The sequence below is a fragment of the Monodon monoceros genome, unplaced genomic scaffold, assembly GCF_005190385.1.
Source record: "Monodon monoceros isolate NGI ecotype Baffin Bay Population unplaced genomic scaffold, NGI_Narwhal_1 Super_Scaffold_6, whole genome shotgun sequence".
In the NCBI taxonomy this organism is placed as follows: Eukaryota; Metazoa; Chordata; class Mammalia; order Artiodactyla; family Monodontidae; genus Monodon; species Monodon monoceros.
The window spans coordinates 80,719,065-80,791,153 of NW_021703783.1; the positions used below are offsets into that span (position 1 = coordinate 80,719,065).

The 72,089-nt window shown below is 38.8% G+C and overlaps 2 protein-coding genes across 3 annotated transcripts in view; one reads left to right on the forward strand and one right to left on the reverse strand.

The window, feature by feature from the left end:
* Positions 1 to 595, reverse strand: part of ARL1 (ADP ribosylation factor like GTPase 1) — a 9,688-nt gene extending 9,093 nt beyond the window's left edge. Inside the window, 1 exon segment of the mRNA XM_029204824.1 lies at positions 368 to 595. Within this exon segment, the coding sequence (XP_029060657.1) occupies positions 368 to 371 (4 nt within the window). The 5' untranslated portion in view covers positions 372 to 595.
* Positions 596 to 34,262: 33,667 nt separating this feature from the next.
* SPIC (Spi-C transcription factor) lies at positions 34,263 to 51,523 on the forward strand. Of its 2 annotated transcripts, none has more exons than XM_029206590.1 (6): positions 34,263 to 37,702; positions 41,498 to 41,523; positions 42,108 to 42,201; positions 43,866 to 43,978; positions 45,476 to 45,584; positions 50,477 to 51,523. In XM_029206590.1, exons 2-6 carry the CDS (start codon positions 41,521 to 41,523, stop codon positions 50,902 to 50,904), a joined length of 747 nt encoding a protein of 248 aa, XP_029062423.1. In that variant the 5' UTR covers positions 34,263 to 37,702; positions 41,498 to 41,520; the 3' UTR covers positions 50,905 to 51,523. The 2 variants fall into 2 exon arrangements, with proteins under 2 accessions (XP_029062423.1, XP_029062421.1); XM_029206588.1 differs by having other exon boundaries at positions 34,264 to 39,493; positions 50,477 to 51,234.
* Positions 51,524 to 72,089: the final 20,566 nt, after the last annotated feature.

Below are 72,089 nucleotides of genomic sequence, written 5' to 3' on the forward strand. Positions count from 1 at the left end.
TCCTTCACCCAAGAAACCCGAGCAAACCTGCGACTGACACGCTGCCAAGCTTCGCAAGACCAGCTCCATCCAGCAAGTGGCGCTGGGTCCGAGGGGATGACGGAAAAGTTCACCGACCCGCGCTGCCCTCACCTCTTATCCCGCCGGGAAAAAGGAGAACGGGATAAGACGGGGGCGAAGGTTCGAGGCAGGGTCCACGCACACAGGTGAAAAGCTAAGGTGAGTTACGGCCTCAGCAGTCAGCGCCCTAAGACGCTGGCTACTCTGGGCTTTCCAGGCTGGCCCCTCTCCTCCTCCTCCAGACCCCAGCCCTCGGCCTCGGCCTCGGCCTCTCAGCGCGCCCAGGCTCCCTTCTCAGATCCCTCACCCATGATGAACTGCCTGTCCTCCCTCGTCGACCGGCGGAGACTGGGCCCGGCCTCGGCAGCGACTCCTAATCGAGCCTCGGTGCCGCCACCTCCCCTGGCCTGGGCCTGCGCTCCGGCTCCGGCTCCGGCTCCGGCTCGGCCTCGGGCTCTGGTTCCCAGGGGGTTTCCTTGGAAGCCTGGTCAGCCAGCAACTTCCACGTCGGACCTCCCGGCGGGGGCGGGAGCGAGGCCGCCGCGACTGCGCGCCGGGAACGGCGGCCTGAGCGTCCGCGCCGTCACTTTCGACGCAAGTCCCCGGCGCGCAGGGTGTAGATACTGCGGAAGCCGCAAGGAAAATAAAAAAAATTCAAGGACTCCAAGTCTCCCCTGCTTCTGTTTTCTTGGACAGGAAAGGCTTCCGAAATAGGGAAGTTCGAATTTTCATTTTAAATTCTGACACCAAGAAGTGGTGAATCCGCCAACCGGGAATGCGCGTTGGGCCTCGATGCGGCAGCCTGACTGGAAGCGGGCGCAGCTTGCGACGTCGCAGAAATTGCTTGTCCTGAAGCGCCCTGCGGGCGTTGACCCGATTTTCCCCTGGCTCCTTCCTCCGACTAGGAAAGAGGGCTACTTTATAATAATAGGAAGAGCCCCGCGCCACCAATAAGGAGCCGCCTAAACTGAGGCCGCCAACGAGATTTTTGGCGTCGCAGTGGCCTGCAGGGTCAGCGTTAGCGTCCCTCCCTCCTTCTACCTGTACCTTCTCCGATGCTAGCTAAAGGCAGTCATTACTCTGTAGGAAAGGTATGTATTTTGAAGGCAACATCGTTTTTCAAAATGCGGTCATTCCTGTTACTGTTGACCTGTTTTTACAGTTCCTGCTTACCAAAAGGAAACGTTTGAGGAAACAAGTATAGCAGCGTGCTAGAATTAAAGGTAAACATTTAGTTTATAAGTCTGTGTTATTTTATTCTTCAAACATTTGGAATTGACCTCACCTCTTTCAAGTCTTTGCTCAAATGTTATTAATATTTAAAATTGCAACCTACTCTACATCCCCCTTATACTGATTTTTTAGAAGTTGCCACTAAACATAATTTACTTACTTACTATGCTTATTTATTGTCTATTGCCTCTCACTAGAATGTAACATCTATGAATGCAAGTATTTTTGTTTATTTTGTTCACTGTTTTGTTCTTGTACTTGGGCGCTAAACAAATATTTGAGAGAATGTGTTGAATTATACGTTTTTAAGGCCAATAACATAAACATTAGTTAACTTAAACATATATTATGCAATATTATTAAACTTGTTTCCTAAACTAGGCATATCTGAACCACCTGTCCTATTTGATAGGAGAGGCCAGGCTCTCTTCTTCAAGAAAGTTGTTATATTTGAAGAGGAACCACCAGATGGTGGTATCGCTTCAGGCTAATTCTCAGCAGAATGAGATCAGTTGGTCTAATTGATTAAAAGTGGAGTAGACAATTTAATCCTTTTCAAATCTTACGGTCCAGTAATAATTTATTAAATTTTAAAATTGAATGTTTAAATGCAGTCCAAGCAACTAAAACAATTTCAAAATTCTTTTGACTATAAAGCCACAATACGATCAAATAAGTTTAAAATTTTAAAGCTGGAAGGAACCTCAATTCCAAACATCTCAATTGCACATGAAGAAGTAGAACAAGCTAAGTGATAGAGCCAGGACAGCAACTCTGATCATTTGACTTCCAGGCCTGGAGTAACTGCATCATGATGCCTTCTGTAACTGAGCCGTGATCTATACATTTGGTAAATTGATTTGCAAATACATGACCATACTGTAGTTTCCTAAGTTAGAAACTTAAACATTTCTGTGCGTTACATTACCTAGTGGAAGTTACTTTCTTTTGCTCAGATTTTATTCCATGAAGCAGAAACCTATGAAATATAATAAGTATAAATATATAAGTATAATAAATATAAGCTTTAGAAGGACTTAATGCTGTGTATTTATAATTGTCTTTTAAACTAAGGAATGTTTTGAAATCATAACTAGGTGTGTGATTTTTCTTTTTTTATATACATCTTTATTGGAGTATAATTGCTTTACAATGTTGTTTTAGTTTCTGCTGTACAACAAAGTGAATCAGCCATATGCATACATATATCCCCATAGCCCCTCCCTCTTGTATGTCCCTCCCACCCTCCCTATCCCACCCCTCCAGGTGGTCACAGAGCACAGAGCTCATCTCCATGTGCTATGCGGCTGCTTTCCACTAGCTATCTATTTTACATTTGGTAGTGTATATATGTCAGTGCTACTCTCTCACTACGAGGTGTGTGATTTTCACAAATTATGTATTGTATTTCAAATGTTTCCTTTCAATAACATGTACTTTGTCGTCAAAGAATTTCTCTTTAGACTAAGGGGTCTTCTTTTAATTGAGAAATAATTCATATACAATAATATCATTTTTAAGTGTCCAATTCAGTGGTTTTTAGTATATCCACAAGGTTTGCAACAGTCACCACTGTCTAATCCCAGAATGTTTTCATCACCCCAAACAGAAACTCTATACGCATTAAGCAATAACTCCCTACTGCTCCCCTCCTAGCTGCTGATAACCTTTCTGTAGCTATGAATTTGCCTATTTTAGATATTTCATATAAGTGAAATCATACACTATTTGTCCTTTTGCGTCTGGCTTATTTCACTTACCATAATGTTTTCAAGGTTAATCCATGTTGTGGCATGTATGAAGTACTTCATTCCTTTTTACTGCTAAGTAATATTCTGTTGTATGGATATACCATGTTTTGTTTATCCATTCATCAGTTGATGGATATTTGAGTTCCCATTTTTTGGCTCTTTGAATAATGATGCTACAAACATTTGTGTACATGTTTTTGTGGAAATACACGTCTTCAGTTCTCTTAGTTATATGCCTAGGAGTGGAATTGCTGGGTCATATGGTATCTCCACAACTAGAGAAAGCCCGCATGCAGCAACGGAGACTCAATGCAGCCAAAATTAAAATAAATAAATTTATTTTAAAAAAAAATTGTCTTGGCTATCCTGGATCCCTTGCATTTCCATATTGAATTTTAGGATCAGCTTGTTTGTTTATGCAAAGAAAGGCAGTTGGAATTTTGATAAGGATTGTACTGACTTCATAGATTAATTTGAGGAGTATTGCCATTGTAATAGTGAGTCTTCCCCATTCATGAATGTGGGATGTTTTTCCATTTATTACGGTCATCTTTACTTGTTTTCAACAACATTTTATAGTTTTCAGTGTACAGGTCTTGTACCTTTGGTTAAACTAATTCCTGAATATTTTGAGTTTTTTGAGACTAAGGGTTCTTAACCCTTAGTCAGCACTTCCATCGTATTCTCATTTGAGATACAATTTCAAAATTTCATAATATTCTTTTGAGAGAATAGTTAACAGTGAGCACCCATGTACCTAACACCCATCTGTAATAATTATCAGTTTATGGCCATACTTCATAGCCACTCTTGTTCCAAAATTATCCCTACCATTTGCACCCACTCACTAAACTCTTTGTAATCAGGTGCCCACACTTGGACCAGTCAGCTGTGGCTAGGGGAACAGTGTCCACTGGAGGATCATATTTGCTTTCATATGCACCATATGCATGAATAAGGGTGCAGGAAGGGGGAAGTTATAGTAGCTGGACACACTAGGTATTCACAGTTATTTTCTTACCAGTATTTGTCCCCTTGGAGTGGATGTGGCTGGCATTAAGTACAGTATTAATGGCTCTTCCTAAACTATGTCTTGCTGTGATTGTCTTCTGCCCTGGAGAGCTGAGGAAGCAGGACCTCATTCACTAGGGAGGACATAACACACGCCACAGTAGCCCAATGTCCATGGTCTCAGATCTTTCATAAACCACCCTCTTGACCAACCCAGCCCCTTCCTCCCACCTTCCTCTTTTTCCTGAGGGCAAGACTGCCTTGTCTCTCTATCGAAGCTATTATACCAGAAGTGAGAGTTTCTCTCTCATTGCTTTATTTCCTCTCAAATCTCATTATAGAAAGGTGGGGGCATTTCTTATTTTGAAATTCTTGCCAGCTGGAGAAACCTGGGATAAGGAACCGTTTTATTTTCTAACCCAGGAAGCCTGGGCTCTCTGTATCTCCTCCAAATTCTTCTTACAAACTGAACAGTTCTCTAGTGTCTTTCTCTCTTCCCATTGCTTATACTCAGCTCTAAGAAGCCAAATGACACGCTCAATATTCTGCCTGGAAATAACTCAGCCAGCTAGGCAAGTTCATTCACTGTGTTATCTATATTTCAAGTTACTACAGGGAACATTTTAATCCACTGTTGCACAGCTGTTTACCCTGAAAGATTTTTGCCAGTCCTTCAGCTCTCACTAACAGCCTCTTCATTTTCCCAGCCTCCACCCACAGTATGGTTCCAAAGTCAATGCCATGTATTTTAAATTTCTGTGTACCCCATCTCTAGTACCAATTTCTATATGTCAGTTGTTTATTGCCGTGTAACAAACTGCTTCAAAATGTAGGGACTTAAACCAGCAGTAATTATTATTTATCACAATCATATGGATTGGCCAGGCAGTTCTTCTGATCTTGCTGGAGGTTATTCACACAGCTATATTCAGCTGGTACATTGGCTGACTTGGTTGGCCTCTCTCTCCATGTGGTCTTTCATCCTCACAAAAGCTAGACTGATCTTGACATGACTATGGCAGTGCCATACTCCTAGGTATAGACGTAACAGAAATGGATGCACATGTGTACCAAGAGACATGTATAAAAATATTTACATAGCATTATTCATAAAAATAAAAAACTGTAAACAACCCAAATATCCGTCAATAGTAGAATGGATTCATAAATTGCAATGTATTTACATGATGGACATCTATATAACAAGGCAAATGAAAGAACTACAGTTGTATACTGGAGAAATATAAACACATAATTGAACAAAAGAAGCAGACACCAAAGAAAGCATACTATATATGATTCCGTGCATATAAGTTCAAAACCAGGCAAAACTGAACTATAATATAAATTTTTGGAAAGGAGAAAGTGGGTAGGTGGAAGCATGAGGAAAGTTTCTGGAATGTTCTGATATTCTGTTTCTTGACCTGACTTCTTTGCTTCTTTGATAATTCATTGAATAGTACATTTATATTTTGTGTGTTTTTCTATGTGTTATATTTTTAAAAACATTTGAAGAAACCACATTAGGATGACATTTCCACCTATCTGGTAAATTTTTTAAGAAGTGGCACGTGGGAAAATTGTCGCTCTCATCCACTGTGCAATCTTGTGGGTGACCATTCAGCAGCATCTACATACAAAATTTTAAATGCACATATACCCCTGACAAAAATTTCGCTTACGGGAATTGACATAGATATGCTTGCACATTTACACAGCCACATTTGTATTATGCTATGCATATGCGTGAAATTCTGAACGTTTGTACAAGAAACCCTTAGGAATGGTTCCTCTGCAGAGTAGACTGCAGATCTGAAGTGCAGGGAGACACTTTTTCTTGTATACCCTTTGTGCTGTTTGAATTTTATACCATGGATTACTCTTTTAATAAAAGTAAACTACTTGGCTTTTTTGGCTTATTTGTTTCTACTTACCCAAGGTCATCTGGTTAAAACGGACAGAGCCTGGATTTGAGCCCTAATCTAACACCAAAGCCCATACCATCAACCATAACTCTGAATTTTCCTTGTGGAATCTCTGTTTTCTCTCCTAGAAAGTGAATGTATTTGTCTAGATTGCAAGGGTCTCTTTGGAGACCGACATGGAAGCCCTGTTATATAAACTGAGCCAACACTGCAGATATGTAAGAGAGATCTACCACTGAGAAATGGCATTAGTGCCCAGGTATCACCCCTGGACACTCCATCCACCAAGTCTACCACAGCAGGATTCATCCAGTCCCTACCAGATGAGAGAGAATGCCACACGTGGATATGCCAGATAGAGGAGCTTACAGAAGCTGGTAGTTTGAATAGTCAATAAATCTTGCCAGGAGCTGGGGGAGAGCAAGAGCATAATAGGTAAATATAGCACAAAATCTACATGTTAAAATTAAATTACACAATTAACTTTTGAGGAATTTAAACCACTCAGCTATGCATTGACTATAATGACCATTTATACAGTTGTTCAAATCTTGTATGATACAAGATAGCTGTGGCTTTTGAAGTTAACCAATACATTTATTTATTTATTTATTTATGTCTGCGTTGGGTCTTCGTTGTTGTGCACAGGCTTTCTCTAGCTGCGGCAAGCGGGGGCTACTCTTTGTTGTGATGCGTGGGCTTCTCGTTGCGGTGGCTTCTGTTGTGGCGGTGGCTTCTGTTGTTGTGGAGCACAGGCCCTAGGCGTGCAGGCTTCAGTAGTTGTGGCTCGCGGGCTCTAGAGCTCAGGCTCAGTAGTTGTGGCGCACGGGCTTAGTTGCTCCGCAGCATGTGGGACCTTCCTGGACCAGGGCTCGAACGCGTGTCCCCTGCATTGGCAGGTGGATTCTTAACCACTGTGCCACCAGAGAGGTTCCAGCCAATATATTTAAAAAATGAACACACAGACAAAATGTACTAGAGTAGGACTTTGAAAATGGAATTAAACAAAAAAAAAACTTTGTTATTGTCATTTTTTGCTGTTACTGTTGCACTAACAGGAAAAGGAAATAAAGTCATATTAGTGAACATAATAGTCATGATTGAGATCACTAAAATTGCTTGTGTTGTTCGCAGCTAAGAAAGCAAAGGTTTGGAGCTTTATTTAAAAATAAACAAAATGTAATTAACCATCAACGGACAACTTCAAGTTGCACAATCAATTCTATTTACTTTCCAGTGATTCAAATGGGTTGTTAGGAGGAAAAAGCATCTGATCAATCATTGCCTCAACTCTGCTTTTCTCTTAAGCTACAGTCCTGAACCTCCTCCTCCTTACTAGAGGGTTCTCTATGAACATGCATTCAAGATCCACATATCTAAAATTGAACATATCTCTCCCCCAATTAAAAAGTAAAACAAACAAAACTCCCCAAATATGGTTCACTCTCTCAACTTCCCTATTTCTCTGCTCAGTGATCCAAATTCTACTTTACCTTACCACTTATGGGTTAATGCAGACTTGCTTCTTTCTCTGGCCTTCTGTTGAATTCACAGTGACCAACCCCTATTTATTCTTCCTTTACTTCCTACTCTTAGATGGTAGCCACTTGACTGATCCATCTCTGCTTCTCCCCAACCCCAAATACCCTTGAACACCACCATTTTGCATGTACTAAATATTCAATAAATGTTAACAGAATAAATCATGTTTATTTCTCAGTTATAATGCTTTAAAACTCATTTGCACAAAGATATTTATAATTGTTGGTTACTTACTTTTCCATAAGATTGTGAGCTCCTTAAGGGCAGGCCTTAAGGAGAGCTTATTTTTCTCTGTATCCCCAGTGCTACCACAATGGAGTTCAATAAATGTTTATTGAATTCATGAGTGGATGAGGCCTGAGCTACTTAACTCAGCAGTCAAATACTTCCACAATCATATCTACCTAACTACCTCTCTCCAGATTAGGCAAACATTGTGGAATTGGCGGGGAAACTCACTGTTTCCAGGAATGTCTAGATTTTGGTTCTAGAGTGAAGTTTGCATTTTCATCAGGGAAGACATCCAATCTTCAAAGCACCCAAAGACCTTGAATATGTGGAATTAGTTTCTGGTTCTGCACATCTACAAGTTCCCAGGGGATGCTAATGCTACTTGTCCACAGACCCCTTCAGTAATTAGGGTTCTATGCTCTGTGCCCTATTTCTTCAATATTATCTTCAGGACATGCCTTCTGCCTGACTAATACTGTAACGTTTTATATATGGCTTCTCCTTCCTGGGATGTTTTCTCCATTTATTTCCCCCTATTCGAATCCAACCCATCTTTTCAGGCTCTTTCTCCCGCGCAAAGCCTTCCCTAGCTATTCTAGTGCTCCTACTCCAGAATTTTTTTTTTTTTATGCTATTAAAGTATCCACTGTTGGTGCTTAGAGTTTGACCCATCTACAGTTATTGGTTATCATTGTGTATATGCAAGTACCCAGTTATATACTTCTTTTTCTTTCCTGTGAGGCTTAGCACAATAGTAAATACTCAATAAATTGTTGTTGAATAAATGAATAAATGAATGACTCACTTCAGCATTATTATTCTAAAGAGAAATCAAATGCTTTACTGTTCTATACTGTCGTTTCCCAGAACATGGAGGGAAGAGGCAATATGGAATTTCCCCAGTCTACTCAAATGAGGCAGTCCGATCTAAACAACAATCTATTCAAAAATTAATGATATTAAAATACCTAAAATGAGTTTATATTAAAATTCAAATTTTTCTCTTCGGTATCTGAAACAATGAAATTTGCTACTGCTGTTTCTGCCCCAACTTCCAAAACCAAAAACAAATAATATAGTTTGCATGAGAACTTTGGCATTATAGAGAATAAAAGTTTGGTCCTATAGCATATGAACTGGTATTATAGTGCGATTTCAATAGCCTGGTTAAACAACACGCCTTATACCAAATACCATGTTGCATATAAAATATTGAAGTGACCTCCCTGCCTGGTGAAAAACAAAGAATCTTTATTATTGATATAGAGAAGTTGTTTTAAATTTTAAAGTTAAAATAAGGAAGTTCTTTGAATATTGCCTAACTCACTATTGTGGGAAAAAAGTTAGAAGCATTCCAGAACATACCACCCTATTTTGCGTTTCAATTGAACAGTTTTTTATTTTTTTTATCAACTTGCAATATTTGCTTTATAAAATAAACTCTAACTCAAATATCAAATTACCATTTTAACAAAAGAAAAGAGCTGTATTGTATATTATCAAATTCCTGACCAGATGGACGTTTTGGTTGTAAATTATTAAACTACAAAATCTCTTGGTAAACTATGAAACACCAGCTCCACAAATGTAAAGCACTTTAATCGTTATTATACATAAGGTATAACATCTCTGCAAAATGCTGGGAAGTATGAGCTAAGTGAGTACACCTGTTAACAGTACGGTATCAATTGAATGGGAGACAAAGCAAAATGAATCTTATTCTTAGTAAATTTTAGTAATTTAAATCTGTTTCTTTCATTTACACTCCGAAGGATTTTCATTCTTAATTTGGTTTACTTCTGTTCACAAAATGAATAACAAAGTGAAATTCTCAGAATACAGACATTAATACTGATTTTTAATTATCTTTTATTTTATTTAGCTCTCTAGCTTCTGATAAAATATTTATGGAGGTTATTTTTAGTTCAGGCTTTGCAAAGCTCTCTCGTCACCTCGCAACCTGAGTTCATCAGAATGGAGCAACACAGGATATAGACTCAGTAGAGACCAGAAGGGCTAAGCAGGCGTGGCATTTTTGTAGAATTGTTAGATCTGGAAAAAACTCGGTGATCATCTGGGCCAGTCTCCCTGTTTTGCAAGTAGGGGCAATATGGCCCTGAGGTCACCCAGCTCATTAGTTATAGAGTCAGGCTTAAATTATTCTCTTTCTCTTCAGTCCATGGTTCTTTCCACCTTGTTAAGTGACACATGGGGAAACTAAGAACAGTAAGAGCATCCAGAAAGACAAGTAGATAACATAGGTAACACAGTCTCTTCTAAACTGACTGGGAAACTCTGCCGTTTTATCCACACCCCATTCAACTCTCAAAGGTCTGCCATCACTGAGAGACCTAAACTTCAACCAGTGATTGGAAATTACTAGATTGTTAATTACACAAATGGAACGTCTCTAAATGTGTTTTATTATCCATATTTGTCACTGGCTTTCCACATTTTTTCAAAAAGGAAAACAAATATTGGCTTCCCACGAATCCTCACTGTTGTGTGCCCTTTATTTTCATCATAATGCATTTTCTAATATTTATCAAGGGTTTACCGTGGGTCAGCCAGTATGGTAATCGCTTCAACTGCGCTACTTCATTCACTCTTCATAAATAACCCTAAAAAGTAGATACTATTATTCTCCCACATTTTAAAGGCAATGAAATTGAAGCTTAGACAGGTTAAGTTACCCAAGACATATAGCTAGTAAGTGGCAGAGCTAAGATCGGATCCCAAGCTGTTTGACATCAGAACCAGATCTCTTAAGCACTATTGCTGTGTTCTGCTTCTGGGAAAGAAAGCAGCCTACCCAAAATAAGGAACTTCCTTATTAATATATATATATATTTCATATATGTATGAAAATATTTCTCATATATATGAAAACTGAAAATATTTACATAGTTTCTAAATGGTATGTCCTTCTTTTCCTTTTATTTGGGATAGATAGTAATAGTCAATATGAGAAAGTTCAGACTAACTTAGTCATTTTCAATTTAAATTTTATTTTTTGCAATGCAGTTTTTAAAAAGTTACATATATGTGATATGTAATAACATATATATGTAGATATGTCCAAAAAAAGAAATTCAAATAATACAAAAAGAGTAAATAATGAAAAGTCTCTCTTGCCCCAGATTTCCACACCATCACCTTCTCAGAATTAATCACTATAAATGGTCTTGTGTATCCTTCCAATGTCTTCCATGCATATACATGTATAATTACTTTATTATCAATGGAAGCATAATATTTACATTGTTCTGTATCTTTTTACAATTAACAGTAATATATCTTAGCGAATATTCTATATCAATACACATAGATTTACCTCATTCTTTTTAACGTTGGCAAAATGTTCTGCTGGGGAGGCATGGGGGAAGAAAGTGAAATGAAAAGGTGGAAATTTATTAACACTAATAAAGAGCATTTCTTAGGTTCTGTCTTCTAGATGTGACTAGAAGATCGTTAGCCCCCTTACAAAGCCCACAGATATGTCATCTCAGCCTCCAAGTAATGGGGACAGATACAGGTGGACATTTTGGTGCCATCACACAGGGAGGTTCACACTGTGCTAGTTTTGGCAGGAAGAGGTGCAGGAGGACGTTTAGTGTTGTCACTAACCTTAAACCAGGCACCCTATGCTCTTCTCATCTCCAGCCCTAGCACACCTTTCAGATCTTTCATCCACACAGTACCTTGCTTAATCTGTTGATTCTTTCTGTAGATCAAAGAAGTAGAAATGAAAAACAAGTGATTAACAGATGACCAGATCTCTTCCCTAGCTCCCCCTTCAATAACTTCATAAACAAACTGTGTGAACAAGATAGCATCTAAAGAAAAATCACAGGCTGACAAGCCCGCACACAAGCCTGCACACAGTGGGGGATGGCAACGACTCTGACCCCCTATCTCAATGATTAACTGAGATTACTTCCCTTTTTCCCTTTAAAAACTTTCATGGCTGAGCAGAATCTTTGGAAATGGTTTTTGGGGAACACTGACTCCACCATCTCTCCAGATTGCCAGCATTCTGCTTAAAAGCAACTTTCATTTCTACCTACATTTGTCTCTCTCTCTCAGTATTGATTTTTGAGCAGCGAGCAGCCAGACCTGATTCGGTAACACTATCACTGCACTACAGAGAACAGGACATTCCTTCCCCTACTGTGTCCTACTAAAACTTTTGTGTCAAAACAGCTTGTCCAGTTCTTGGTTTTGACACGATGCACAAGTTCTTCAAATCTGAGTGATAGACAACACACAACACTCGAAATTGGCTCTCTCCTCCAGTAACTAATTCCCTTGGAATAAGAGCCTTTTTAGGAAGCTCCTGAGTCTTTCATGCAAACTGGTAGACCCTCTCCAGCTTAAGTCCAAATATTCCCAGTTGGGTCTCAATCCATTTAATAACACTCTATTCATTGGCTCAAGATGAGTCATCCCACCCCCTCCCTACCTCCCATCCCCTAAGCACACACGATGAGGCACTGTTATAGAGTCCCCTTAACCTCATGTGAACCCTATTGGTATGCATGGAAAAAAGGGGGTTTTATTAATGGACATCAAAATTGATGTTATTGTTCTCCTTTACAGCTGAGGAAAGTGAGGTTAAGTACCACAGATGGAAAGAAGCAGGTCTGGGGTGTTCAAACAGGGGACTGATATTAATTGATATTAAAGTCTTCTGTCCCTCCAACTCAAAATATACTTCTCAAATGAAAACGAATTCACTTTGCTTTGCCAAGTACTAAAATGTGTCTTAAGGCTGTTACCTGACCAATTACTATTATTGAAAATAATACACTAAATAGTTTCCATTATTACACTATTTTATTTTTTAATTTATTTTTTTCTTTTAGTGACGTATACTTGGTGTACAATTTATATAAATTGCAGGTGTACATATAGTGATTCACAATTTTTAAAGGTTATACTCCATCTATAGTTATAAAATATTGGCTATATTTCCTGTGTTGTACAGTATATCCTTGTAGCTTATTTTATACCTAATAGTTTATATCTCTTAAGCCCCTAGCCCTATGTTGCCCCTCCCCTCTTCCCTCTCCCCACTGGAAACCACTACTTTGTTCTCTATATCTGTGAGTCTGCTTCTTTTTTGTTATATTCACTAGTTTATTGTAGTTTTTAGATTCCACATATAAGTGATATAAGTGATACAGTATTTGTCTTTCTCTGTCTGACTTATTTCACTTAGCATAATGCCCTCCAATCCATCCATGTTGCTGCAAGTGACAAAACTCCATCTTTTTTATGGCTGAGTAGTATTCCACTGTATTTATGTATACCACAGCTTTTTTGTCCATTTATCTGTTGATGGATACTTAGGTTTTATTTATTCTTGTAAATGTTCTAATATGTATTATAAGTAGATGATCTCTATTGACTGAGGCAGCATAATAGATTTCTTCAACAAATCTTTCTGCCAGATACTTTGATGGACTCTGGTGATAAAGTAGTGAAGCAAAGTTTATTTGAAATGAATACTGGATTGAGTTTGGGTTGGGGTCCTCAATCCCCTCTCCCACCAGGGTGACTTTCATGTGTTTTATATTTTGACATTCCTCATGAGAGTCTTAACATAGAAACTAGTTCCACTGATTAAAAAAGAAAAAGCTGTGAAAATCACTGGGTCCCCAAAGTCCCCTCAGAATCCTAGATATGTGTATTATCATGGAGAAATGTGGGGTTTGTTTTCTTTTTTCCTGGAAGAGTTACTTACAAGCTATATGTGGACATAATGTTTGAGACAACTCAACAATAATATGAAGTAAAGTAAATTACTTTGCTTGAATGAATGAAAACAACATATTTACTTTTAACAAAATATAGCATTTTCCCTCAAGGATACAGAACATTAAAATTCCTTGCCTTCTCAAAAAAAAAAAACCCTCATATTTTACTGTTTCTGATATCTTAGATTTGCCTTGTCCTATCAGCATTTTTAAAGAACCATCTAAATGCATTTTAATTGACTTCTCTCCTTTCAAAATGTCTGACAATCTTTTAAGCAATAAAGGAAGGAAATACCAAACTGGCAAGATGTGGGATGTGAAAATGGTTCTATGGGCATGAGAAAACTGCTCCTATTATGTTAGCAAGTTTCGAGTCCTTTACAAAAAGAAGAACTGGCCTTTTAATACCAGCTTTGCTTAGTCATGTAATTTTTCTTAAAGTTATTTTGCAGTTATGTATTGGCTTTTTCGCTGGCATCAACGTGGGAATCAAAGTCACATGAATTGAAGCTTGTGCTAATTTTTTTGTCGTTTGCCTCTTTGACACCTATCTAGGGTATACAAGTGTTATGAAACTCATAGCAAAGACCTCCAGTCATTACAGGGGGGAAAAATCATACCCCTTATTCTTCTGACTTAAAGTACTTTGTTTCTTTCTTTAGATTATATAAGACCACTATTTCACATTATTATGGTGCTTGGTACAAGGTAGTGAACTTCTTTGGTAATAAACATGCCAGGTACTCATTGTTGGTCCTTGGCAACATTGTGAGGTAGAGTTGTTATCCCTGGATCCTTCATTGTGGGTGGTCTTTTCAGCCTGGCAGCCAGGGCCTTCCTAGAGCACGAGACCTCTGCACACAGACTCATATCTGCGTTTTCTGGCCAAGTCCCTCAAGCTCCAGATCTTTCTGAGTTCTTCCCCATCCTTATCCCTCAGTGACTTCCAGCTACCATAAGACATTCACACTGAAGCATCAGAAAAAAAGAACACTGTTGTTCCCAAGTAAAAACTTTCATTGTTGCTCTAGGATTTTCTGAAGTTACAAATAATATGGGAATTCAGGGAGCTAGAGGGGGAAATATTTCCCCCACCCTCAGATTTCTTCAGGGGCTTTTCAAATTCTACCCCCGGAGAGGGTCATCTTTGCTAAATGGATGTAAGACTCCTGCCTTTGTCACTCAATGAAACTTGCTTACTCATAGCTCACAAAGTTCCCCTGAAGATGATTAGTAAGCATTATTCCAAAGTTTCAGCAAAAGCATTGAGGGAGGCTGCCTGACACTGCCGGATTTACACTAGCAGTAAGAAAAGGAGTCACATTGCCTCACGCGCTGGCCAATGTTTCTGCTAAATTCATTTTTTTTTTCAATTAAAAAATGCTCACACAAACAAGGAAAAAAGAGGAATCCACACAAAAATATAGACTATGCGAGCTGGAAGGGACCTTCAGGACCAGCTAGGCCAATGTACCCATTTTACAGGGAAACTACTAGGCTATTAGGCCAAGTGTTCCAAGATCCCATTGCTAGTGGTAGATCTATTTCTCACTTTCAGCCTCTCATAGCACTGTGGTCCTCTCCCTTCTTCATAGCCTAAGACTGCTTACACTTCTGCATTTGCCTATGCCATTGTTTGATTAAGGCCTGTCTCCCTGACTAGACTATTACCCTCATGATTACAGGAACTCTGCCTGGTTTTCCTGCCACTTGCCAGGACAATCAGGCATGCAGTTAGTGCTCAAGAAATATTTGTTGAATAAGTATCAGTAAAAACACAGAGTTAACTGTCATTAAGGATAGAATCAACAGTATACTTTAGTCTTTTGCATAATTATCAAATCGTTGTTTACACATTATGTGGACATGCTACTTAAATTAATCAAGGAAATGTTAGAGTCTACTATAGTAAAATATAATATCCATGGCTTAAGACAAAAAGGTTTACTTCTTATTTATTTAAATTCAGTTTTCCACCTATGTGTCTCTCCCCTGTGAGTCTCCTTTACTAATCACACAGAACACTTAGGACACTTCTGGTCACCAAGAGATTTTTTTCCCACACCAGTTTAAATAGGCAGCCTATCTCCACCTTGTAGCTACTCCATCTGGAACATGCAGCCTTCAAGGTCACTGTGGCAGGGGAAGAGCACCAGCTTGTAAGGTCCTCAGCCCAGAAGTGGCACATGGCACTTTCACCTACAGTCCTATGGCCAGAATTGATCACATGGCCCGTTCCCAATGGCAAAAGAAGTCAAGAAGTTTTTAGGGAGAACCAGCTGTCTCTGCTTGCCATTGTATGGGTTAATTATAATAATAACAATCACTAATTTTTTTGAGCACTTATTTTGTGCCCAGCCAAGAGCTAAGTGCTTTATTACATTTACTGCTTCCTTGAATCCTCATTACAGATGAACAAACTGCAGACACTCTCATTATGATCAGTTTCCAAATGAGGAAACTAAGGGGTCAATTTGTTCAAGGTCACAATTGCTAAGTGGAATCAGGGATTTGAACCAATGTGTCAGGTACTGAAGCCTGTGCTCTCTCAGGTACTGAAGCCTGTGCTCTCAGCCATTCTGACTAAATCCCACCTATGGGATTCATCAGAGTAAGATTTTGAAGAACAAATTGGTTTTTAATAATACAAATGGAGGATAAGAAAGAATTATAAAATCCATGTATATGATTATGTGTCCTCAATTTACCGACTCAGTTCAAGAAGCATGTATTGTTAATATTGCCAATAGTGGAGAAAACTGAGGTCATTTGCATCCTGATAGGACACACTGAGAACACAATATGTGTAGCATTTCTGCCCAAAGTGCATGATCTGAATCTAATTGTGAGGAAACCAAATGAAGGGACAGCCTATGAAACAATTGGCCTTCAAAATGTCAATGCCATGAAGGACAAAGAAAAGCTGAGGAATTTCTGCAGATTTAAAAGCTATGAAAGGGGACTTCCCTGGTGGCACAGTGGTTAAGAATCCACCTGCCAATGCAGGGGACACAGGTTCGAGCTCCAGGAAGATCCCACATGCCGCGGAGCAACTAAGCCCATGCGCCACAACTACTGAGCCTGTGCTCTAGAGCCCGCAAGCCACAACTTCTGAGCCTGCGTACCACAACTACGTGCCTAGAGCCCGTGCTCCGCAACGAGAGAAGCCACCGCAATGAGAAACGTGTGCACTGCACCGAAGAGTAGCCCCCGCTCGCCACAGCTAGAGAAAGCCCACACACAGCAACGAAGACCCAATGCAGCCAAATAAATAAAATAAATTTAAATAAATTAATAAAAGCTATGAAAACTAAAGAGAAATCTCACTAAAATGGAGTCAGGCGACCAGAAGGGGGACGTCTCTTGCATGTACCACTCCACGTCAATACAGATTCCAACAGGAAGAGACACAACTTACATCTCTGTCAGGAAGTGACTACTTCACTACCACCAGCAGGAGGAAGAAAGATTTTGTCGTTGTCTGGCAAGAGCTCAGCCAATGAGAGACTATCATAACTCAGCCAATGAAAAGCCACTATACTTCTAACTCCCAGTTTCTTCCAGTGAACATTTTGTTTATAAAAGTCCCTCCCAACTTCCCCTTCTCCTCTACAAAATAGTTTCCCCTTCTTTGCTTTACCGAACTTGTATGTGGGTTCACCACAGATGCATGTCAAGAATTGCAGTTCCTTGTTGCTCCTGAATAAACTCATTTTGCTGGTAAAATAACTGGCCGGTTTATTGTTTTAAGTTAACAGGGGACTAAAGAGAACAGCCACAAAGTGTGATCTTGAATTGGATCCTGGAAGAGGGGTCAAAATTGCTATAAAGGGTATTCTGGGGGCAATTGATGAAATTCAAATATAAACAATATGTTAGGTGAGTATTATAACTAAAATACATTTCCCAAACCTTATAATTACACCATGGTTATTAAAAAGGAAAAAACTCAGTTTTCCATCTGTGTGTTTCTTTCCTGTGAGTCTCCTTTACTACTCACACAAAACACTTCACTTCTGATGCTTCTGGTCACCAAGAGATTTTTTTTCCCCCACAGCAAGCAATTCTCTGTGACACCAGCCGGGTGTCCAGTAATTTAACTCAATTCTGAAACTGTTTATCTGGAGGTAACATCAGATTCCACAGGTTAAGGGCTCAGTTCCACAAGACTGCCCCCCACGCCCTGACCTGACATACTCACTTGAGACACCAGTTGCAAGCCCAGCTTATCACCTGTGCTTCTGACCAACTGGCTGTAGATGGGAGGTTCCAATGACCCCCTCCTTGGGTTCAATTAATTTGCAAGAGTGGCTCATAGAACTCAGGGAAACACTTGTGTTTATTAGTTTATTAAAGGATATGATAATGGATACAGATGAACAGCCAAATGAAGAACATAGAACAAGGTCCGGGAGGATCCTGAGTGCGGGAGCTACTGGCCCCATGGAGTTGGGGTGCGTCACCCTCCCAGTGTGGATGAGTTCACCTACGTGGAAGCTCTTCAAACCCCACACTATTGGGATTTTTTTTTTTAACTTAAAAAAAAATGTTTATTATTTATTTATTTTTGTCTGTGTTGGGTCTTAGCTGCAGCACATGGGATCTTTCATTGTGGTGTGCAGGCTTCTCTCTAGCTGTGGCACGGCTCAGTAGTTGCAGCACATGGACTTAGTTGCCCTGCGGCATGTGGGATCTTAGGTCACCCAGGGATCGAACCTGCATACCCTGCCTTGGAAGGTGGATTCTTAACCACTGGACCACCAGGGAAGTCCCGCTATTGGGATTTTATGGAGGCTTCCTCCCGTAGGCATGATCAATTATTAACTTCGTTTCTAATCCCTCTCCTCTTTCTGCAGGATGGAGAGTGCGGCTGAAAATTCCAAGCTTCTAATCGTGGCTTGGTCTTTCTCGTGACCAGCCTGCCTCTAGGAGCCATCCAGGAGCCCACCCAGAGTCACCTCAATAGAACAAAAGATGTGCCTAGTGCTCTGTCTTATCACTTAGGAATTTACAAAGGTTTCAGTAGCTCTGTATCAGGAACTGGGGGCAGAGACCAATATATGTTTTCTGTTATTTCACAGCTATATCAGAGAATGTCCTTGTTTAAAGGACATAGATACTGAACTATTTAGACATAAAGGAGCATGATGTTTGTTGATTCATTAAAAATTTATGTATGGATAAAAAATAGAAAGTGAGATAAGCAAATGTAGCAAATCATTAACAATTGCTGAAGCTGTACTGTTCTTGAAGCTCTTTAAAGTTTAAAATTATTTTAAAATACAAAGGTTTCAAAAAGAAGCATTTATTGGTTGGTGCCAGGCACTGCTCTGGACACAGGACAGTACATTTTCGGCAAGGATGTGTACAGAATGCTATAGATATAATTTACTGTTGATGAGGCTGACTGGAAGAATCCAAGCTGTGATTGCCTTCCCTTACCATAAAGGTTTTTGATTCACTGGGCTTGATTTTCAAAGGAAAGTTATGGTTTATCCCTCCTTAGAAGTTTTGAAGGAGGAAAATAATGAAGTTTCTGAGTGGGGTGGTTGGCAGGGGACATGAATTTTTATGACTGTTTGTCCTATGGCAACATAAAAATTGAGGAGAAATGGAAATCCCATTTGAAAGTAAGGGCATTCTGGCAACAGAAATCCAAGGATCTGGTGGATGGGTGAGAATTAGGAAAAAATGCCCCTTCCATTCAAATCCATTCTCCCTCAAAGCATTAGTGCTCTAAGTCCATCTTTCAACAAAGACCACAGATGCTGGTGGTTTCTCATTCTCCCCTAAAGCATGGAGGGCATATAAACTGCCTGATAAAAACTTTAAGAACAAGCAAGCAATCAACAACGTTTCCAAAGCTCCTTTACACCAAGATCACGAGTTTCTAAATCACCAAGAACACTTCCATAGAAGACCTTTGACTGGGAGAATGGAGTTGTGTTTAAAAGGGACAAAAATAGGTTGTAAATCAGAATATTGCAAAAGCAGAGATTAGTTCTGAGAAAACAAATCAGTTATATACTAGGAGAAATACTCATTGAAGCATCAATATATGTTCCATTCCCCGTGGACTTATTTTATCCAACTAGCCATCACCAATTTTGAAAGAAGATGAAAAGCTAACTTTCAAATTTCTCTTCTTCTGCAGGCATGTATATGACTAATAAAAGAAATAAGGATTAAATGATTTAATATAGGCAAGGTGTTCAGAACAATGCCAGGTGCATAGTACATTCTCAACTAATGATAATTATTTTTTAAAAGAGACAAAAATATTAGCTAAGCAGTGTTGAGATTGAGTCCCATTTAAACCATAGTTGCCTGGGAACAAGTAAGAACCCATTGCAAACTGTCCTAAGGACCTAGAACTTCATCCAATGCAGGAGGAATTTTGCCCTAGAGAGTCATGGATTTGGGAGTCTAGAGATGCTGGGATCAAACTAAAAGACATTTTTAATGCTTTGGTTCTCAGGTCTGACCCTTCCCATTTTCCTGGGGGATCCAAGATCCTCAGCAGCTAGCTATTTTGATGTTTGCCCAGGATAGAACAATAGTGGAAAAGGTCAACCCTAGCAGGACAATGTCTGGGTTTGGTCCCAACGCTTCCCGGAAGCATAACCTTGAGAATTTATGTGCCTTGATTTCCTTCATTGCATAATGGAGCTAATGATAGTATTCAAATGGGGGTGAGGTTATTGGGAGAATTAAATGAGCAAACGTGGAAAATTCCTAGAACAGTGTGCATCTAACGCATTACAGGTAATCAGCAGATGTTAGCAAGCATTGTTATAGTTTACTTCTGCAGCAGCGACTAACTCTTCCAGTTTGCCCAGGGTTGCTTTGACTCTTCAGTTTCAAAACTGAAAGTCCCACATCCTGGGAGATGCTTCAGTCCCAGGCAAACAGGGACAGGTGGTCACCCTATGTACACCAGACTAGCTTTGCCAATCCACTTTGGAAGGGCTGCTACAAAAATTGTGTTAGCAGATGTTGGCAGAGTCCATTGGTTCAAGATGATTCTGAAGAGTGTGTTTTAAGGCTCCCTTTCCAATATTCCTCCTCTTTGTGGCTTTTCCTGATTCACTCCAGGCCCTCGCCCCACATCCATGCTTAAAACTAAGCTCCCCGAACTTTTTTCCCATGTCATTTCTCATGCGTAACTAGTTGGACTGTTTCCTCATTCACCTCCTCTTGAGACTATCAAGGTCCAAAGGGCAGAAGTCTTGTCCTGTTTCTACACATGCAATCAACACTGGTGGGTTGAATGTAGTTTTGCTTTCCCGGATTTGAATGGGAGGGCCTGGATTAATTTGCCTCTGCAAAGTATTTCCATAGAGGTGAGGCTTTTTCCAGGTAGATAGTGCTATGTGACCTTGGCCAAGTTACTTAACCCCTCTGGGCCATATAATAAATAATGTCAGTGATGTTGTCATTGTTATTATTATTCATATTAGGCATAGGAAAAATTGACTTTGGAAAATGGCAGAGCGAGGATTTCAACCCAAGGAGTCTGTCCCCAACCTTAAGAGTCTGAGCTCTGGACTTCCCTGGTGGCTCAGTGGATGAGAATCTGCCTGCCAATGCAGGGGACACGGGTTCAAGCCCTGGTCTGCAAAGATCCCACAGGCCACGGAGCAACTAAGCCCATGTGCCATAACTACTGAGCCTGTGCTCTAGAGCCTACAAGCCACAACAACTGAGCCTGCGTGCCACAACTACTGAAGCCCGTGCGCCTAGAGCCCGTGCTCTGCAACAAGAGAAGCCACCGCAATGAGAAGCACGTGCACCTCAACGAAGAGTAGCTCCCACTCACCACAACTAGAGAAAGCCCACGTGGAGCAACAAAGACCCAATGCAGCCAAAAATAAATAAAATTAAAAAAAAAAAGAGTCTGAGCTCTTAAACGATTTTTCTTGATTTCTTAAGTTGAGAAAAAAGAAAGAGCAAAAATAGATGAGAAGACTTACAGGAGGAAATATAGTATGTTAATGAGTTTGAATGAGTGCAGATACACAGAAGCAAGGTCAATAATTCACAGATTCAATTTTAGCTTTATCTGTTTTTAAGCGTAAGAAAAATAGGGGGGGTATAATTTCTTTAATAGTTTTCTGTTTAAAGGAACCAAAAATTCAGTCCAGAGACCTGTCTTTCTCTCTTACCCACTACCAGATGTTCATAAAGACATATTAGGTAAGATTTGATTTTCTACCAAAGCCAAACTGGGAATTGCAAAGACAGGATGAAAGAAAAAAAATTCTTTGAGACTGTTCTTTCTATCATAATTTTTTAATATCTTGGATATATACTTATTTTCATACTGAGTTATATATGTCCTTAATATATTTAATCATTTGTTTTTCTTTTGTGCTTTTATAATTAATTTTGTGGGGCTTTTATAATTAATTTGAACAATACATGTCTCCAGGTTTCTGGTAAACAAATATAGAAATATAGCTGAATTTTTTCTGAAAGCGATATAGTATTCATTGATAAAGTTCCTAAGAAAACGGAGGGATAGGGAGTTCCCTAGTGGTCTAGTGGTTAGGATACGGCACTTTCACTGCCATGGCCTGGGTTCAATCCCTGGTCAGGGAACTGAGATCCCACAAGCTGTGTGGTGTGGCCAAAAAAACAAAAAATGAAAAAAAATGGAGGGATAAATATGGTTTCAACATATTAACTCAAAACAAAACAAACAAAACAGCAACAACGAAGAAAAGTCCCAATTGTACCCTCTTCACACTTCTGACATGGATGATGCTGGTTTGTTTGCCAGCATTAACTTCTTTTTCACAAATGTACTTAGTTTAGAAAAACCCTCCTATTGATGTCACCTCAGTAAGTTGTGTTTTTCAAAGAATTTGCCCATTTCATATAAATTTTAAATTATGGACATAAAGTTGTTCATTATATCTTCTGATTATTATTGGTTCAAATGTATACGGTTATGTAACCATCACCACAATAACAATATAGAACATTTCCATAACCCCCCCTCCTCAAATTTTCCTTGTGCCCCTTTGCAGCCAGTCCCTTCTCCCAGTCTCCCCAACCCTAGACAGTTGTTGATCTGGACTCTGACACTATCGTTTTGCCTGTTCTGGAATTTCATATAAATTGAATCTTAAAGTAGTCTTTTGTGTCTGGATTCTTTCACTTAGCATAAAGCTTTTGAGATTTATCCATGTTGAACGTGTGTGTATCAATAATTTGTTCCTTTTTCTCCTGAGTAAAATTCCATTGGATGGCTCTACAGCAATTTGTTTATTCATTCATGAGTGACAGAAATTTGGATTATTTCCAATTTGGAGCTATTATGAATAAAGCTGCAATGATCATTTTCATACAAGTGTTTGTGTGAACATGTTTTCATTTCTCTCAGGCAAATATCTAGGAGTGGAATGGTTGGGTCATAACAGGAGGTGCATGTTCAACTTTATAAGAAACTAACAAATTACTTTCCAAATGGCTATACCATTTTACATTCCCACCAGCAATGTATGAGAGTTCCGATTGCTGCACATCCTTGCTAACATTTGGTAATTTTCAATCTTTTTAATTATAGCCATTCTAGTATACGTGTAGATGTAGCTCATTGTGGTTTTCAATTTGCATTTCTCCAACGACAAGGATGCTGATGAGCATCATTTCATGTTTATCGTTCATATATTTTCTTTAGTGAAATGTATGTTCAAAAATTTCGTCCCCTTTTTTATTTTATTTTATTTTGTCCCCTTTTTAAACTTGGATTTTAGTCTTATTATTGAGTTTTAGAATTTTTTAATGTTCTAGCTATAAGACTTTTATCAGAAATAAGTTTTGCATATGTATTCTCCCAGTTTGTGGCTTGGCTTTTAATTTTATTCATGGGTATTGAAGAGCCATGGTTTAAATTTTGATGAAGTTCAATTTAGCAATTCTTATTCTTTTAGGTTTTGTGTGTTTTGTGTCCTATTTTAGAAATTTTTGGACTTCCCTGGTGGTTCAGTGGTTAAGACTCCGTGCTTCCACTGCAGGGGGTGTGGGTTTGATCCCTGGTTAGGGAAGATCCCGCATGCCACACGGCACAACCAAAAAAAATTTTTTTTTGTTTTGCCTAACACAAGGGCATTAAATTTTTCTCTTATGCTTTCTTATTGAAGTTTTATAGTTTTACCTCTTCAAATCTTTGAATCAACTAATCAACTAATTTCTGTATATGTTATGAGGCAAAGATAAGGGTTCACTTTTTTCCCATCTGGATATCAAATTATTCCAGCTTCATATTTACTTTTTTTTTTTTTAAGGCTCCGGACGCGCAGGCTCAGCGGCCATGGCTTACGGGCCCAGCCGCTCTGCGACATGTGGGATCTTCCCGGATCGGGACACGAACCCGTGTCCCTGCATCGGCAGGCGGACTCTCAACCACTGCGCCACCAGGGAAGCCTCCAGCTTCATTTATAAAAAAATAATCAACCATACAAGTGTAAGTCTGTTTTTGGACTCTCTATTCTGTTCCATTGATCTGTGCCTATTCTTATGCCAATATCACACTATGATATTGATTACTGTAGTTTTATGATGCCTCTAACAAAAGTTCTTCTGTTGAAAAATTGTTTTCTTTTAGATTTTTTGGACTTCCATATAAATTTTATAATCAGCTTGTCAATTTCTACAAGTCATGTACTGAAATTTTGATTAGCATTGTCTAGACTCTATAATTAAATTTGAGAGATTTGATGCCTTAACAATATTGTCTTCTAATCGATGAACGTTGTATAACTCTCCACTTATTTAGGTCCTCTTTAATTTCTCTCAAGAATGTCTTCAGTATTCAGGTCTTACACATATTTACCCTTAAGTATTTTATGTTTTTAAAATGCTATTATAAATGATATATTTTTTTATTATAAATCTATTTATTTATTTACTTTGGCTGCGTTGGGTCTTTGTTGCTGCGCACGAGCTTTCTCTAGTTGAGGCAAGCAGGGACTACTCTTTGTTGTGGTGTGCGGGCTTCTCATTGCAGTAGCTTCTCTTGTTGTGGAGCAAGGCTCTAGAGCACAGGCTCAGTAGTTGTGGTGCATGGGCTTAGTTGCTCCATGGCATGTGGGATCTTCCCGGACCAGGGATTGAACCTGTGTCCCCTGCACTGGCAGGCGGAATCTTAACCGCTGCGCCACCAGGGAAGTCCCTATAAATGATATTTAAAAAATTTTAATGTCCAATAGTTTCTTGTCAATATATAGAAATACAATTGATTTTTGTATATTAATCTCATATTCTGTAGCCTTGCTAAATTCATTTCCTAGTACCAGCAGTTTTTTAGTGGATTTCTTAGAATTTTATAAATAGCTGATCATATCATCTTCATTTTTTTTGGCCGAGTTGCACAGCTTGTGGGATCTTAGTTCCCTGACCAGGGATTGAACCCAGGCCCTAGGCAGTAAAAGCTAACCTAGTAGTCCTAACCACTGGACTGCCAGGGAATTCCCTGATCATATCATCTTCAAATAAAGACAATTTTACTTCTTCCTTTTCAGTCTATACATTTTTTTATTCCTCTTTCTTGCCTTATTACAATTGTTAGGACCTCTAGTACAATATTAAATAGAGCTATATATTGAAATGGGTAAATTTTATTGACTGTAAATTATATCTGTTAAAGTAGCTAAACAAAAAGATTATTTTATGCTGAGGTGGCTCTAATGCCTTGGTAGCCTCCATAAGCAAACCAAAACTTAAGCCAGAATCAGTTGGAAATGCTCTCATATCCAAGAAGACAAGATTTAAGAACAACCAATCACAAACAGGCAACTAGCCTTCCCTAAAACAAGCAAATGCTTAAGCTATAGCCAATCAAATAACTTCCTTGCTTTGCTTCCTTGTCTGCTCCACAAGAGCCTTTCTCTTAGCTCCTGTTGGTAGGGTGCTCCTAACAATTTTCTAACCACTTTCGTGTTGGAAATTGATGTTTGCTCAAATAAACTCTTGTAAATTTTAATGTGCCTCAGTTTATCTTTTAGTGTACCTCAATAACACTGATTTTTTAAAAAAACTGAACTGAATATAACACAGAAGTGAACAGTTAAAGAGGCCTTTTATGGTAGGATGGGCATTGAATCACAGATGCAAAAGAATTACAGATCTTGATCTGAAAAAACATAATAAAAGAAATGGAAACAGTGATGACTGAAATTAAGAAAGAAGTTATTGGGATGTGTGAAAATGATTGAAAAAGTGAAATAAAAATATTGAAGATTTTCAAAAGTATTATAATGGTGGAACAGGAAGACTAATATTAAAAATGTCAACGTAATATTTAACTTGTGATAAACTTTAGGAAATGTTTGAAGATGCTGTCTATAACAGGGATAGAACAATAAATAAGGAGAAATTATTAAGAATGGTTAAAAAACTTTTTTTTAATCAGTATAGGCAATTTTTATCTTTTTAGAAAATTGTCAATATCGTGTGTGTGTGTGTGTGTGTGTGTGTGTGTGTGTGTGTGTGTGTGTGTTTTCCGGTTCGCGGGCCTCTCACTGTTGTGGCCTCTCCCGTTGCGGAGCACAGGCTCCGGACGCGCAGGCTCAGCGGCCATGGCTCACGGGCCCAGCCGCTCTGCGGCATGTGGGATCTTCCCAGACCAGGGCACGAACCCGTGTCCCCTGCATCAGCAGGCGGACTCTCAACCACTGCGCCACCAGGGAAGCCCCGTGTGTGTGTTTTAATGTTTTCACAATTTAATTTCTGAGTGTATACCTCCCCAATATTCAGCTTAATGTAGAGATTAAATTCTGACTTTTGGTTTCTAAACCACTTTGGCACACAATTTTCTTTTTTCTTTCTGGTAATATATTTCTAGTCTATAGCATGTAGGAGCAAAAATAAATAAAGCTGGCTACCTTGAACTATGAACTAAGAACAATAGCAATCCTAGTTGCTATATTAAAAGTTCAAGTTCTAGGGGCTTCCCTGGTGGCGCAGTGGTTGAGAGTCCGCCTGCCAATGCAGGGGACACGGGTTCATGCCCCGGTCCGGGAAGATCCCACATGCCGCGGAGCGGCTAGGCCCGTGAGCCATGGCCACTGAGCCTGCGCGTCCGGAGCCTGTGCTCTGCAATGGGAGAGGCCACAATGATGAGAGGCCAGCGTACCGCAAAAAAAAAAAAAAAGTGTTGTATGATAAAATGCCAGCCTATAATTTTTAAAAGGTTTTATACTTTTTTAACTAGGTAATACAAATTGTAAAAAGGAAATTCAGAATACCAAAAAGTATATAGAGAAAAGTAAGTCTCCCATCTTTGGTACCCAAACCCTAGTTTTCCCCAGAGATGCTCATTTTTAACAATTTTCTATGTATCCTTCTAGGATATTCCATGCATATGTAAGTACGTATAATATTTAATATATCCTTTAAAATATAAATTGAATTATCATATATACACTAGCATCTTGCATTTCTTATTTTATAATGTAGCTTAGAGTTCCATATTGGTATTTAAAAAATGAGTCATTGTAATGGGTACATAACATTCCATTAAAAAATATACCACAGAAGGGAATTCCCTGGTGATCCAGTGGTTAGGCCCAGGGTTAGATCCTTGGTCAGGGAACTAAGATTCCCACAAGCCGCTCAGTGTGGCCAAAAAAAAAAAAAATGGTATGCCACAGAAACTATACATTGTTTTGCAAAGCCTAAAATATTTACTACCTGGCCTTTTACAGAGAAAGTTTGTTGGGTTCTGTTTTTGTTACTAATTTTTAACTCAATGGTGAATGATTAGAGAACATGGTCTCAGGGTTAAAAATTAATAACAAAAAACATATTAAAAGGACTTCCCTGGTAGCACAGTGTTTAACAATCCACCTGCCAATGCAGGGAACGTGGGTTTGACCCCCGGTCTGGGAAGATCCCACATGCCGTGGAGCAACTAAGTCTGCGTGCTGCAACTACTGAGCCCATGTGCCACAACTACTGAAGCCCATGTGCCTAAAGTCCATGCTCTGCAACAAGAAAAGCCACCACAATGAGAAGCCAGCGGACCACAACAAAGAGTAGCCCCCGTTCACTGCAACTAGAGAAAGGCCACGTGCAGCAACGAAGACCCAACACAGCCAAAAATAAATAAATTTATTTTTTTAAAAAATTAAAAGCCCTTGAGATATTGTATTTAGAAATCAAAAACATTAACTCCAGGGTAAAAAAGAAATAATAATGAAAAGTTAATAAATAATTGGAACAGAATGATAGTAAAAGCCCTCTGCATCAAAACTTGTAGAATAGAAAAAAATGAAACAAAAACAAAAAAAAAAAGAAAAAATAATACTTGTGGGATAGAGCAAAAATGCTACTTTTAGCCTTATATGCTCACATTAGTTAAAAAAACAAACACAAACAAACAAACATTAAAGACATGTATCTCAAATAAGAGATTAGAAAAGGAACATGGAATAAATCCAAAGAGAATGAAAGGAAGGAGATAATAAAGGTGAGGATGAATAGAAGAAAAGAAGCATACAATAGAATCAACAAAGTCAAACTTTTTTGAAAAGGTCAACAAAATTATTTTGGTTTGTTGTATTTTATAGAATATAGAAGACATGAATGGATGTACTGAGTTCTTATTTTAGGTTATTGCATTTTTCAGTTCTAGAATTTCTATTTGGTTTTTCTTCACATCTGTCATGCCCCTAACGTCTGCTATTAACAAAAATAATAATTTCCAGTTCTCTGCTGAGATTTTCAATCTTGTGTTTTATCTCCTTAAACACTATCAAACATAATTATTTTAAAGCCTGTGGCTGACAACCCCAATATCAGAAGCCCCGGGGTGTGGCTACCTCTATTTTCTGTTGTTACTACTTATTTCCCTTCAAATTGCCTAATCTCCTTAGGGGCTTAATGATTTTTTAATACCTGTGGGCATGATATTTGAAACACTGTAGAAGTAACCAGGTAGAAGCCATTGTGTTATCTTCTATCTAAAAGTGCCACAGGGCATTTGCAACTTAGATTCCCTAAATCCAATTTCGGGGATTAAAATGATAGCTACAAACTGGGCTAAAATTCCAAGCAGTGTAATTTCACTTCCAATTTTGACTTAATTGCAGTGTAGAAGCTTATGAGCTCTCAGTTCAAAGCTAGAGGGAAAACTTATGCCTCCGCCACCACAGCAAGCCACTCTGAATGTTTAATGGCATCAGAAGAGAGAGAAACAAGTGGGCAGCCTGAGTAGGCATATCAATTTTGTGCACACTCAAATCGATATGCCTGAAATAGTAATGTGACATTTAGAAGTGAGTTCTGAGTGCAAGAAAGGTGGAATAAAGATGACTTTCTTCAGTGTCCCCAAGCAACCAATATAATCCCAGTAATTAAGTGTGACTCTCCCTCCTTCAAGAAGCCCTTGGTCCTAACCTGTCTTTCAGCCCTTGACCTGCTGTCTCCCTGGCTGCTGAGCGGTTCACTTCCTCACCTCCAGTGAGGACACAAATGCTACCTCACCTTCCAGTCTTGACACAAATGCTACCATCGTAATATGGCATGGCTGATGAGCCTATTTAAAAGGGGAACCTCTCCCCTTCCTGCTTCTCCTTACTCTACTCAGCTTTCCTTTTTTCATAAACTACTTATTGTCTACTATGCTATGAAATTTACTTAGTCATCATGCCCATGTTTATTATCTGTCTCCTCATGCAGAAATGCTACAAAGACAGGAATCTTTGCTTTGTCCACTGATATATCCTGGCATCTAGAACAGCATCTATTTGAAGGAATAAATCAAGGCAGCTCTGAGACCGCCATGGATACAAGAGGGAGTGTCTCAGAGGTCTCACTTCTCACCTCTAGCCCACAGTTTATTAAACCTTCTTTCCCAACTACTTACAATCCTGTCCTCAAGAAGACCAGCAGCTTCTGGGAAGAACAACTGTCAGAAGTAAACACGATCTGAAACACACTAGGTAGTTACTAGCAAGTGTGCAAAGAAAAAGTGTCTAGGGAGTTCCCTGGTGGTCCAGTGGTTAGGACTCTGTGCTTTCACTGCTGGGGGCCCGGGTTCAATCTCTGGTTGAGGAACTGAGATCCTGCAAGCTGCGCAGCGAGGCCAAAAACAAAGAAACAAAACACGTGTCTACATTTGAGTAAAATTTCGACACAGATAATATTCTGTGATTGGAATACAGTAAAGGGCAGACATTTCAAACACACCTGAAGTCTTTTTACTCATTAAGTTTCTTGTTAAAAAATCACTGACGTGCATGATTTCTATTCATACTGAGTGCTCTACGTTTACAAAGGTACCTGGCTACCTGTGTTCATGTGACGTAGTTGGGGAACAGGAGGTAAATAAAAGATTTTGCTGAAAACCAGAAAAACAAACAAAACCAAAAACATTTCCCTTACCTCTGTATGTTTGTGGTCTTATTTTAGATCTAGATATTGTAGGTTGTCGTTGTTGGATCCTGCCTGCCTGGCCCACCCTTAATCTGGCTTTGCACTCACGATAAAGATGGTCTTAGAGATTCCTGCAGTATTCTAATACTCATGTGCTACCACACCCTGCATCTATCACCACAATATCGATTCTTTTGCCCAGAAGCGGATTACTTCTCCTTCTGGATACGTTTTGGATTGTTCTAGAATAGGCTGTTCCTTAGGTAGCAGCCCTCCCGTCTGAATGACCCATTCTCCTTTTGGATATTCCTCCTTGCCCTTCTCTTTCAGGAGACTTTGAGGTTGGTTTTATTCTTCTTGCTGTTTCACCTAATGGGCGCAAGATTTTCCCTTTTCCAAGTTCCTGGAGACTCTCACTTGGACCTCAACTGATAATGATCCTCTCAAATTCATGAACGTTCTGGCACAGCAGCATCTAGTACTGCAGATCTGACAACTAGAATCTGAATCTTAACTTCCTCTTTTCCACAGAAACCTTGGGAATTCACACCATGAACGCAAAAGGAAAATAACCGAGCTCTTTGGTTTCTCATTAAACAAAATAAGATGCCTTACCAAATGTATTTAAAACCAGGTGGGTCTGCTTTTATATTTTTCCAAAGTAGCATGCCAAGAAACATGAATCTGAGGTTCATATGTGAGGTATTGTGTTATCTGATGGCAAAATTATTCCCATTTGAATTTAGGGCTTCAAGTAAGAAATAACGCTAGGAATTGATTGGAGGCTGAGGTGAAAAGGACAGAACTGGTTTTCTAAATTTTATACATCTTTATTACTGCCATACGTCTTTATTTCTGTCATAAATTTATAGATTATATTTAAATCATGCAGGAGTTTTAATAGAATTAAAAATGTAATTTGGGGAAATTCCCTGGTGGTCCAGTGGTTAAGACTCCACGCTTCCAATGCAGGGGGCACAGATTCGATCCCTGGTTAGGGAACTAAGCTCCCACAAGCCGCGCAGCACAGCCAAAACACTTTAAAAATTAAAAAACGTTTTTTAATTAAAAAAATTAAAATGTAATTTTATAACACCGACTGACGAGTGTTTTCATTGCCCGAAGCAAAATTGTTTCCTTAGAATTTTCTTTTTTGGAATTTCATTTGCCTTGTTAGATAACCTTTCTGTAATCCCTTGTTCTCTTTGTCTGTTGTTTACTATTTTAGTATGTTATTTGAAACACATAAAAGCATATGTATGCTTTTACTTTAATGAAATGAACACCTATAAAACCATCCCCTGGTCCAAAAACTAAAACATTTTAAATAAATGGTGTGTTTACTCCCTAGACCATCTCCCTGCTTGCCCCGTCCCAGGAGTATTCACTGTCTTTAATTTTGTGTTTATTATTCACTTGGTTTACACACACACCATATAAAGATAGATAGATACATAGATACATAGATACATAGGTGATGAATAGAAACAAAGAAAAGAAAAGCTGATTAAAAATATATTGTTTAGTTGTTTATTTTTGAAACTTGTAAAAATCCTGTCATATTTTAAGTGCTTTTCTGGGTTTTATTTTTTCACTGAACTTTATGTGTTCAAGATTCTTCTGTGTTATTGCAATTTCACTTTTGTATATTATTCCATTATGTGAACACACCTCAATTTATTCATTCTCTTAGTGTGTATATATGTATATGTATATATCTATGTATTATTTATCTATCCTGTGTGTGTGTGTGTGTGTGTGTGTGTGTATATATACATATATATATATGTATATATAGAAAGAGAAAGAGAGATGAGTTGTTTGCAGAGCTTTTCCATTATTAACATGGCTGCTAACATCTTTCTACATATATCCTGGCTTTCATTTACAAAAGTATCTCTTGTGTATGCTCCTAATAATTAGTTATCTTCCTAAATGATTGTGCCAGTTTAGACTCCTACCAGTAATGTGAAGAATTCCCACTGATTCACATCTTCTTCATTTAGTTGGTATTGTCAGACTTCTTAATTTTTGTTAATCTCAACCACAGCATTAAAAACAGAACAAAACCTTCTGTCAAAGTTGACGGATTTGTGGGGCTTTCTGGTGGCGCAGTGGTTAAGAATCTGCCCACCAGTGCAGGGGACACGGGTTCGAGCCCTGGTCTGGGAAGATCCCACATGCCATGGAGCAACTAAGCCCGCGAGCCACAACTACTGAAGCCCGCACACCTAGAGCCCGTGCTCCGCAGCAAAGAAGCCACCACAGTGAGAAGCCTGCGCACCACATCGAAGAGTAGCCCCCTCTTGCCGCAACTAGAGAAAGCCCGCGCGCAGCAGCGAAGATCCAATGCAGCCAAAAATAAATTAAAAAAAAAAAAAAAGTTGATGGGTTTGTTTCCAAACTGAAAGTCTTGTAACATCTGGCCATGAGAAACCAATTGTCCATATGGCAGCTCCCAATTACCCCCATGTCACCAGGTGGGAAGCAGCTGTCACAGCCCCTGCTACTCTTACTGGCAGCATCTTATTTGGTATACAGCATAATGTATACCAGTTAATACTTCAGAGTGACTTCATCTGTATCCAATCTGGGCATTAGAGTCTCATATTTTGATAACACATGCACTTTTTTTCTTCCTTTATTTTCAAATAGATTTTTTAAAAACCCCAACAACAAAAATTTGACATGGAAAAGCAGTTGTGTAATGCTTTTTTTTGTGTTTTTTAAAAACATTTTTTTCTTATTAAAAATAAACCTAGTTTTACATATTAAAACTATTTAAACTTGTATTTGTCCTCCGCTTGGCATATTAGCTTCCTAAGAAAATACAAACTTAAAAGTCAGTTGGTGGGGACCCCCCTGGCCGTCCCGTGATTACAGGACTCCTCACTTCCAATGCAGGGGGCGGGGGTTCAATCCTCGGTTGGAGAACTAAGATCCCACATGCCACCCGGCGTGGCCAAAAAATTTTTTTAAAGTGTGAATTAAAAGTTAGTTGGGGGCTTCCCTGGTGGCACAGTGGTTGAGAGTCCGCCTGCCGATGCAGGGGATGCGGGCTCGTGCCCCGGTCCGGGAAGATCCCACATGCCGCGGAGCGGCTGGGCCCGTGAGCCATGGCCGCTGAGCCTGCGCGTCCGGAGTCTGTGCTCCGCAACGGGAGAGGCCACAACAGTGAGAGACCCGCGTACCACAAAGAAAAAAAAAAAGTTAGTTGGTATCTGCCAATGTTCCCCAGAGACGATATCTGAAAAGCTGAATTGAGAACAAGGAGATCCCAATTCTAAACCTAACACTCACTCACTACTCACTCACTGAGTGACCCCTGATCTCCCTGGGCATCAGTTTCCTCACCGGCAAAATGGGAATAACACCTGCCCTGCCAGCCTTATGGGCTGTTGTGAGAGTTCAGTGATACAATGTACTCATTCACCCATCCAACCTCCACTGAAGCCCTATGTTGTGTTATAGTGTTTTACCACCTGCTTTGGGAAAGCAAAAGACATGTAAGAATTGCTCCCTCCACCTGCCCCCCAAAGCTGGCAAGGTACTATAGCAGAGATAATGCTGGAAATGACAGAATCTTATGAAAGTATAAGGTTATATGATCGTGGTGGTTATAATGAAGATTATAGGAAAGTTGTAAAAAACTGGAGCAAGACACTACTGAGAACCCCTTGAAGAAAGTCTTTGAAAGGTTTCTCTCTTTTCTAACCATACCAAAGGCACTTTACAGATTTCTCTTTTAATGAGTATTTTCATTGCTAATTGTAGTTATCTGATAAAAGTTAAATACAGAGAAGCTGTAAATATCATGATGATGAGTAACCGGAACCAGAAATGTCTAGGCTGTTATAGGCACACAGCTGTAACTTGGGATCCCATTAATGTGTCAGTTTCCCAAACTATTCTGAGCTCAGAGAATCCCCTCCCCACCCCGTCCCCATCAGTTCCCTACCCAGTTAACTTCTGTAGGAGTGGGATGCCGCTTCTCCATAATGAAAGATATCTGCCCTGCTAACCGATTTTGTTAGAACATAGGGAATTGCCACTCACAAATCGCTAGGAAAAAAAAAAATCCTAGCCAAAAGGGCCTGGAGATGAAGCAGAATCACTTGCAAGCCTGTCTTCTTAGTGAACTAGAAAGTGAAAATATGCATGATGACCCCAGTAAGAGGGAAGAGACATTCCTCTTCCCTTTCCCAGGCCAGTGAATGGTTTAGGTTCAGAAGCTTCTGAGGCTGGAAGGGCTTAAGTGGAGAGGCATTCTTGCTCTTGGGGTTCCAGATAAAGATGTATACAAATTTCACAGTGGGTTAGCTCACCTCTGCCTGCCTAGAATGCAGTCAGGTACACCAGTAGGTTGTCAGAACTTAGCTGTTTTAGGACTAGAGACAGCCCTTGCACAGGCTCTGTCATGGCTCTGAACACAGGACTAACAAACCAGCACTCCTTCAGCACCTCCACAGAAACCAGGAGAGTAGATCTGCTGGCTCCCCGCCTCTCTGTGGAGCTGGGTGGCTTTTTTTTACCAGTCCTGTGTCAGAGGAGTTTCCTCCATTGGTGTGAGCAGTGGTGGGAGCTATTACAGTAATTACAGTAAATACTAGAGCCTATGGAGAATTCGTTTTCTTGCCTTTGCCTATTTTTTTTTTTAATTTTAAAAAAAGTTTTATTGAAAAAAAATTTTATTGGAGTATAGTTGATTTACCATGTTGTTATGGAGAATTTTTACACAACCTGGTTGTTGGGAAGAGGTACCAGACATGGCAGGAAAGACCTGGGTTTGAGTCCTGGCTCTGCCACTTGCCAGGTGGCTGCAGGTCCCAGGTGTGGTGAGGGTCCCAGTTGTGGTAAATAGGAGCAGTTTTGTGATTAATAGCTACCATCGGGTGTGTTTACTACTCTGTTCCTATGCTATCTCAGTAAAACCTCTCAAGAGCCCTTTGACATAGGCCATTAGCGAATTCTTGTTCTCATGCTTGTTCTCAGTCTTACTCCATAGATAAGGAAGCAAATTCTGGTTGAATGGTTAAAAGGCTTTGGTTGGAGTCAGGTAGAACTGGTTTGAAAGCCTTCATTTCTATCACTCACTGTGTGATCTTAAGTCATTTAACTTCCCTTGAGGCTTTGTTACTTCATCTGCAATACGGCGATAATTATAAAGCAGGACCTAACGTTCGTTCAACATTTATTAAATGCTTGGACTGTCCAAAGTACATGATATGAATTCACTCAGATTTTCACAATAACTCTATGTGGTAAGTAAAATCATTATCTACACTTTATAGAGGAAATTGGGAGGTTAAATAACTTGTCCAAGTTTACACAGATAGGTGCTATGGAGCCACAGTTGGAACCCAGGACATTATTGTGAGGGTTAAATAATCTATTATGCTGGCCTATGTAGAAGTAAATATGTGACAGGAGTAGCACAAAGGATAGGAGGGGATGTAAATGGAATTATACTGTGGTAAGTTTCTTACATTATGAAGTGGTATAACAGTTTCTTATACATGACGTGGTATAATAGTGGTAGACTTGATAAATGAAGAATGCATATTGTAACCACTAAAGATAAATTACAGAGGTATGTCATACCGTCATTTTACCATGACATTATAAAGAGCTAATGAAGGAAATATAATGAAATAATAAAATATTTAATCCAAAAGAAAGCGGGGAAGGAAGAACAAAGGAACAAAAAATAAATAGAAAACAAATAGCAAGATGGTAGATTTAATCCTAACTATACAGTAATTACTAAATTGGACTGAACACTAAAAAGGCAGAGATCATCAAACTAGGTAAAAAGCAGCACCCAACTCTATGCTGCTTTAAAGAGACATACTTTAAATATAAAGACAGATAAAGAGAACATGTTGAAAGTGAAAAGGATAAGAAAGCTCGTGTGGTTACTATCAAAGTAGACTTCAAGGACTACCAGAAAGGATTGCAAAAAAGAGAGAGAGATTTTATAATGATAAAAGGCTCAATTCATCAGGAACACATAACAGTTCTAAATGAGTCTGCATTTAATAATAGAGCTTCAAAATACATGAAATCAAAAATTGACAGAATTAAAGGGAGAAATAGACAAATCCACAACTATAGTTTGACATTCCTCTTTGTAATCTCTGTAATCTTTGTAACTGATAGAAAATGCAGAGAAGGGCTTCCCTGGTGGCGCAGTGGTTTAGAGTCCGCCTGCCGATGCAGGGGACACGTGTTCGTGCCCTGGTCCGGGAAGATCCCACATGCAGCGGAGCGGCTAGGCCCGTGAGCCATGGCCGCTGAGCCTGCACGTCCGGAGCCTGTGCTCCACAACAGGAGAGACCACAACAGTGAGAGGCCCGCGTACCGCAAAAAAAAAAAAAAAAAAAAAAGAAAATGCAAAGAAAAAAATCAGTAAGGATATGGATGATTTGAATAACATTATCAACCAACTTGATCGAATTGACATTTATCCAGCACTACATATAATAACTATAAAACACATATTCTTTCAAGTGCAAATGGAACAAGATAGGCCCTATATTGGGCCACAAAACAAGTCTCAATAAATTTCAAAGAGTAATCTAGTGGAAGTTATTATTAAAATGAGGGTGAGGATTAGCTATTGGTCTCATAACCTACGGTTCTATGAATTCTACTGAGACATAACAAGTTTTCTAGCACCTTCTTCCCAGTCTTGCAAAATTATTTGTTTATTAGGTTTTCAGAGGTCTTACTAAGATTAAGACCCACTTCTTAAGTCCCCTAAGGAATCGAATTATTTACATAGAAACTGCAAAGAAAGATAAGAGCTTGAATTTAGTCTCCCTTTTCTTGGGTTCTGAAGTTCTCTATTCTCAGAAAAAGCAATTTTCCACCTGAAGCTTGACACCATAGGATTTCGACTCCACCACATCTGTTGCTTACAATTTTCTAAAATAATATCAGTTGCCACTGAGGACAATGAACTTCTGCAAAAAAGAATCTGTTGATCAGGGATCCTCTCTGTAGAGCTCTTGTTACTCAGCTCATTTCTAGAGTGAACAGAAACACTAATGACCACCCCTAAAAAGATGCTTTGTGTGTGTATTGGGTACAAGTGTCTCAAGAAGCAGTCCTTAGATAAGAAGGCTTTGAAAATATTTACAATACAGTAAGAGTTCCTAAACTGGGCTCTATTGGCCTGACTGAGAGAGTTTGCCTGAAAATGTGCTGATGGCATTTTCCTGGAGAAAGAGCTCATCATAGCTTTCATCAGGTTCTCAAGGAATAGGAGCCTTACTCTCTAGAATGCTAAAAGGACAGTGTATCATTTCTTTTTTAAGTTGCTGAAAGCATTTTCATACTTTTATCTTTACAAAGGACTCAAAACTGCATTTTTATTTTTCATCTGTAATATAGAATTGTGCCCCCAAAACATCATGTGCTCATTGGTTTTGCTCAACTCTTTTTCAGGGTCCATTTATTTATATCTTGCACAATAAAACTTTGGAGACACCTGTTGGGGAAAATGTTGGCTTAGAAAATTGACTTTTTTCCATTGATTTCAAATACATAACAAGCCTGTACTACTATGAGAATCTGCCGGGTGCTATGAAGTCTGCCGTCGGGACTAAGAACCCTAGTCCAATGGAACATAATCTGCGGACATAGGGCTCCAACGTGGTTGAGAGCATGTGCATGAAGTCATTTGGGCCTAAATCTGGACCCAGCCCAGCCCATTTCTCACTAGCAATTGGACCTTAGAAAAAAAATCATGAAATGTCTTTGATCCTCGGTTTAGATTCTTCATCTGTGAAATGGAGCTAAGGAGGTAACTACTATCATATGTGATGTTTAGATTCTTTTGAAAAAGTTTTATATTATTTTTTGGCTTGATGTGTGGATTGATCTGGATCCTTCCTCCTCCCTCTCTAACTTTGCCTCTTGGACCCCACACTCATTTTGCTCCAGCTGCACTGGCTTTCTTGTTTGTGCCTTGAATAAACCAAACTCATTTCCACCTAAGGCTCTTGGCGTCTGTTGTTTCTTCTGACTAGAGGTGCTTCGCTGCATTTCTGCTTTTCTTTTGCTCACTCTTTCTTATCCTTGGATTTCAGCTCACACACACTCCCTTAGAATTTTTGTGACCATTCACCATGACTGTATACACTTACTATGACCGTTCTCTTACTGTTTTCTCAGTACTTATTGTTAATAACACTTCTCTAGTTTGCTTTAAAAAAAAAAAATCATTTTTCCTCACCAGAACTTGTTCAGGGCTGTGGTCCCTGGACTCAGGACAGTGTCCGGCAAAGAGCTCATTTATATATATTTGTTGACTAAATGAACCAAACAAAATAAAGTGGCACGAAAAGGGCGAAGACTGGCAGGGCGTAGACTGGCGATGGTACAGATTAAAAACTCATCAACATTAGCGATTTGGTTTTATACACTTTTTACTTAAACATCTACATTTCAGAAGAGGGGATGTGTGTTTACATTTGCATAATAAAACTCGGTCAAAAAAGTAATTGGTGTAGAACAATAGTCCCATATCAAAGGTGAGCTCAGATTCCAACTATGCAAAACAGAAAATCTCTCTCCCCACCCATAACATTTACAAAAAATTCTTAGGTGGTTTTCCCCCTGGCTAAATGTGACATCTATTAAAATGACAGAAGGTTACAGTTACTTAAGGGTGTTGCCTACCTGTGCTTCAGAGAGGAAAGTTATTTCCACCTGGACTATACCTAAATGTTAGATTGGCCTCTGATGGACAGGTAAGATAAAATAGGTAAATGGGCAGATGGATGGGCTGGGAAGGAAGCATTATAGGTGGAGGAAGTCCCCAATAATTCCCATCAGAGCCACCAAAAACCATCCCAAATAAACCTTCAAGCTAAATAAGAGAACTGGACCTGGTCTATAAATGCAGCAGCTTCAAGCATGTCCAATCAGATCACTACCCAGAAGCTTCTCCTGTTTTGGAGTTGTTACTGGATCCAGGTAAGAAGTGAAGACCATAGCATGGATTCATTTCCTCCTCTTAAATGCATGGTGGTAAGTAAGATTAAGGCTGGAATGAGGAGCCTCGGATACCAGGGCAAGGGTCTGCGCCTTTAAGATCTCTAAGTAGGGCGATCAGTGAACGACATTAGAAGTAAAGTGGTTTGAGAGGAAAGAGACCAGAGTGAAGGCCGTTAATAGTTCAGGCAAGAAAAGCAATGTAGGCTCCAGAATCAGGGGAGAAATAATAGGAGTAATAGAAAAAGAAAGGTGGACAAGGGTTGTACAGGTCAGAGGTGCCCAGTGGTGCTGTGTAGGCCGGAGGAGCCACAAATTATGCTCGGTGGCAGGCGGGTTTCATGGGATTTGTTCTAATGCTTTTGGCCCATAGGATACAAATATTCTGTGCCTCTTCAAAATAACAGCCTCTGGTGTCCACTGGCCATATCATGAAATAGAAATAATGAAGGCACTGTATCTTTTAAAAAAAATCCCCTTTTGTAGCACTTCCTTAAAAACAGCTACTTAATGAAACTCTGCCAGTGAGCTCTTGACAGTTCTGTCTTATTTCTGATATTAATGAAACAACTTGGTAAAGGGCTGAAGTGTCTTCCTGGTAAGTGTTTAGTTTATGCTTTTCAAAATTCTTTGTAATAAGTGTTAATTTTCTTCTCTGGCCTAATGAGTGTTTCTCATTGACTGCCTGTTCCAATACTAGAAATATTAAGCAATTGAAGTGATCAATAATGTTTTCAAGCTTTTTTCTTCCCTTTGGGTTTGCTACTTTTAAGAGTCACGATAGTTTTGTGGGGTATTTTAGTCAAAGGGAGTAGTCTCATTTAAGTATTTAATTCAAAGTACAACACTCACCTGAGTATGTATTTGCTTCGGTGCTTATGAGCTGAGGCATAATTAATTGAAAGTTATTGATATGGCCTTTTAAAAACATATGTACTGATAATATTCATTAGGGACTATAGCCCAAAATGTGATTTATGGATTTTCTTCTTTTTTTTTAAAGTTTTTGCTAAATTCTTCAACATCTCCCACATGGAGAAGCTGTATTTTTTTTCAGCTTTCTTGAGATATAATTGACATATATCATTGTGTAAGTCTGAGGTGTACAACATGATGATTTGACATACATATACACTGAGAAAGGATTACCACAGTAAAATTAGTTAACACATTCATCACCTCCCATAGTTACCTTTTTTTATGGTTTTTCTTCTCATATTCTCTTTTAAATGACATAGTGATTTCAAAGAGCAGAACAGAATTTCGATGTTTGACATATTGTATCGCTACATTATGGATATGTATAATAATAGCATTAGATTATATCATCTAATCATATTATGCAGTGTTAAATATTAAAGAGTAAGCTCATTGTGTTTGCAGGATAAATGCTAAAAACTTGTATAAACAGAGTTGCTTCATGTGCTAAATGAAAGGATAAGCAATGTGGACCCACCACCTGCTCTTTCTTGTTCTGTGGATTTGTTTGTTTTGTGTAGTTCTATAGAACATAAAGTTTGAAAACATTTAATGTGGGTCAGTATGATAATTGTTTATTTAAAACAAAATCTACATTACTTACAGAGATAAGAATGTAGATAATGTAAAATTATAGACCAGAGTTCTTAACCTAGGATTTTAGAAAGTCCACGGACAGTTTTCATAGAGTACATTTTGTTTGTAATGTAAATTCAAATTTCATGAGAGAAAAAGCATGTCTTTCATCAGATTCTCAGAAGTCCATATGACACCAGAAACTTAAAAAAAAAAAAAAAATCACTGTTATAAATGGAGAGCCATGCTAAGGTAAAAAAGATTTTGATTTCCAGAACTTTTTAATACTTTAATATTTAAAAGAATTTTAAAATACTTAAACATACTCAAATTATTTCTATATTTTCATATCAATATAGTTTGTGTAATTAACTCTAGTTATTTTATTTATTTTTAAATCTCTTTTTATTGAAGTATAGTTAATTTACAATGTTGTGTTAGTTTCAAATGTATAGCAAAGTGATTCATTTATACATAGGTAGCTATTTAACATTTAAGAAGTTTTGTAGGACATCCCTGGTGGCACAGTGGTTAAGAATCCGCCTGCCAATGCAGGGGACATGGGTCCGAGCCCTGGTCCAGGAAGATCCCACATGCTGCGGAGCAACTAAGCACATGACGCCACAACTACTGAGCCTGCTCTCTAGAGCCCACGAGCCACAACTACCGAAGCCTGTGCTCCTAGAGCCCATGCTCTGCAACAAGAAAAGCCATCGCAATGAGAAGCCCGTGCACCACAACGAAGAGTAGCCCCCATTCTCTGCAACTAGAGAAAGCCCACGCACAGCAGCAAAGACCCAATGCAGCCAAAATAAATAAATAAATAAATTAATTAATAAAAAAAAAGTTTTGTCATGACAGAAAAGCAAAAATAAATTTTTGTAGGAAATTTCTGTAGAGAGAAAATTTGTACTCATCAAAGAGAATTCAGACGGCACTTTTGGTTTATATAAGGTATATTCAGAAAATAAGTAAAGTCTTTTAATTCAGAGGCAAATTAAATAGAAACACTATTTAATTTTGTTTTTTAAATATTAATCTTTTTCAGAATTGTCAATTTATTAATGAAGCATGGTAAGTTGGCATATAAAAATCTTTACTCTTCCTCCATTTTGAAAATAAAATATATGGGCTAGATTAATAAGGGTATGAAATGGTTTGCAAAACAGTTCAATTTTAGGTCTTGGAGGCATGCTTTTGAAATTAAGAGCATTTCATTTTTAAATAATGATTCAGATTCTGTTTGATTAAAGATATTTCCCTGATCCCTTTTTCCAAGTCAGTCTCCTGCTATATAACTCCTTGCTAAAAATTTATAAAATGTTGAATACTGTACTATAGAATGAGGTTGCTCTCTAAATACTATGTTACAGAGCAATGGATCTCAGCCAGGGTTGATGTTGTTCCCCAGGGTATATTTGGCTATGTCACAACTTTTTTTGTTTGTCACAACTGTGGGAGTGCTACTGGCATCTAGTGGGTAGAGACCAGGGATGCCGTTTAGCACCCTGCAATGCACAGGGCAACCCCTCTGCAACAGAGTCTTCGTCAATCTAAAATGTCAATAGTGCTGTGGTTGAGAAACCCTCCTTTATATCAGGAAAATTAAGTTCTACTGGTAATTTCCTAACTCCAGAGTTCTGCAATTGTTCTAACAGGCTTGTGTTGAACAAGACAAGCTGGGTCAAGCATTTGAAGATGCTTTTGAAGTACTGAGGCAACATTCAACTGGTGATCTTCAGTACTCCTCAGGTAAAGATGTCAGTCCCCTTCTGCTGGTAGTTTGTATTTGTTTATCCCACACTGCTAAATTGTCCCTCTCTGTGCTTTCCTCTCCCCTTTTGTAGCCCCAAGTTTGGTTTTGTTTTGTTTAAATTTATTTATTTTATTTATTTATATTTTTTGGCTGCCTTGGGTCTTTGTTGCTGCGCATGGGCTTTCTCTAATTGCGTCAAGCAGGGGCTACTCTTGGTTGTGGTGCACAGGCTTCTCATTGCGGTGGCTTCTCTTCTTGTGGAGCACGGGCTCTAGGCACGCGGGCTTCAGAAGTTGCGGCACACAGGCTCATTAGTTGTGGCTCACGGGCTCTAGAGCACAGCCTCAGTAATTGTGGCACACAGGCTTAGTTGCTCTGCGGCATGTGGGATCTTCCCAGACCAGGGCTGGAACCCGTTGGCAGGCAGACTCTTTTTTTGTTTGTTTGTTTGTTTGCGGTACGCGGGCCTCTCACCGCTGTGGCCTCTCCCATTGCGGAGCACAGGCTCCGGACGCCCAGGCTCAGCGACCATGGCTCACAGGCCCAGCCGCTCCGCGGCATGTGGGATCTTCCCGGACTGGGGCACGAACACGTGTCCCCGGCATCGGCAGGCGGACTCTCAACCACTGCACCACCAGGGAAGCGCCCCCAAGTTTGTTATCTATATCTGAGAGTCTGTTTCTGTTTGTATTATTTTTTAGATTCCACATATAAGTGATATCATACAGCACTTGTCTTTGTCTGACTTATTTTGCTAAGCATAACATTCTCTCAGTACATCCATGTTGCCACAAATTGCAGAATTTCTTTTTTTTTTATATAGCTGAGTAATATTCCATTGTGTATATATACACCACATCCTCTTTATCCATTTGTCTGTTGATTGGGCACTAGGGTTGCTTCCATGTCTTGGCTACTGTAAATAGTGCTACTATGAACATTGGGATGCATGTATCTTTTTGAATTCGTTTTCATTTTCTTCAGGTATATTGAATATATCCAGGAGTGGAATTGCTGAATCATATGGTAGTTGTGTTTTTGAGGACCCTTCATACTGTTTTCCATAGTGGCTGCACCGATTTACATTCCCGCTAATAGCATACAAGGGTTCCCTTTTCTCCACATCCAGGCCATTTTGACCTGTGTGAGGATATTTCTCATTGTTGTTTTGATTTGCATTTCTCTAATAATTAGTAATGTTGAGAATCTTTTCATGTGCTTATTAGCCATCTGTATGTCTTCTTTGGAGAAATGTCTATTCAGGTCTTCTGCCCATTTTTTGATTGGGTTGTTTATTTTTTTTTGATATTGAGTTGTATGAGCTCTTTATATATTTTGGATATTAACCCCTTGTGAGTCACATCATTTACAAATATTTTCTCCCATTGTGTAGGTTGTCTTTGTTTTGTCAATGGTTTCCTTTGCTGTGCAAAAGCTTTTAAGTTTAATTAGGTCCCATTTGTTTATTTTTGCTTTTATTTCTTTTGCATTAGGAGACAGATCTGCCTATGTTCTTTATCCTAAATAAATTTAACATCTCAATATAAAAATGCCAAGAGCAATCACATATATAAGCATATAAACATGTATAAGCATCACACACACACACACACAAATATAAACTTTGACTTTGTCAGTTTCTTTCTCTGTTTTTAAATAGATTACAGAAATTACCTGGCTTTCATCAACCACTGTTCTCATGTCAGAGGAAATTCCAACAGCTATGGTGTGCTGCCCACAGAGGAACCGGTCTACAATTGGAGAACAGTAATAGTGAGTACTTTTACCAGGGGACCAGCATCCCTCAGTAACAGGCAAATTTCCTATTTGTCCCAGCCTTCCCCTTGGTGAATTTGACGGTCAGTGTGGGGTACCATCAATGCTGTCAAGAAGGAAACTGCGCTTTATCATTGTTCTTCATCTGACTTCAGATGGGTTTCAATGATTTCTATAGAGGAGGTATTTTAGGGTTCTCACATCAACGCTTCTCCCCAGTCCATCCGAAAAGCTGCAGGAAAGTTACGGATCTCCTAAAACGTTCCCTGCACTGGCTTTACCCACAATCTTGTATTAACCTGCTCTATTTCCCCTCCCAAGCTCAGAGCTAGCTATGTGTATTGGACCAATTCATTTCTATTTTAGTAGCCTTCTGCAAACGGGAGTGTCCCCACCATCTACCTCTCCTTCCATGTGTTCTTTTACATTGTTTACTTTCTTTCTTTCTTCTTCTTCTTATTTTTATTTATCTATTTATTTATTTTGGCCATGTTGCGGCATGTGGGATCTTAGTTCCCTGACCAGGGATGGAACCCATGCCCCCTGCAGTGGACGCGCCGAGTTCTAACCACTTGACTGCCAGGGAATTACCTGCATTGTTTCCTTGATGCGTCCCTTTTATCAAGCAGTCTTAATGTGGTAGAGTATAAATATTAAAAAAGTTTTTTTTTCAGTTATTACCTTCAACCATAGTATGTCAAATGTCCTTTTTCTGTCCCTGTAAATTATACTGTTCGGGCGTCTCCAACAAGACATTTCTTTAAAAAGGGAGTTTTGGTTTTGCTTTAACTTCTCTCACCTCCCCTTAGGGTTGCCAGGTAAAATATAGGATGCCTAATATTTTTATTTGCTAGATCTGGCTACCCTATTTCCACTTCAGCTTCCATCCCCAGCATACACTGCACAGCCTCTTGTGGTGGGGACTCCTTACCTGCTGGGCAGCCCTCCTGTATAGGGAGGGCTCAAGTCCACCCCCTTCCACCACCATGTCTAGTTAACCCATGGAGGCCCACATTTCCTTGCCATATGTAATGGTAGGAACTCAGCCTGCTTCTTCCTGCCTCTCTTGCCTCTGTCCTCCGTCAGCTGCCATCTTTCTCCTTTTATCTTCCCTTGCCAGATGGGCATCCAGTTCAGGAATGGAAGCCCCTCTTCCCTTTTTGCTGGCACCTCAGTTTCTACTAATGATTCTTTTGGATCTTTCTTGCTGGGCATTTTTAGGGGAAAGGAGGGAAGCAACCCACTCTCCTTTCTCATAAGGAGGGGAAGATACAGAACTCACAAAGCCTCAGACTACCCTCTGTCCCTTGGCCCTCTCCATATATGTGTTTGATGCTAGCTCTGCCCTGGGAGACAGCAGTTGAAGGTAGTGATTTCCAGAATTCGAGAGATGCTGAACACTCTTTTTGCCCTCAGCTTTTGACTTTGGCCACCAATCAAAAGTGGGGCCACACGGGAAGTCCCACTTAACATCCTGATACATTATTTATATAGAACAGTGCTGCGGACCTCTATTTTGAAGGAAATATTCATCAGTCTCTGCAGAACATCCCTGAAAACCAGCTGGTGCAACCTACTCTTCTCCAGCAAAAGGGAGGAAAAGGTATGTGGATCCATTACTCCTTGCATAGGTAAAAGAGTCAAATCTTCATCAAAGCAGCTTTAAGGGAATTTCATATCTGAGTTTGGAATTGATTTGCAAAATATTCTTTTCTCACAGTTGAGAGTAATTTAACTCTGACAGACAAACTACTCCAAGCTGTTTATCTTGGGTGAGCTTTCCTATAGCTTCATAGAGATGTTGTAAAGGTGCAAAGTGTCACTTCAGTCAAATAAATCTGTATTCAAGAATAAGGTGTAAGATATGGAGAACAAACTAGTGATTACCATTGCGGGGAGGGGCAGTATAGGAGTAGGGGATTAAGAGGTATTATGTATAAAATAAGCTACAAGGCTATATTCTACAACACAGAGAATATAGCCATTATTTTAGAATAGCTTTAAATGGCATATAACCTTTAAAAATTGTGAATCATTATATTGTAAACCTGTAACTTATATAATATTATACCTCAACTATACTTCAATAAAAAAGGAATAAGGTATATAAATTTTAGGTATAGAAGGGGGAACTTTTCCGTAAATTATTTTAGCAATCTTATTTCAACTGTGAAGCCCTCAGGATAGAAATCATCTCTATTAAGTTCTCCACAAACTTAATCATCTCTATTAAGTTTTCCAAGTTCCATAATAACTTTATTTCATAAATTTGAAATCCTGATTTCATAAATGAAGATGATCTCATCTAACAGGTAGGCAAAAGTGTTAAAGTAGGATAATAGCCTCTGTTGGCTAAGATGTGGGCCACACACATTCACGTGCATTATTAAAGAGAGTATAAATTTTTACAAAGTTTTGTAAGGCAATTTAGCAATACCTACCAAAATTTTAAATGTTCATATCTTTTGACTCTTAGTGACTATATAACTCACTCACTGGGTTGATTATGTGAGCCTGGCCAGATCACTTACTTAACCTTCTGTACCACAGTCTCCTTATTCAAAAACAACCAAACAAATAATAATAATTGTACAGACATTGTAAGATTGCTATAAAAATTAAGTGAGGACATCCACGTAAAGCATTAGGCTCATAGTCTGGCACTATGGATATTTCCCAAAATACCTTAGATGCATGTGTGTGCATATATATGTATTAGGATGTTCCTTGCAATGTTGTTTGTGATAGTAAATTACCTCCGATATACAAAGACATATAAGATGCATCCCAATTTTATAGTGTAATTTAAAATATGATACCTTATCATAGCTACTTAAAATTATTATTTTTTTAAATTTTTATTTTATTTTTTAATTGAGGTATAGTTGATTTATATTATTAGTTCCAGGTTTATAACATAGTGATTCAAAATTTTTATAGCTTGTACTGCATTTTTGTTATAAAATATTGGCTATATTTCCTGTGCTGCATAGTATATCCTTGTAACTTATTTCTTTTATACATAGTAGTTTGTACCCCAATCTTGCTCCTCCCTCCTTCCCTCTCCCCACTGGTAACGTCTAGTTTGTTCTCTATATGTGTGAGTCTGTTTCTATTCTGTTACATTCACTTGTTAATTTTTAAATTTTTTTTGTTTATTTTTTAGATTCCACATATAAGAGATAACATACAGTATTTGTCTTTCTCTGTCTGACTTATTTCACTTAGCATAATACCTTCTAGGCCCATCCACTTTGTTGTAAGTGGCAAGATTTTATTCTTTTTTTAATGGATAATATTCCATTGTATGTATATATACATCTTCTTTATCCATTCATCTGTTTATGGACACTTAGGTTGCATCCATATCTTGGCTATTATAAATAATGCTGCTATGAACATTGGAAAGCATGTAACTTTTCAAATTAGTGTTTTCATTTTCTTTGGATATATACCCAAGAGTGCAATTGCTGGGTCATAGGGTAGTTCTTTTTTGGTTTTTTTGGCCGTGCCATGCGGCACGTGGGATCTTAGCTCCCCAACAAGGGATTGAACCCGAGCCCCCTGCATTGGAAACACGGAGTCTTAACCAGTGGACCGCCAGGGAGATCCCTGGTAGCTCTATTTTTAGTTTTTTGAGGAATCTCCCCTCTGTTTTCCACAGTGGCTCTATCAACTTATATTCCTATCAACAGTGTACAAGGGCTCCTTTTTCTCCACATCCTTGCCAACATTTGTTATTTGTGATTTTTTTTTAAATTATAGCCATTCCGACAGGTGTGAGGTGATATCTCATTGTGGTTTTGATTTCCATTTCTGAATCTTCAGCGATGTTGAGCATAAACATCGCACAGATTTGCATGTGCCTGTTGGTCATCTGTACGTCTTTGGGAAAATGTCTATTCAGGTCTTCTGACAATTTTTTAATTGGGTTGTTTGTTTTTTGATATTGAGTTGCACGAGCTATTTACATATTTTTGATTTTAACCATTTATTGGTTATATCATTTGCAAATATTTTCTCCCATTCAGTAGGTTGCCCTCTTGTCTTGTTGATGGTTTCCTTTGCTGTGCAAAAGCTTTTAAGTTTAATTAGGTCCCATTTGTTTATTTTTGCTCTTGTTTCCTTTGCCTTAGGAGACAGATCAAAAAAAATATTGCTACAATTTTTGTCAAAGAGGTTCTGCCTAGTGCTTTGTTTCCTTCTAGGAGTTTTATGGTTTCTGGTCTTACATTTAGGTCTTTAGTCCATTTTGAGTTTATTTTTGTAAATGTGTGGGAAAATCTTCTAATTTCATTCTTTTACATGTAGCTGTCCATACTTAAAATTATTTTAAATGAATATTTTTTGAGATAACTAGTTTTGTTCTTATAAAACAGTATACTGTATCCTAGAATTGTAAAAGTCTAACTATGCAGTAATATTCTAATCCAGCAAGGAATAATGTATAAAATCACATAAGTAAAGTAAATCTACTGAATATTACTATTGAATATTAAATAATGGTAGTAATTCAATATGAGGCCAATAACACTTCTACCTCTGTCACCTATTTTTTCTTTAAACAAACAAACCAACTAGTTACTAAGTCCAGGGTGTGACGCCTGTATCTTTTCACTGATGTTTTCGGCTGTGGATCTTTGCCATTAGGGAATGTATCATTTACCATTTTCTGTTTATAGAGCTTAGTCTTCCACCTGAAATAGTGATACATTTAAAACAATGAAATTTCAAAATAATTCGGGAATTCATTATTGAGAGAAAAATAGTACATGCATAAAAATAGAACATATATAGTTATTAAAGAGAAAAAGGAATACTTTAAGTATTGAAACAGAAAGAGCTCTAAATACATTTTGGTTTTTGTTTTAATCCTTTTTAATCCCATAATTCAAAAGTAATAATGCTTATTATTAAGAATTCAACTGATTCAGAAGTATGTAAAGAATAAGTGAAAAAATGTTCTTCCTTCCCATGCTATGCCCCACAAGTAACCTTTGTCAACAGTTTAGTATTTCCTCTATCTATAGCTAATCTCTATATTGTTCTATGATTTTATTTAAGATATATTATACACTGGAAAAAGTACAAAATACTGTGATACCATTTTTAATTTTTAAAGGATATGCATATGTTTATATAGGCAAAACAAATTATTTTCTAGAAATATGTAGGATAGATTGGAGTTTTTACTTTCCGTTTGTGCTTCTGTTTGAATTTTTTATCATATAATACCTTTAGTTTCAAAAAGTAAAAATTTAAACATTTCTTTCAAAATTGAAAAACAAACTTTTAAAGATGAGAATCCATTATAATTGATTTGACCACTGGGTGAGAGCCAGAGAACTTCTTTAAGGCTGTGACTTTAATTCATGATGTATTTTTTGGTAAGTCCCTTTCATTTCTCAATTCATAAACTCAAGATAATATAACGCAAAAGATAATCTTTGTAAAAGCCTTTGAGGTTTTTGGATGAATGATGACAGATGCATGAGTATTACACCCCAGAGACTGTTTAAAGCAGTTTGAGAATCCACTATTCTACTTTCTCAAGGGGAAAATGGAATTTGGCTGTGGAGCTTTTAGCTACTGACAGATCTGGTGGGACATGGTATTTACAGGCCAATTCAGAAGTCACAAAACCGGTTGTCACCTTTGTTCTCCAATCTACCAAACAAGCAAAAACCATAGCAACAAATCTTCCCAAAGTTTCCTTTTTAGTTATTCTGAAATATAAAGGGCTATGCTCCTAAAAGAGATTAAAAACTCTGGCAGTACCATTTTATTTCACTGCAATGAAAAAATACCACAATGCTCACTGTCATTGCTCACTAATAATGTCAAAATGTCATGAAGGTATTTTGGCATTTCGGCTCTTGTTTTTTTCTCTTCTTTATTTTTTCAAGTAGTTATGCAGAACCGGAGTTAGCATTTTTACATGTCTGTTACTGATTTCATTTGTATTTGCACACTGTTTTACATTTTGCAAAATACATTCACCTTCCTTACCTCATTTGACTTAACTTATTTGAATAAAGCCCCTTCAAATGAGTTGTCTTTTGGAAATGGCTTTTGAGACTTCTCTTTAAAACCACTAAACTTTGCAGTCCATTTTGCTCAGTCTTGTTGTTCTGTAGACAGTTTAACATACAACATAAAATTAGAAGTCAAGATTTAACTGTGACAAAAGACCACATGACAAAAGGGAGACTCAAGTAGAGAGGTGCCATGCTTCCCTTCTCCAGTGAAGGATGGTACAAAATTTTGGACAAATTCCCTAACAAAGAAAGGTTCAGTTGAAACTGCAGTAGGCCAAATAGACCCTTGATTTTCAAGTCCCATAAAATGATACCATAAATGCATTCTAAGGGGTGAGTAGGAAGAAAACCAGTCCCAATGCAACTTTGAATTCTGTAGTCACTCAACAAACCCTTCCCGAGGATGTTCCTTGTGTAGAGCCATGGTGAAGTATGACATTGTTTTCCTATATTTTAGGCAGGAAGAAGCTCCGACTGTTTGAATACCTTCATGAATCCCTGTGTAATCCCGAGATGGCATCTTGTATTCAATGGATAGATCAAACCAAAGGCATCTTTCAGTTTGTATCAAAAAACAAAGAAAAACTTGCCCAACTTTGGGGGAAAAGAAAAGGCAATCGGAAGACCATGACTTACCAGAAAATGGCCAGAGCACTGAGGAATTATGGAAGGACTGGGGAAGTCATCAAAATCCGGAGAAAGTTAACTTACCAATTCAGTGAGGCCATTCTCCAAAGACTGTCTCCATCTTACTTCTTGGAAGAAGAGATCTTCTACTCACAGTGTGTTCAACCTGATCAAGGATATCTCAGTTTAAATAACTGGAATGCAAATTATAATTATACATATGCCACTTACCATGATCTAAGTCACCCTGATTGCTAAATATACTCTTATATATCAAAATTTTCTGGCATCAGAAATCCCTACAAGTTTTAGGATTTTTCTCTGAAGACAGATACTGAAAAACAAAACAAAAAACCCAAACTTCGTTATTGCTATCTTTTATGAAGTAGCATATAATCTATACTAACTTGGTGAAAAATTTTGCCAGTGAACAACTTTAAATGATCAAGTCCCATTTGAAAATATAGACTAAATGTCCTTCCTTTTAATATTGTCTATGTAATACTTCCTTCTAGATTAATAATGCTAGTGGAGATGCTTTGATTTACATATTGATTTAAACATTATTTTCCTGTCATACACTCAGACAAAAAAAAAATCATTCTAACATGTATCCAACAGCTTTAGCAACAAAACAAAAAATGATTGCCTGTGATAGTGTTCCTGCTAAATTACATTCATGGCTTTAAAAATTTCAGTGACTAAAACTAGAACTGCCATATGATCCAGCAATTCCACTCCTGGGTATACATCCAAAGAAAATGGAAACACTAATTTGAAAAGATACACGCACCCCAGTGTTCACAGCTGCATTTTTTTTGGCCACACCGCACAGCTTGTGGGATCTCAGTTCCCCGACCAGGGATTGAACCCAGGCCTCTGCAGTGAAAGTGCAGAACCCTAACCACTAGACTACCAGGGAACTCCCATAGCAGCATTATTTATAATAGCCAAGATATGGAAGGCAACCTAAGTGTCCACCAACAGATGAATGGATAAAGAAGACGTGGTATATATACACAATTGAGTACTACACAGCCATAAAAAAAGAGTGAAATTTTGTCATTTGCAACAACATGGATGGACCTGGAGGGTATTATGCTTAGTGAAATAAGTCAGGGAGAGAAAGACAAATACTGTATGTTATCATTTATATGTGGAATCTAGAAATTGAAACGAATATAACAAAATAGAAACAGACTTAAAGATATAGAGAACAAATTAGTTATCAGTGGCGGGAAGGAAGGAGGGAGGGGGCAAGATGGGGGTGGAGTTTTAAAAGGTACAGACTACTATGTATAAAATAAATAAGATAACAAGGATGTAATGTACAGCACAGGGAATATAGCCAATATTTTATAATAGCTTTGAATAGAGCATAATCTAGAAAAATATTGAATCACTATGTAGTACACCTAAAACTAATATAATATTGTACATCTGAAACTGATATTGTAAATCAACTGTATTTCTATAAAATAAATACATAAAAATTAAAAAGTAAATACTTTAGTGGCTATTCTGAACCTATCTTTTTTCTGCACTTCAGACCTCATGGTCTGTAACCCTGCGGTGCTAAAGACACGATGGTCTAGGGAAAATGCCACTTATAAACTCCAAAGTTACACTTCCCACAAATCATTTGCTTGCATTTCTCTCTTGCTTTGGGTAGATCCAGGAGCTAAAGTTTCTTGCTCTCCTGCCACTCAGCCACAGGGAGGTGCTCTTGCACTGTTACTTCTCTGGCCCAAACTTGGGCCATGATCTCTTCTTTCCTTGAACTAGCCCAGCTAAACCAGATTGGAACAGTTGGAGGCAAAAAAAAAAAGAAAAGAAAGACTTTGATAAAAGATGGAGGGTAGCAAATAATAAACCCTAGAGAGGAGCCAGGATTTAGGCAGTCTTTCTTGGAAGCTATGGTTTATCCTCAACATTCCATAAGAAACCCTGGGAAGAAACCCTTTGTCTCTTACTTGCTGCTTGGCAGGTTTATGCATATGCCATCTGTATTACCATGAAACAAGAGAGCTTCATGGACTATATGGGTCATCTTCAGTCCAGACCAAGAGGGCCTGGCCAGCAGGTCAAGAGCTCCTTGAAGCTTGCCCTATTAGATTTTCAGCACTGGGACTTTGCTGAGTGGTGTAGTGGTTAAGAATCCACCTGCCAATGCAGGGGACACAGGTTCAAGACCTGGTCCAGGAAGATCCCACATGCCGCGGAGCAACTAAGCCCCTGTGCTGCAACTACTGAGCTTGCGAGCCAAAACTACTGAAGCCTGTGCACCTAGAGCCCATGCTCCGCAACCACAGAAGCCACCGCAAGGAGGAGCCCATGCACCTCAACGAAGTATAGCCCCTGTTCGCCACAACTAGGGAAAGCCCGAGCGCAACAACGAAGACCCAACACAGCCAAAAATAAAATTAATTAAAAAAAGATTTGCAGCACTGCCATGGTCGTATAGCGGTTAGTACTCTGCATTGTGTCCAGCATTCCCAGTCTCCCCTTTTCTTTTGTCCCCTCCTGGTGCCCTTCCTTCCCCAGGGACTCTTAAGAAAGAGCATGGTAGACCCAGAGTGACTAAATGGAGGCTAACTCAATATTGGCCATATCCACATGTAGTCTGAGTTTGTTATAGACAATCTTCGTGTCCTCCCAAAATTCATGTTGAAACCTAGTCCCCAGTGTGATGTTATTTGGTGGTGGGGTTTTGGAGAGGTGATTAGGTCATGAAGGTAGATCCCTAATGAATGGGTTTAGTGTCCTCATATAAGAGATCACAGAGAGCTCCCTTTCCCCTTCCACCATGTAAGGGTACGAGAAGACGGTTGTTTGAACCAGGAAGTGGGCCCTCAGCAGACACTGAATCTGCCAGCACCTTGATCTTGGACTTCCCAGCTTCCGGAACCGTGAGAAATACATTTCTGTTGTTTATAAGCCACTTGGTCCATGGTATTCTGTTAGACCAGCCCGGACAGACAAAGAAAGTTTCAATTAGTGCTAAAATCAAAGTAAGACTCAGCTTTTATACTCATTCTCCCACAAAGAAAATAGGCTTGATAAAATATTAATCAAGCACATAAATTTTACCAAAGATTTGAAAGAGGAAATGGTGAAGAGGGTTTACAACAGAAATCATTCAGCCAACAAATTAATAAAATTCTATCAACATTTTTCTTCATGCCATAGTCCCTCCTATACCCAATGCAAGCCTGAGGGGTTCATCTTGACAATTTTCCCCAAAGCCCCCAGTCAGCATCAACTCTCTTTTCTACAGAGTTGCTTCCTCTTGGGCAAAAATCTGGGCTCTGCCTTCTACCTAAAATACATTGATCAAAGCCCATTTTCACAAACAAGTTCTTATAAAGATGCTCATACTAGCTGCTCAAAGACTAACCCTCTCCATATATTATGGGAAATGTTACTTCCTGCCACCACCCAAGGACAAGGAAGAGAGACTTCTTAGCCTTTATTCATGGCCCCTCATTTTCTGGTATATGAAATCCCATCCTCCGTCTTGTCACTTTCATCCGGTTGAACAGATCAGTTAAACTCTTCTCTAGAGAGCAGGAGTTCCAAGAAGCAAACTCTATCCAGTTACAGTGCATCCCATGGGCAGCTTCCCATTATTTGGTCTTTTGGCCCAGGTATTAAGCATGAAATCTTTCCTTCCTTTAAATCACAGGATCCTCCTCTGGGCTCTGGTCCTGGAGCTTATGGTTCTGGTTAGTTTATCCTCTTTTCTCTCTTCAGTTATTCCTATTCATAAGGCATAAGGAAGGGCTGAGAATATTTTCTTTTTCCTCATCCCAGCCATTCTGTGGACACATTCTATGGGGCAGCCTTGCTCAAAGCCATCTCCTTTACTAAATTAAGGAAAAAACCAAATACACAAAGTGGATGGCAGCATTAATTACAATATATAAACTGAAAAATAGCTAAAATAAAGTCCTTTCTTTCTTTCTCTCTCTGTTCCCTCCTTTCCGTCACCCTGTGCCTGGTAGAATATGTTGTGCTCTGGGTATCCAGTGCTAAGTGAAATAGATATTGTTCCTCTGTTATGAAGTTTCAGTTCTATCAATATTTAATCAAAGATTTATAAATTCTATTATTATATAACCAACATGTACTTAATGGCTGACTGATGAGCAATTTCTTGATTAATTGGGTACACATATGTAGTAAAGTATGTAAAGTGTATTAATATGACAGCATTAATTATATCTAAACTTAACTGTACAGATTAATGCATATACCCATATCACCATCATCCAGATTAAGGTACAGAAACATTTCTAGCACCGCATAAGTTTCTCTCACTTCTCTTCCCAATCTATGCTTACCTTCTGAACATCATATAAATAGAATTATACAACATATACTCTTTTGCATCTGGTTTTATTTTCCTCAATATAATATTTACAGAGTTTATCAATGTTGCTGGGTATATCAGAAGTTTATTCTTTTTCATTGCTTTTCAACTGCTGACTTTTAAAGGACAGTACCAATTTTTTTTTTTACAGCCCTGAAACTTCTTTTAATTTCCAGACTTTATAAATATAAAATAGATCCTGATCATTCCCACACTCACATGGATAGTGTCGCTTTACTATCAAACATCATCCATACCTGTCCTTCAAAGATCTGGAATGACTTTTATACATTCATATAGCCACCACTTTAGTTTATATTTAGATATTTTGGTTCATATATTTTTTCCAACTCATATAATCTAGGTGGAATTTGATTTTGTATTTTGATGGTGTGGATTCTGATAGCAAAGATTTTAATGTAAAATAGGCTTTAAAAATTCACTCCTTTTTCATATGTTGATGAGTGTTAATGAAAACATTTTTTTTTTTTTTTTTTTGCGGTACGCAGGCCGCTCACTGTTGTGGTCTCTCCCATTGCGGAGCACAGGCTCCGGACTCACAGGCTTAGCAGCCATGGCTCACGGGCCCAGCCGCATGTGGGATCTTCCCGGACCGGGGCATGAACCCGTGTCCCCTGCATTGGCAGGCGGATTCTCAACAACTGCACCACCAGGGAAGCCCTGAAGATTCTCTTTGATAAGCAAACCCATCCAGGATTTGTAGTGGTGGATTAACCAACAAAAGGCCAGTGAGTTCATAAACAGCTTAAGTTAACAAACTGAATAAACATTTTTATGACCTGTGTGAACAAATAAAATTTTACCTAACAAGTATGTTTTACATAAACAATTAAATTATAACAAGTTCATGTGATGAAATATCGCATTTACAAAGTTTAGTCAGACTGATATCTTTTGGAACACTTTGTTTCTTCTCATTAACTCTTAGTAAAATCAGGGAGATCAGTTGGGATGCTCTGGGTTTCAAATAACAAAAAACCCTGACTCAAACTGGTTTAAACATTTGCTACTGACAACACCCTACTTCCTGGTACTGAATTTTGAAGCAGTAAACGTTCTTGGTTGTAGCTAACTGAAATCAGCTTTGACTCACTGAAGTATTCACTGGGATTTATTGAAAGGTATTAGACTGCTTACAGAATTTCTGAGAAGGCTGGAGAACAAGCAGCCAGACATAAAGCCCCAAACCACATCAAAGATCTGGCCAAGTGAAGACATCACCATCATTGTTACCAGTCACTAAGTGCCGCAACTTTACATCATCTTGCATGTCAGTGAACAGAGCTAGCATAGCATGACTGCTGCCCCAGAAACTATCTAGCTGCAACTGCCATGGCATTCAGAGACGGTTTTTTACCCTCCTTGCTTCTGTACATCACTAGATCCTCATTCAAATTCTGGGAAGGGAATTTCTTTTTTAAAAAAAAATAAATTTATTTATTTTATTTATTTTTGGCTACATTGGGTCTCTGTTGCTGCACGTGGGCTTTCTCTAGTTGCAGCGTGGTGCGTGGGCTTCTCATTGCCGTGGCTTCTCTTGTTGTGGAGCACAGGCTCTAGGGGCACGGGCTACAGTAGTTGTGGCTCACAGGCTCAGTAGTTGTGGCTTGCGGGCTCTAGAGCACAGGCTCAGTAGCTGTGGTGCACAGGCTTAGTTGCTCCATGGCATGTAGGGATCTTCCCAGACCAGGGCTTGAACCCGTGGCCCCTGCATTGGTAGGCGGATTCTCAACCACTGTGCCATCAGGGAAGCTCCGGGAATTTCTTATTGGCTGAGGCTTGGTCATGTGCTTATGCTTGGCTGCAAAGAAGGCTAGAAAAGGGACTATCTAGAACTTTCAGTTCTTATACTGGGAGACTGTTTCTGCATCCTATCAAGACTCATAAGTTCAAGAATTCCCCAAACATAGAAAGGGGTTCAGATGCTGGGCAGCCAAAAGAATGACAAAAGTTCATTAGAATTTTAAACTACAATAACAAGGATCAGAGCATGTATAGTTTAATTTTAAAGACCTTTGCCCTACCTGGCTAATCTCCAAAAATACTCTTTGTTCTTAGTACTTCTGTGGTCACAGGAATTTAAACAGTTTCTAAACAAATTTTCCTTATCTTTCTGAGAAGGCAATTTCAGCATAGTATTTAAGTTCTCTAGATATCAAGTAAACTTGTAACATATTTCTAGAACTGAAGCTAATCTAAGAAATTAAATCCCATAATTGGTAACTTTCACGCTATGGAGTCTTTACTCATATCTATTTTCCTTTGTTCAGGGAATTCTTATAATGTTCCAGTTTCATGATTTAGTTTCATTGAGATTGTTCGAAGAGCTAAAACTAATATAATCCAGTTACAAGTATAAAAGTTAACGGATATTCTTTTCCCAAGAGCATTTTTCTGATTGCCAGAGCTGGCCTTGAGGATGTGAGGAGTACACAGAAAGTGCTAAGAGTTCAGTGGTGTCTCGGGACCAGCTCTCAACCAATGAAGGTTGGGGGTTGGTAGATACTTACCTCTGCTTTTTCACCTCTTAGAATAATGCTGAGACGTGTTCTTACACTTTCCTATTCCCCTAATGCTGTTTCCTGGAACCACCTCTCAAACCACTAACATTCACCTTCTTGTCTCAGTTTTGGCTTCCGGAGGAAGGGGAGGACCCAACCCAATCCATTAAGTGAATCAAATTACTTAGGACACTCAGTTTTATCAATTATGGATGAGAACAGTGGGCCAGCAGTTAGAACTTACTGGAATACTAGTATGTTTGCTGTCTCCTCTCTCTCTATTCCAGGCAGGCTATGCCATGAGTCACACTGGGTGTTAACGGCCCCATTTGATAGATGGAAAAACTGATGCTGGAAGAATTTAACTATCTTTTCTAAAGCCACCCTGCTAATGAGTGTCCCACTGTGAATTTGAACTCAGGCCCATCTAATTCTTTCTACTATGCCATACCATCTGCTGATGTCAAGACCATCTTAAGTATGCATGAATATAAGTTCTCTCCTGTGCCAGTGCTAGATCTTCATAACACTATCATTTTGCAGAAAAGCCTTTGCTAAATTTATTAAATGCCATTAACAAAAATCATATATAAAATCACCACCTGCTCTCCATCACTGTTGATGGGGGTGTATATTAGTACAATCTTTGGAGGACAATGTGACGATATTAATCGTCACATAATTAAGTTTTTAAACACATAGCTAAAAATTACAGTATTTTTAGTTTATATCAGGGTTCTGATGTACAGAATTTAAACTTCAAATAGCTCTAAAAGGCTTATAATGGGAAACAACAGAACCCTCCTCCAGCCCTTTCCTCTTCTTTTAGCTGTTTCTTCTGTATTTATGACACATGTCTAAATAAACGTCATTTCTGCTTTTTTTTTTTTGGTTTCCCAACTTTATATATTATCAATTGACATTATCAACCTGCCCCCACTTATAGGATATCAGGCTTCCCCTCATTTTGCTAAGGCACATCTTCAAAGAGCTTCTTTTTTTTTTCTTAAGTTTATTTATTTAATTTATTTATTTTTGGCTGCCTTGGATCTTCGTTGCTGCGCGTGGGCTTTCTCTGCTTGCGGCGAGTGGGGGCTACTCTTCGTTGCGGTGTGCGGGCTTCTCATCGCGGTGACTTCTCTTGTTGCGGAGCATGGGCTCTAGGTGTGCGGGCTTCAGTAGTTGTGGCTCGCGGGCTCCAGAGCGCAGGATCAGTAGTTGTGGTGCACGGGCTTAGTTGCTCCGTGGCATGTGGGATCTTCCCAGACCAGGGCTCGAACCCGTGTCCCCTGCATTGGCAGGCGGATTCTTAACCGCTGTGCCACTGGGGAAGTCCCGAAGAGCTTCTTAATATAACTTCATAGCAGGTTAATGTTTTTAGCACCTGTAGGTGTAAAAATACCTTCATCTTATTCTCATATTGATTTTTAGTTTGACTGGGTAGCAGGTGTCCCGAATTTGGGAGGCATTTTTTTTCCATCACCTTCCCACATTCACTATTTTTCGAGACATCAGATGCCCTTCAGATGGCGACTCCTTTTCTTTCCTTCTCTGAAAGCTTTTGGATCTCCTTTTTAACCTGGGTGCTCTAAAATTTCTTGATTTTGCCCTGGCATGGGGTGTTTTTTTGTTTGTTTGTTTGTTTTTGCGGTTCGCGGGCCTCTCACTGTTGTGGCCTCTCCCGTTGCGGAGCACAGGCTCCGGACGCGCAGGCTCAGCGGCCATGGCTCACGGGCCCAGCCGCTCCGCGGCATGTGGGATCTTCCCGGACCGGGGCACGAACCCGCGTCCCCTGCATCGGCAGGCGGACTCTCAACCACTGCACCACCAGGGAAGCCCAAGGTATTTTTTTTAAATTTATTTTATTTATGGCTGCATTGGGTCTTTGTTGCTACTCACTGGCTTCTCTCTGGTTGCGGCGAGCGGGGGCTACTCTTTGTTGAGGTGCACGGGCTTCTCTTGTTGTGGAGCACGGGCTCTTGGCGTGTGGGCCTCAGTAGTTGTGGCACACGGGCTCAGTAGTTGTGGCGCACGGGCTTAGCCGCTCCGCGGCACGTGGGATCCTCCCGGGCCAGGGATCAAACCCGAGCCCCCTGCATTGGCAGGAGGACTCCCAACCACTGCGCCACCAGGGAAAACCCCCAGGGTATTTTTTTTAACATATTATGCTGAACGTTTTGTGCAGCTTTCAAACCTGAAAACTCATGCTTTTCAGTTGTAGGCTATTTTTAGTGTTATTTCTTTGATAATTTCCTCCCCACTATTTTCTCTCTTTCACACTTTGGAAATCCTAACTATTAGACCTCATGAATTGATCCTATAAATCTTACCATTTCTCTTCTCTCTCTCTCTCTCTCTCTTTGAGGCATGTACATATACATTGTAATTATTCATTTATTTATTTTAAAATTAATTTTTATTGGAGTATAGTTGCTTTACAATGTTGTGTTGCAATTATTTATTGATGACCAGTCTGTGGGCTAACACAAGCACTATATCTTTTGTTATTAATAAGCCTGGTAGAAACTGAACACAACAGGTCTAGCCAGGACTTACTGTAGATGCCATCACGACATTCATGAGAAAATTTTCAGTAGCTTGGAGAAGTCAGGAGAGAGAGATTTTTAATCTTTTGAGCATAAATGGTAATTAAAGTACTGGACATAAAATTTATTTTAGAAAGAATAGAGGGAGAAGAGAGCCAAACTGTGTCGTTAATAAACAGAAGATGACTTTAAAAGAGAGAAAATTGAATTATAACCCCAAGCGTAAAATAAATATCTATGGGTCCATACTGGTATAAATAAATGATTTAATAAATTAATTAAGGACAGTAGACAAATGTTGGATGCAGAGGAATTCCAAATAATTTATATAGATACTCTACCCTCAAGAAGGTGGAGGAGAGGGCTTCCCTGGTGGCGCAGTGGTTAAGAATCCGCCTGCCAATGCAGGGCACATGGGTTCGAGCCCTGGTCTGGGAAGATCCCACATGCTGCGGAGCAACTAAGCCCGTGAGCCACAACTACTGAGCCTGCACTCTAGAGCCCACGAGCCACAACTACTGAGCCTGCGTGCTGCAACTACTGAAGCCCACATGCTTAGAGCCCGTGCTCCGCAACAAGAGAAGCCACCAGAATAAGAAGCCCATGCACCGCAACGAAGAGTAGACCACACTCACCACAACTAGAGAAAGCCCGTGAGCAGCAATGAAGACCCAATGCAGCCAAAAATAAATAAATAAATAAATTTATTTAAAAAGAAGAAGGTGGAGGAGAGCTCTCCACCTTCCTTATAGTAGAGAAAACTAACACCAGGTGACTAAGGTTAGCAACATCAATGGTAAGTCATATTGACAGTCTATACCCTGATTGGATGTGATGACAATAGCACTTCACCTCTGTGGTCTTCCTCCCCCAGAACCCACAACCCTAGCCTAATCATGAGAAAACATCAGACAAATACCAGTTTGGGGACATTCTACCAAAATACCTAACCAGTAATTCTCAAAAATGTCAATATCATCAAAAACAATGGAAGGAACTAAAGTAAGTCAGTTATCTCTTAGAGTCACCTCATAGTTTTTTGCTTTGTTTGTTTTTTAGTACATCCTTTTCTATTACCCACCACCCTTTCTCAATGTTTCCTTAGCTTAATTAAATTAAATCCTAAAAAATGCTGCTGACTTGTAGCTTCCAAGTCTGCATAACCTTGTAGCTCCTGAATCCACAAATAGCTGGTATCTTCTGCCTTTATCTCTAAATTCAAATCCCCAAACATATAATTGACTTGAGCAACCTGTCTTTGGTACTAGTTTTCAGATGTCATTAATTATTGGCTCACCTGTAAAAGGGCTCCTTCTTCAGCTGGGTGCTCACCCTAGTTCCATGTAACTGTGACTGGTGAAGATGGGCAAACATTATTTGAGAAAGGGTATGCTTAGGGTGGGCACCCCCAACACATTTCTACTGCAGCTACTGTGGTTAAGAGAATACAACACCTTAGAATGGTGATATAGGTAGTATAGTAACTGCCAGAGATGGCCATGTCCTGATCTCCAGAACCTGTGAATAACTTACGTTACATGGCAAAAGAGTACTTAGGGTGCAGATGCAATTAATGTTGTTGATTAGCTGACCTTAAAATAGGGAGATTATCCTGATTACCCAGGTGGGTCCAATGGAATCATTCACAAGCATCCTTAAAGGTATAAGAGAGAGGCAGAAGAGTCAATGTTAGAGTGATGAGGTGTGAGAAAGACTCAACCAGCGGTTGCTCGCTTTGAAGATGGAAGGGGCCCAAGAGCAAATGAATGTAGGCAGCCTCTAGAAGCTGGAAAATGCAAGAAAAAATATTCTCCTCTAGATCCTCCAGAAGGGAATGCAGTCCTGCCGACACCTTGACTTCAGCCCACTGAGACCCACTTTTTGGACATCGGTCCTATAGATTGTAAGAATATAAATTTTCCTTTCTTGTTTTAATTGAAGCAGAGTTGATTTACAATATTGAAAGAGTTCCCTTTCAGGTGTATGGCATAGTGATTCAGTTTTTTTTTTTTTTTGCAGATTATATTCCATTATAGGTTGCTATAAGATATTGGATATAATTCCCTGTGCTGTACAGTAAACCCTTGTTGCTTATCTATTTTATGTATAGTAGTTTGAATTTGTTAATCCCATCCTCCTAATTAGTCCCTCCCCCTGCTCTGGTAACCATAATTGTTTTTTCTATGTCTGTGAGTCTGTTTTATATATAGATTCATTTGAATTATTTTTTAGATTCCACATATAAGTGATATCATACAGTATTTGTCTCTCTTTTTCTGACTTATTTCACTAAACATAATATTCTCTAGATCCATCCATGTTGCTGCAAATGGCAATATTTCATTCCTTTTTATGGCTGAATAATATTCCAGTGTCTTAAGCCAATTGTCTGTTGATGGGCACTTGGATTGTTTCCATGTCTTTACTATTGTAAATATGCTGCTGTGTACATCAGGGTGCATGTATCTTTTCAAATTAGAGTTTTCTTTTTTCCTGTATATATACCCAGGAATAGGATTGCTGGATCATATGGTAGCTTTATTTGTAGTTTTTTTTTAAGGAACCTCCATACTATTTTCCACAGTGGCTACACCAATTTACATTCCCACCAACAGTGTACAAGGGTTCCCTTTTCTCCACACCCTCTCCAGCATTTATTTGTAGACTTTTTGATGACATCCATTCTGACCGGTGTGAGGCAATACCTCATTGTGGTTTGGATTTGCATTTCTCTAATAATTAGCTATACTGAGCATCTTTTCATGTGTCTGTTGGCCATCTGTATATCTTCTTTGGAAAAATGTCTATTTAGTTTTTCTGCCCACTTTTTAATTGAGCTGTTTTTTGATACTGAGTTTTATGAACTGTTTATATATTTTGGATATTAATCCCTTGTCAGTTACATCATTTACAAATATTTTTTCCCATTCTGTAAGTTGTCTTTTCATTTTGTTGATGGTTTTCTTTGCTGTCCAAAAGCTTTTAAGATTGATTAGGTCCCATTTGTTTCTCTTCTATTTTTCTTTTTTTTCTCTCTTTCTCTCTCTCTCTCTCTTCTATTTTTCATTTCTTTTCAAGTTTCTGGGAAATTTCCTTAACTTCATATTCCAACTCCTCAACTAAATTTCATTTTAGATATTATTATTATTATTATTATTTTTTTTTTTTTTGCGGTACGCAGGCCTCTCACTGTTGTGGCCTCTCCCGTTGCAGAGCACAGGCTCCGGACGCACAGGCTCAGCAGCCATGGCTCACAGGCCCAGCTGCTCCGCAGCATGTGGGATCTTCCCAGATCAGGGCACGAACCCGTGTCCCCTGTATCGGCAGGCGGACTCTCAACCACTGAGCCACCAGGGAAGCCCTAGATATTATATTTTAAATATCCAAATGTTTTATCTTGTTTTCAGACTTTTCATTTTCATTATGTCTTGTTTTTATTCTATGGGCACATTATCCTCTCTCTCTAAAGTTATTAAATATATGTATGTAGCTTTAAGTTTTTCTCCATTTCCAGTATAATCTCCTTTCTTTCCAAGCACCCCCCCACTACTTTATTTTTCCTATTTGCTTTTTCTTCTTTGTTTCCCTTTGCTTTTTATGTTTGTGGCTTTCTGCAAATGTATGGTGATTCTTATCTCTCCACTAATGTGTAAGGCACTAAAAAGCATTTTCGGACAGAACTTGCTGACTGTGGGCTTCACTTCAAGATGTTATGGTTGGGAGCTGGCTATTTCTTTGGGGGTCCCAAATATCACCACCAGCAAATGATTCCTTCTGAGATGAATATTACTAGGGAGACTGAAAAGGCATAAAACCAGTTCCTGGGGTTCTCAGAGCAGGTTGAATAAGGGTCTGGAGATCCCACCATTCAGTAAGCAGATGTTCATTTAATATTAGTGTTTTCGGCTTCACCCTTAACTCTACTTTCCAACCTAAGTTGGAGCCATTCTGATACAATTTCTCTACATAATAAATCTGTGACCTCCTATTAGATAGAAGAATTATTTTCTGGATAAAGGACCTGGGGATGCAACTTCCCCATTTAAAAACTTTCAACTAATCACTCTATTTTCAACTCAGTGTTGCTCACTGCTTTCCATGATACCTGGTGCTTCCAAGTTTTGAACTTCTCAGGCAGAGGCAAACCAGCTTGGTTCTTAAGTTTCTTCTTCGGTGTACATGTGGATTGAAGCTTTCTCTTGGCCAAGGCAGTTAATAACCCTCCACTGGATCATTTGTGAGTCTGTATCTACCATCTGTTTTTGCTGTTGGTTCCATTTCTCAGTATGTCTGGTAATTTTAAGTTGAATGCCAGACACTGAATATGAAAAATTATAAACTCTACATGATATTATTTCCCACCAGAAAGGATTTATCTTAGCTTTGATTAGAAGATAGATTAGGAGCAGATCACCTTAATTTAGTCACGGACTGAACTAATACAAGACTGGGTTTCAGTCTTTATAAGGTATAACATTTTTTATACAATCTCCTAAATTATAGCCTTGCATATATGTTATACCTAAATCTTAAAATTTCACTTTAAGGGCCCTGAACCAAGATGGTGGAGTAAAAGGACGTGCTCTCATTCCCTCTTGCAAGAACACCAGAATCACAACTAGTTGCTGGACAATCATTGACAGGAAGAAACTGGATCTCACCAAAAAAGATATCCCACATCCAAAGACAAAGGAGAAGCCACAGTGAGATGGTAGGAGGGGCACAATCACAGTAAAATCAAATCCCATAACTGCTGGGTGGGTGACTCACAGACTGGAGAATACTTATACCACAGAAGTCCACCCACTGGAGTGAAGTTTCTGAGCCACACATCAGGCTTCCCCACCTGGGAGTCCGGCAACAGGAGGAGGAATTCCTAGAGAATCACAGTTTGAAGTCTAGTGGGATTTGATTGCAGGACTTTGACAGGACTGGGGGAAACAGAGACTCCACTCTTGGAGGGCACACACAAAGTAGTGTGCACATCGGGACCCAGGGCAAAGAGCAGTGACCCCAGGGGAGACAAAACCAGACCTACCTGCTAGTGTTGGAGGGTTTCCTGCAGAGGCGGGGGGTGGCTATGGCTCACCGTGGGGACAAAGACATTGGCAGCAGAAGTTCTGGGAAGTATTCCTTGGAAGGAGCCCTCCCAGAATCTGTCATTACCCCCGTCAAAGAGCCCAGGTAGTCTCCAGTGTTGGGTTGCCTCAGGCCAAACAACCAACAGGGAGAGAACCCAGCCCCACCCATCAGCAGTCAAGCAGATTACAGTTTTACTGAGCTCTGACCTTCAGAGCAACAGTCAGCTCTACCCACCACCAGTCCTTCTCAACAGGAAACTTGCACAAGCCTCTTGGATAGCCTCATCCACCAGAGGGCAGACAGCAGAAGCAAAAAGAACTACAATCCTGCAGCCTGTGGAACAAAAACCACATTCACAGAAAGATAGACAAGCTGAAAAGGCAGAGGGCTATGTACCAGATGAAGGAACAAGATAAAACCCCAGAAAAACAACTAAATGAAGTGGAGATAGGCAACCTTCCAGAAAAAGAATTCAGAATAATGATAGTGAAGATGATCCAGGATCTCGGAAAAAGAATGGAGGCAAAGATGAAGAAGATGCAAAAAATGTTTAAAAAAGACCTAGAAGAATTAAAGAACAAACAAACAGAGATGAACAATACAATAACTGAAGTGAAAACTACACTAGAAGGAATCAATAGCAGAATAACTGAGGCAGAAGAACCAATAAGTGACCTGGAAGACAGAATGGTGGAATTCACTGCTGCAGAACAAAATAAAGAAAAAAGAATGAAAAGAAATGAAGACAGCCTAAGAGACCTCTGGGACAACATTAAACGCAAGAACATTCACATTACAGGGGTCCCAGAAGGAGAAGACAGAGAGACACAACCCGAGGCAATATTTGAAGAGATTATAGTCTAAAACTTCCCTAAAATGGGAAAGGAAATAGCCACCCAAGTTCAGGAATCACAGCGAGTCCCATACAGGATAAACCCAAGGAGAAACACGCTGAGACACATAGGAATCAAACTGGCAAAAAATTAAAGACAAAGAAAGATTATTAAAAGCAGTAAGGGAAAAAACACAAATAACATACAAGGGAACTCCCATAAGGTTAACAGCTGATTTCTCAGCAGAAACTCTACAAGCCAGAAGAGAGTGGCATGATATACTTAAAGTAATGAAAGGGAAGAACCTACAACCGAGATTACTCTACCTGGCAAGGATCTCATTCAGATTCGATGGAGAAATCAAAAACTTTACAGACAAACAAAAGCTAAGAGAATTCAGCACCACCAAACCAGCTCTACAACAAATGCTAAAGGAACTTCTCTAAGTGGGAAACACAAGAGAAGTAAAGGACCTACAAAAACAAACCCATAACAATTAAGAAAATGGTAATAGGAACATACATATAGATAATTACCTTAAACGTGAATGGATTAAATGCTCCAACCAAAAGACACAGGCTGGCTGAATGGATACAAAAACAAGACCCATATATATGCTGTCTACAAGAGACCCACTTCAGACCTAGGGACACATACAGACTGAAAGTGAGGGGATGGAAAAAAGATATTCCATGCAAATGGAAAGCAAAAGAAAGCTGGAGTAGCAATACTCATATCAGATAAAATAGACTTTAAAATAAAGAATGTTACAAGAGACAAGGAAGGAAAGTACATAATGATCAAGGGATCAATTCAAGAAGAAGATATAAGAATTATATATGCACCCAACATAGTAGCACCTCAATACATAAGGCAACTGCTAACAGCTATAAAAGAGGAAATTGACAGTAACACAATAATAGTGGGGGACTTTAACACCTCACATACACCAATGGACAGATCATCCAAAATGAAAATAAATGAGGAAACAGAAGCTTTAAATGACACAATAGACCAGATATTTTAACTGATATTTATAGGACATTCCATCCAAAAACAGCAGGTTACACTTTCTTCTCAAGTGTGCACAGAACATTCTCCAGGCTAGATCACATCTGGGGTCACAAATGAAGCCTCAGTAAATTTAAGAAAATTGAAATCATATCAAGCATCTTTTTGGACCACAATGCTATGAGATTAGAAATGAATTACAGGGGAAAAAACGTAAAAAACACAAACATATGGAGGCTAAACAATACATTACTAAATAACCAAGAGATCACTGAAGAAATCAAAGAGGAAATCAAAAAATACCTAGAGACAAATGACAATGAAAACATGTCGATCCAAAACCTATGGGATGCAGCAAAAGCAGTTCTAAGAGGGAGGTTTATAGCTATACAAGCCTACCTCAAGAAACAAGAAAACTCTCAAATAAACAATCTAACCTTAGACCTAAATGAACTAGAGAAAGAAGAACAAACAAAACCCAAAGTTAGCAGAAGGAAAGAAGTCATAAAGATCAGAGCAGAAATAAATGAAATAGAAATGAAGGAAACAATAGCAAAGATCAATAAAACTAAAAGCTGTTTCTTTGAGAAGATAAACAAAATTGATAAACCATTATCCAGACTCATCAAGAAAAAGAGGGAGAGGACTCAAATCAATAAAATTAGAAATGAAAAAGGAGAAGTTACAACAGACACCACAGAAATACAAAGCATCCTAAGAGACTACTAAAAGGAACTCTATGCCAATAAAGTGGACAACCTGGAAGAAAGGGACAAATTTTTAGAAAGGTATAACATTCCAAGACTGAACCAGGAAGAAATAGAAAATATGAACAGACCAATCACAAGTAATGGAATTGAAACTGTGATTAAAAATCTTCCAACAAACAAAAGTCCAGGACCAGAAGGCATCACAGGTGAATTCTATCAAACATTTAGAGAAGAGCTAACACACATCCTTCTCAAACTCTTCCAAAAAATTGCAGAAGAAGGATCACTCCCAAACTCATTCTATGAGGCAACCATCACCCTGATACCAAGACCAGGCAAAGATACTACAAAAAAAGAAAATTACAGACCAATATCACTGATGAATATTGATGCAAAAATCCTCAACAAAATACTAGCGAACAGAACCCAACAACACATTAAAAGGATCATACAGCAAGAACAAGTGGGATTTATCCCAGGAATGCAAGGATTCTTCAATATACACAAATCAATCAATGTGATACACCATATTAACAAATTGAAGAATAAAAACCATATGATCATCTTGACAAAATTCAACACCCATTTATGATAAAAACTCTCCAGAAAGTGGACATAGAGGGAACCTACCTAAACATAATAAAGGCCATACACGACAAACCCACAGCAAACATCATTCTCAATGGTGAAAAACTGAATGCATTTCGTCTAAGGTCAGGAACAAGACAAGGATGTCCACTCTCACCACTATTATTCAACATAGTTTTGGAAGTCCTAGCCATGGCAATCAGAGAAGAAAAAGAAATAAAAGGAATACAAATTGGAAAAGAATAAGTAAAACTGTCACTGTTTGCAGATGACATGATACTATACATAGAGAATCTTAAAGATGCCACCAGAAAACTACTAGAGCTAAAGAATGAATTTGGTAAATTTGCAGGATACAAAATCAATGCACAGAAATCTCTTGCATTCCTATACAATAATGAGGAGAAATCTGAAAGAGAAATTAAGGAAACACTCCCATTTGCCACTGCAAGAGAAAGAATAAAATATCTAGGAATAAACCTACCTAGGGAGAGAAAATACCTGTATGCAGAAACCTATGACACTGATGAAAGAAATTAAAGATGATACCAACAGATGGAGAGATATACCATGTTCTTGCACTGGAAGAATCAATATTGTGAAAATGACTATACTACCGAAAGCAATCTACAGATTCAATGCAATCCCTATCAAATTACCAATGGCATTTTTTATGGAACTAGAACAAAAAATCTTAAAATTTGTATGGAGACACAAAAGACCCCGAATAACCAAAGCAGTCTTGAGGGGAAAAAAAGGAGCTTGAGGAATCAGACTCCCTGACTTCAGACTATACTACAAAGCTATAGTAATCAAGACAATATAGTACTGACACAAAAACCGAAAGATAGATCAATGGAACAAGATAGAAAGCCCAGAGATAAACCCACTCACCTATGGTCAACTAATCTATCACAAAGGAGGCAAGGATATACACTGGAGGGAACACAGTCTCTTCAGTAAGTGGTGCTAGGAAAACTGGACAGCTACATGTAAAAGGATGAAATTAGAACACTCCCTAACACCATACACAAAAATAATCTCAAAATGGATTAGAGACCTAAATGTAAGACCAGACAGTATAAAACTCTTAGACAAAAACATAGGAAGAACACTCTTTGACATAAGTCACAGCAAGATCTTTTTTGATCCACCTCCTAGAGTAATGGAAATAAAAGCAAAAATAAACAAATGGAACCTAATGAAACTTAAAAGCTTTTGCACAGCAAAGGAAACCATAAACAAGACGAAAAGACAACCCTCAGAATGGGAGAAAATATTTGCAAATGAATCGACGGACAAAGGATTAATCTCCAAAATATATAAACAGCTCATGCAGCTCAATATTAAAGAAACCAATAACCCAATGAAAAAATGGGCAGAAGACCTAAATAGACATTTCTCCGAAGAAGACATACAGATGGCCAAGAAGCACATGAAAAGCTGCTCAACATCACTAAGTATTAGAGAAATGCAAATCAAAACTACAATGAGGTATCACCTCACACCAGTTAGAATGGGCATCATCAGAAAATCTACAAACAATAAATGCTGGAGTGGGTGTGAAGAAAAGGGAACCCTCTTGCACTGTTGGTGGGAATGTAAATTGATACAGCCACTATGGAGAACAGTATGGAGGTTCCTTAAAAATTTTAAAATAGAATTACCATATGACTCAGCAATCCCACTACTGGGCATATACACAGAGAAAACCATAATTCAAAAAGACACATGCACCCCAGTGTACATTGCAGCACTATTTACAATAGCCAGGTCATGGAAGCAACCTAAATGCCCATCGACAGATGAATGGATAAAGAAGAGGTGGTACATATATACAATGGAATATTACTCAGCCATAAAAAAGGAACGAAATTGAGTCATTTGTTGACACGTGGATAGATCTAGAGACTGTCATACAGAGTGAAGTGAGTCAGAAAGAGGAAAACAAATATCGTATATTAACACATATATGTGGAACTTAGGAAAATGGTACAGATGAACCGGTTTGCAGGGCAGAAATTGAGACACCGATCTACAGAACAAACGTATGGACACCAAGCGGGGAAAGTGGTGGGGGGTGGTGGTGGTGGTGTGATGGATTGGGCAATTGGGATTGACATGTATACACTGATATGTATAAAATTGATGACCAATAAGAACCTGCTGTATAAAAAAGTAAATAAAATAAAATTCAAACATTAAAAAAAATTTTCACTTTAAAAAGTCTGTTGTGTGGGGCTTCCCTGGTGGCACAGTGGTTAAGAATCCGCCTGCCAATGCAGGGGACACGGGTTCAAGCTCTGGTCCGGGAAGATCCCACATGCTGTGGAGCAACTGAGCCTGTGGGCCACAACTACTGAGCCTGCACTCTAGAGCCCGCGAACCACAACTACTGAGCTCCCGTGCCACAACTACTGAAGCCTGCGCGCCTAGAGCCCATGCTCCACAACAAGAGAAGCTACCTCAATGAGAAGCCACCTCAATGAGCAGCCCACACACCGCAACGAAGAGTAGCTCCCGCTCGCTGCAACTACAGAAAGCTTGCGTCAGCAATGAAGACCCAACGTAGCCAAAAATAATAAACTAAAAAAATGTAAAGTCTGTTGTGTGATTTTAAAAAATAAGATGAGAGTTTTGTAAACATATACTTTTCAAACCTATATATTTACTTTCTAGGAATAATAGGAAATGTAACATATTGGAAATTGGTGTTAAGGTATAGGATTAACATGCTACTTTATTGTGGAGAATAAATTTTACTCACAGATAGAAATAATAAAAATCATTATTTTTTCATTAAAACATTTCATTGTATTAATGGTAGAATACAGTAATTCCATGAATTCTTATGCTAAATCATAAAATGATTTTTCACTTCTGGTGGATTGTTTTAGTTTACGTATCCCAGGAGTCATTCTCCTTGAAATTTAGGGGGGGATGTTTGAGAAGCGCCGATTACATCTCATCTTCTTCTTCCTCCTTCTTTATTGCTCTGATGGCTAGGAAATTCAGAACATCATATCCCAGACATTCAGTAATATGCAATCCCATTAATTTTGTTATCCATTTATTTAAACACTCATTCATGACTTCTGATTTAATTATCACTCTTGTTTGTATTTGCTTTCTGTTTTTTTTCTTATCTTTATCAGATACATCTTTACGTGTATTCATTATCTGCTGCTTTATAGACTTTTTGGGAAGTAGATGGGGGCATAAACTATATCTATTTTTATCTACCTATCGCATTATTTTAGTCATTGTCTTTTTGGGTAAGTTTATTTTGAGTTTTTCTTCAAAGACAGTGACATGACTTACTAATTTTGTATCGCACTTTTATTAAAATCACTAGGAAATTAACCTAATCTAATACAAGGAGGTTAGGTAATCAACATAAGAGACATTAGTATTCCTTAGGCTATCTAAAAGGAATAATTATATTGCTGTACTTTAAAATACGTAAGGCACTTTAAAATACAAGAAAAACCATCAGTTCTATGCATTTGGGCACAAGAAATTTGTATTTCTCCGAGGTTTTCCTATGCGATTTTTTTCAGAGGCAAAAACAACCCAACATTTTAAATGGGTATTTTTAGAAGCATTTATATGTAGGGGCCACATGATATCATGATGATGTAAAAACATTTTTGTAGAGCAGGAATATCCTATCATGTCCCCTGAGTGGCAGAAGGAATATGTCATTCCAGCCCATAAAAATATTTTTGCTATCTTATTACCTCCATACTGAATAACTTAATCAGATCATTTGACTTTGT

Coding starts and splice junctions, on each gene's coding strand:
- SPIC (XM_029206590.1), top strand. Junction 43,979..45,475: donor ACAATTGGAGAACAGTAATA/GTGAGTACTTTT, acceptor TTATTTATATAG/AACAGTGCTGCGGACCTCTA. Junction 45,585..50,476: donor CCAGCAAAAGGGAGGAAAAG/GTATGTGGATCC, acceptor CCTATATTTTAG/GCAGGAAGAAGCTCCGACTG.